Source organism: Neolamprologus brichardi, chromosome 14 (assembly GCF_056152115.1).
Source record: "Neolamprologus brichardi isolate AB-2024 chromosome 14, ASM5615211v1, whole genome shotgun sequence".
NCBI classification, from domain to species: Eukaryota; Metazoa; Chordata; class Actinopteri; order Cichliformes; family Cichlidae; genus Neolamprologus; species Neolamprologus brichardi.
This window is the reverse complement of record NC_142117.1, coordinates 29417601-29489020: the sequence shown is the minus strand read 5'-3', so window position 1 is coordinate 29489020 and position 71420 is coordinate 29417601. Positions and strand designations below refer to the sequence as shown.

Genomic DNA, 71420 nt, shown 5'->3' with positions numbered 1-71420 from the left:
CAAAGTATGAACCCCAAAGTGTGGCCTTCAAGTTTACCAAACCCAGTCAGATCCAGTGTCTACCAAGGGTGACCACATTGCAAGAAACTAAATGAGAGGCTAAGAGTAAGTTTGTCAACTAGTAAACTCAGTGCATTTTACAAAAAAATAATAATACACATATGCAAAACTACACTGTTCAAAGATTTAGCATTGATCACACAAAGAACCTTAATTCAATTAAATACATTACTTGAGCACCGTTTCCCCAACTTCTGATCAGTTTAGACAGAAGCTTAAATTTGTTTTTTTATGGTCTGAAGCAAAAGTCTCTGTAGACTTGAGTATTTCTATTTCTAGTACAATGTAATATAAACTGTAATTCCACTGCTGCTCTGTCTGGTAATTATCTTTGTTTCCCCCCTTGGGATGCGACCATACATTTGCACATTTTGTTTCAAGTTGACCTTTGTAAACTGGAGCCAATCAAAATTTAAGACTTTGTCAAAACCCAAACCAAAAGATCTGTTACCAACATTCTGGTTCTAGACAAAATTAGGTACCCCCAGAGGTCGCACCATTACAAAGTGTCCCCAAGCACTAGGCAAATGGTTCTACTGTCCAGGCTACCTGTGCTGCTTTCTGAAATGCTGATTGTTTCTTCGTGACTGTAACTAATTAAATTTTATTTAACAAATTCAGTATAAAACTATTACCTTTATAAAGCCAGAAGAGTTTAGAAAGATGGTTCTAGTCCGCATGCACACTGACCATACCGTGTCTCAGTCAATAAAAGCAGCCATCATTTTTGTTTTTACAGACACGTTTAACACCTGATGCAATAGGACAGAGGATGCCTGTAAACTTTGATATGCTTAATCTCCACAAACAGCAGTCAATCAGTCACATAGCACAGAGTCCCCCGTCTAGCTCTTCAAAAGGAAATGATTACAGCCTGGGCCTTGATCCGTCCAAACTGCTGCAGGATCCCGCTGGCGGAGCAGTCCAGATATTTGTATGGAGATAGCAGAGCCTATTATTACCAGGCTGCGGTTGCTGCTGAGGTTCCACTTTATGCGCACCTTTGATCTCCAAAGATATCTTTTATGGAAACAATACCCAACCCAACCCATCCTTTTGAACTCACCAGGTGGGGGCAGCAGTGCTGATATCAACTGAACAGGTGACTGGTGGAGGGAGATGGTGGTGTCTAGTGTTTTGTATCTTATCTGCTAATACACTGTGTGACTGCTTTGTCAATACATATGGTAACACTAGTGTCAACAGCTTTACAATATATTCAAAAAAGGGCCACCCAGCTTGCACTTGGTTCTTTCCATTTTAATGGACCAGCTAACAATAGCAGATAAAGGCATTGATAGAGAGAAAAAAAAAACAAAAAAAAAAACAAACATCCAATGCTTCTACAACCACAAGGAGACATTTTCAGGCTATAGGATCTAATCCTGCCCTTTGGAAACCAATTTCCCCAGAGACACTTGGATTCACACAACCAGAAAAACGACATTAAAAGACCACAAGATAATCAGTTATGATATGTTCACATTTATTGTGCAGTGACTTTTATATACATACATTTTATACACCTAATTTACATGAACAGAAATAAATTAATCTGCTAATGTTCATTAACTCATCTGGCTTTAGTGTTGCCATTGACTGGACACAGCAATCGTTGAAGGAGAAAAAGCACAATAATTCCAAGTGACACATGAGTGACAAGGCAGTATATGAGTCAATGTAGTCTAAGTTTCAGTAGTGTTATATTTTTTTACGCACATAAAAGAAGCAGTTGGTAAGAGTTTTAGTGTTGTGAGTTTGAACGAATGGAGAGGCCAGCGTGGAGCTTTGCTTCCACAACTGGAAGGAGACAAATGAACAGATGTTAAAAAACTCGTTTAAACGACACTGTCACACTTGTCTGAAGCACCAACATTTGGTTTTATCTTTTAAATATAGATTAAACACTTTCCATAGTGCTGGTCCTCTGATTTTAGCTTTTAACTATATCAAAGTGTTATTTAAGAGACTAAGTCAGAAAACTAATAACGTCAGTCGTTAGCTTAAATCATTTTTTAAAAATGGCTTTATCTTAGAGAAAAGATGTACATTATTTTGCACCAATGCATTTAAGGGGGTTTAATGTTCCATAAAATATATTTATCTTTTATATATTAATGAATTAAAGATATTTCAGACACAATTTTAACTCTGGATTCCTTTTACATTGTTATGTGTCGTCATTTACTTGTGGCGATGCATTTGATGTGAAACTATTTTTTATACAACATGGTCAAACAGACGCCCCCTAGTGTCCAAAACATCTCACAAACTGCATCTTTAACATTAGATGACTATTACTATTGTGCTACATACAGTATTGTTCACTGACAGACACAAAGATAAAATACAACTCGGCTTAGTAGTGTGTTCTTTATAAAAACTAAATCTAAACGAGCTAATGTGAAAATCGTCTTAAATGTGTACACTGTAGTGTGTGAAAACGATAAAAAATACATTAACTGGAGCGGCCAGGTACCCACACACATTAAAGTCTGGCCTAGGAAAAGAATAAAAATGTAAACCACTTAGAGATCATCTCTAGGTTTCCCTGTGACAAACTAAATACAGACATCAACTTGCTCTCAACTTTTCAGTGTTGAAGAACCTGACAGGAAGTCTAACTTTCTACTGCTAGCTTATGATAAACACTGACACTACCTAGAGTGACATGCCTATGTAACACGAAACAACACATCAGCTCCAGCCTCCTCTTTTACCATACAGAAACACAGAAAGAATTTACAGGATACACTGATGGCTCTTAAGCACTACAATGCTGCAAGCAGCAAAAACTCTAAGCTATCAAAACATGCAGCCTGTGGTGAGTTTCTACAGTACTATTCAGAAGTTGTTGGTGGTAAATGTCTTTGAGAAAACCCAGAGTTTGTAGATTGTTTTTATTACTATTATATCTATCATAATATAATGATTTTAAACATGGCTCTGTTGTTCCATTAGCCTCACTCAAAATCTTTTCAGACTCTCTCAAATAAAGTGAACAAATAATCGCATGGCAACCGCACTGGAACATCTGATTATTGCACACTAGCACTGAACTTGCAAATGTTCATGCAGAATGAATGAGAAACACACTCCACTCAAATCAGTGTTTGCTCACTATGTGACAGATGACCGTAGAGTTCTTTGGAAGACTGAAAATACATTGTTTGAGTCGGGGAGGGGGGGTACATGACTACGTGGCACATCACCGAGACATCTAAAACTCTTTTGTTACAACCTAAGGTGAGAGAGACAGAGATGCTGTGATGTTTTAGAAAATCAGTTTGGGGATCTGACACCAACCGACCACGAGTGGTTTACAGTACGGTCTTTAAAACAGTAGAAAAGGAGGAGTGCCGGAGATGATAATTGCACTGAGGGATACGAGGGGACGAGAGCATATGTGTGAGGGAATTTATCAACCTCTTTTTCAAGCAAAATCTAGCATTGCATTTAAAATATAATACATCCATATTCAACATTCATGGCATTGTTTCTGTTAAAACACAAAAATATTAAAGACTCACAGGAGGAGTCCCGGCAAAGACAACATTTGATGCCAGGGGCTCATCTGTATGGAGATGAGAGTTTAAAATTCTTGTATAAAGTAAAAGCCGAAAAGAAATATAAATAAATGCAATCTTTTCAGACACACATTTTCCCCACAAACTACTCTGCACACTGTAGACTAAGTGACGAGACAAGTCGTAAGGCAGAAGGATGAAGAGAAGGACAAGTGAGAGTGAAACGGGGGCTGTTGTGATGGGTCCTGTGTTTAAAGGACAGTGTATCATCTGCACTCGAGCTCACGGGGACTGAGATCCTGACCTGTAGCTCTTGAAGCTGCCGAGCAGACTCTGCACGCCTTTCTTGACGCGGCGAGCCACAGAGTCGGCGGGAGGCGTGGGCAGGCAGGAGGCGAGGCTGGGCGGACGTGCATCCAAACATTTCTGGTAGCGAAGCTTGAAAGAGAACAAAACCACAAACATGGATGTCTAAGGTGACAAAGACGAGACTCAACACTGGATTCCACAACTGTGCCAAATTATCTTTCCACTTAAGGACAAACAGGAAGTCTTATTTAGTTTAGTCTCATGGTGAGTGTTTCATGTGACTCACCATGCAGGCCGCCTGCACCGCCTCACTCAGACTGGCCGCATTGGGTTCACACCAAAACATGTGACAGGTGAAATCGTGGGGACCTTCCGCCATGATGAACGCAAAGGTGTGGACATCCTTCCCCACACCCATGAAAGACAGGAAACGCACCCTGCACTCTGACAGCACCTCCTCATCCTAGAGTTTAAAAAAAAAAATACAAAGGTTGTCCAGTCAAAGAAAATTGTTTAAAATGTGGAAATCTTCTGCAGCCCACCCTAACTCTCAGACACAACTCTGATCATCACACGAGGAAAATGAAGTACTTTTTAAGTTCTTTTCAACCAACAGCAATATACAAGATGAGTTCAGGAAAACAAATAGGTCAGAAAACAAAGTATAACACTTGGTATGTGGCTTTGCTTCATCTGTTCAGTTTCTCCTTACAATCTAAATATTTTATGGTAATTTTAAAGTAAATCGCAAAATCCTAGTCATAGAAAAATCATTTGATTTTCAAAGCAATTCCAAAAGAAAAACCTTTAAGTTTATCCTCTAGGATGGTTACTGCAAGTGATAAATATCAGAGTCCAGACTATGAGAATCACTTCTCACAAAACTTTAAAAATTAAAAATAAAAAAAGTGGACAAAAGCAAAAAGGACTGTTCTTACAAATATCTCGTGTGTGTAGCTTAATGCCCCCAAATTATTCTAAGTAAAAAGTAAATAAAATGACTTATTCCCACAGAATAGAGTTAGGTTTAGGGTTATCACTGATGATGACGTCATCGCACATTTTAAACATACTGATGATAACTCAGAAAAGAACCAGTGAAGATGACAATCAGTCACTGACTTTAATTCCCCATACTGTTCTGTCATGTTCAGACTGTTTTCCAATACCTGTCGTGAAAGTATTGTGAGGGTGGCTGGTGCAACATTCACAAAGACAGGAGTCCAGTCATTTTTATCTCTGCCATTCATTGCTGTCTCTAGTGCTTCATTGACTATGTCCATACCTGAAAAGAACACACACAGAATATATGATCAACACATCACAAACACTGTCAGCATGACAAAGTACAATAGAAGTATTTAGCACAGCAGTTACACACTTTAAGGCGTTTTCTTACCAACGGGTTTAGCCACAGGCTGATTGCCCAGGTAATAAACACGGAAGCGCTGGAACAGTTCATTTTTTGGAGCTGGAAACTCTGTTAAGAAGTGAGGAAACATTATGCGACTTGTTCCTATGCTTTCAGAAATTAGGACATTCAAAGTGTCTAACTTAGCTTTACCTTCAACAGGGATGACCACAGGTTTGCCTGGGTCAGAGTTGAGCCTGCTCACCCCTGGCTTGGAGGTCTTTCTCTCCATCATTATCTGAAGTTAAATAAGGGAAAGAAACTGTGAATTTTAATAAAAAAATAAATAAAAATAAAAAACTACCTCAAAATCAGCTGAGACTCTTTGAATTCATAATGACAAATCTAATAAGGGCTAACCTTTGAACACATCTCATGTAAGCTGGTGGCAATGTTCTTGGCGGGCGAGTCGCAGCGGAAAACGTGACACTTCAGAACTTGGGTCAGGTTGTCTCGTGCAACATAAGCAAAATCCCTGCAGGAGAAAGATTATATACACATACCGAGTGGCTTATTAAATCTGCAGTTTTTAAAAATACTGTTTTAAAAATACAAGCTTACGTGAACATAAAACACAGACAGGCATAGGGCTGGGCCATATCACGCCGGCCACGGTATGATATGGCCCAACATTTTCTTATGTTGGGCAACGATAAGAAAATGAAATATCGCGATAGAATATGGGTAAAACGCGCATGCGCAGTGCCTTTGTTTTCATACGCACATGGCAGAAAAAGCATGGCGGCGACGGAAAATGAGAAGGGCGAAAGCGGATCGTTGAATGAAACGGATGAACCAGAATTGGTTTGTAAAGCACAAAGCACTATTTTTGGTAGAGCATGCTACCGTGTTTTTTGGAAAATACGGCACACTTAAAATCAATTTTCTGAAAATCGACAGTGCCCCTTATAATCCCGTGTGCCTTACGTATGAATTCTGGTTGTGTTTACTGACCTCGAAACGATTTTATGTGGCACACGGCGCTCGAAAATCTGTCAAATGGTTTAGTACAACTTTGCTAAGCTGCAAACCCGCACCGCTTGATGGATTGTGGGAGCATTACGGCTATTGCAGGCAGGAGCCTCGCGGAGTCATACGTACTGTGCTTCAACATAATATTACCGTATTATGTGTGTATAACCTCTTTTCAACTTTAGTGGATATTATACATAGTTATGCTAAGGATATGTCGGCCAATTTCCTTTTGGTTAAACTGTCAGCAAGGAATTTGCATTTGCACTGTTAAATTTTTGTTTAAGTGAAAATACATAGATTTTTTTTGCACTAATAAAGTTGTGGAGTTGTAAAGTATTTTGTCTCAGTTATATGGTAAATGGCCTGTATTTGTATAGCGCTTTACTAGTCATTAAGGACCCCAAAGCGCTTTACACATCCAGTCATCCACCCATTCACACACACATTCACACACTGGAGATGGCAAGCTACATTGTAGCCACAGCCACCCTGGGGCGCACTGGCAGAGGCGAGGCTGCCGGACACTGGCGCCACCGGGCCCTCTGCCTACCACCAGTAGGCAACGGGTGAAGTGTCTTACCCAAGGACACAACGACAGAGACTGTTCAAGCCGGGGCTCGAACCTTCCGATTACAAGGCGAACTCCCAAATCTTGAGCCACGATCGCCCCTATATCGTTATTGCAAATTTTCAAATGTATAGCGTGATAAATATTTTGGGTCACATCGCCCTGCTCTAGACAGACACACACGAAAATAACATAAAATGGCACACAACAAGAATTATATACAGTTTTTAGAATAGTAATCATTAATGGATACCTTTCCCTGCTCATGATTGAAAATGCAGCATGAAAGAAAAAGAAATACACAATTGTTAAGAAATCAGCAACAGGAGGCAATGTTATTAAACATCCAGCAGAGGGCAGCAGCATGCTGCAAAATAAAGACTAACACAGCCACCATGCCAGACCTCAGAACTGCAGCACATCATTTTAAGTCACTGAGTAAGGACTCAATACAAAAACAGCAAAAAAACATTCAAATGTGGAAAACAAAGCAGCTTATTCAGTCAGAAGTTATGAAGAATATTCAGCAACTCAACTAAACTAAATTTCACTCAATGCACAAATTCATCACAGCAAACTTCAGTTAATCTTAAACAGAGTAGGATTTCCACTCCATTTAAACATTTTGGCATCCATCAGGATAGTTATCAAGATTGTGATATGCAAGATATGATCTGCCCCCCTCCATTTATAAAGTGGTGTTAAATTTACTTAAGCTTAAAATACATTGTGCTTGTCACTATTCAAAGTAACTCAAAAATTGGGAAATGCAAAAAAATTTTTTTTTAAAAAAATCCAATCACGTTTACATGCGCTCCAAAGGTAGATTTTAACCTAGCAAAAAGCCTGAGAAGAGATATATTTAATTTGAGATTTAAATAGCCTCATTAGAGCACCTCAAACAAATTACAAATGCGAGCTACATTTTAATAGAAAGAAGAAAAAAATGCATGTCCAATTAAAAAAAAAATTATATGAGCTTAAAGTTAAAAATTACATTTTTTAAGTATCATAAAAAACAGCAGAGCCAATGACATTACATTTGTTTTCAAAACAGACTGAAGAAGGCAGTTAAATACATTTTATAGTTATGCCATTTTCAATTTGCCCTTGTGCTGTGGACACTGACCTGCCGTTGTCTCTGCCGACACCCCAGACCCGGATGCTGGCAATCGGCTGAGCATGAAGCAGAGTCTGGCCCAGCGGGTCGATCAACTTCATGGTGTCATTCTCCAGGATCATTAGCATGTCTTTACCCTGTCACAACACACGTTTCAGTTTGAGTAAACAGACTAAGCACACATTTCTACAAAATGTTGTTACCCACGGTACTTCAAGTATTTCTCTTGAATTCAAAACACTATTTTAGAAATGGAAATGGAGCATTATCAATCATTTTCAATCAAATCATCAAAGACGAATTGTGGTTGGAACCAACCACTAAATGAAACATGTTTCTGCCCTGCACATTCAAAGAAATTCTTATTAAAAAGAACATTACATAAAATGTCATAAACATATCTGTGTGCGTGTGTCATTACAATCATCTTACCTCTCCCCAGATCCCAGCGGTGTCATGAAGGTTGTGTTTGTGATAAGAGAGCTGCCTGATGCAGTTGTTGACAGCGACACTACTCTTGCCAGGTGCCATGTCGTCCTCAGACATCTCAACCCAGCCCAGAGAGCGCACTGCGAAACACTGACAGTACAAGTGTGCTGCATATTAGTATAAACTAGGACACAAAAAACTTTTTCATGTGCAGAAAACTATTAATCTTTGGTAGGTAGGTAAATAAATAGATAAATAATCAACGCCCCTACACATTTCATATGTCCTACATCTCTGAGACCCATTCCAATGCCAGTTTTCTGTGACAGCATTTCTAAAATGAAAACTGAGACCCAACTACTCTGAACATATTGAAAACATCTAAAATTAAGCAGATGATTTACCTTAGTTTCTAAGTCTGTGCAGAGTGGAGCAAGCTTCTCTTCATCCTCAGATTGGGAGCAATTATAACTACAATGACAGAAAATAAAGTTAAACATCTCCAAAATTAACACTGACTAATTAGAAAGTTTTAACACCACATACTTCAGGTTGATAGATGCATAGCGTAAAGTTGCTCCTTCAAACTCCTTCAGACTTTGATCAGATGCAACTTCTCCCTCCTCCTAAAGAAAAACATTTATGTGCAGATGGAGCCATTTGATCACAAAGCACATGTGCATGAAAGGCATGTAAATTCTGTCATATTGTCCAAAATACTGTAAGGCTTAGGTTTGTTCCTGGTGACTAACTTACTAGTTTTAAAGTTCAGGGGGAAAAAATCAAGTTCTAATTCATTCTAATGAATTAGGGTAAATAGTCTCCATCAAAAAAAACTGTCTGTTTGTATTTAGGGTGTTTTTAATCCATGAATCATATTCTTTAATAGTCAGATCTTATTTTAAATGTCTGAAATGTGTGGCATAACACTGCACACCCTCTCTGTGAGAGGCCTGCTGCTACCTAATGTTATTGTTTACACCTGAGTTTACCAAGTGTCTTGGCAACCTGCTGCTTGATTGTTAGATACTGTGTTGTTATTTTTTTATTGATTATTCCACTGTAGAGGCTGGTGAGAAACAACATTTCGTTTCAGCCTGTGTATTTCTGCAAATACCATTCGAAATTACAATAAACTATCTTGAATCTAGGAACTATCTAGGTTTGTTAGCAGATTCTGAATAACATTAAATGTGCTAACCAACAGCTTTCATTCTTCAGGGATGTAAGCATCCCACCTAGCGAATGTAGTTAAGCATTGATTTATTTGAATATTACATACAACTATCCTTGTTCTAGATCAAAGTACTGTAGAACATCTGTCTTACTTTCCACCTTATAGATTGATAAACTGAAAAATTTGTCTAACTAAGCGATGACAGCAACATTTAATCTTCTAGGACTTGTTATGCACAACCCTACTAAATATACTCAAGACATTTCAAAGAGGTGAGTTGAATAAAACTCTAGCCATGATTTACCTTCCACAGTTCCCCTTCACCAGCACCTTCATCAGTGCTGGACAGTTGGGCCCAAGATTCCTGGAAAAATGTGACAAGACTTACCGTTAACAACAGTTTGACTTGTCAGTGCCTCTGTCAAATTAGGATGCTGGTTAGACCTCACCTCAGGTTCCTCGCAGGGTGTAGTCTCCAGGGACATCGTGGAGGACATCATGGAGTCCCCAACTTTACCCAGGGGTGAAGGAGGCTCCCACTGAGTGGTGCCTGTGGGAATGTGCCAGTAGTACGTGCCCGATGTATCACGCACCCTCATCCATCCCGAGGGCAGGTCTGTGTCCGTCTCAAAAGCGCTGGAATCCCAGAAAGACTCTGAAGGGCGGGAAGTAGGAGACCAAGGTTACTATATGCAACTTCATCTCAACTAAATGCATGGAAATGCATGTTAATTATCTAATTAACAAAGTAAAAAAACATTTTACTTTTTATGATTTGTTCAACACAACCAGCCTTTGGAAGCTTTGGTGAAGATGTAATAGCTGTTCTGCTTTCTAAATTTTGCCCCTGAGAAAAAACACCCCCGTAATATTGCAGTATTTTCTTTTTTTTAAAAAAAAGAAAGGCTTAAACTAATAATAACTAAAAATAATGAGTTCTTTAAGTAATAAAGTATAGCATCTGACAATCAAACTGGAATTTAAATAAAGAGATGATAATTCACTATTTCCAGAAGTCTGTCTTCTTTACTGATATGTTTAGCAGCCAAATCATCCTGTGTTGCTTCTATTTTGACCGTTTTAGCTTTTCTTGTTAGCTGCAGTATGATGCTAATAAACAGGGTGTATTCTTCAGATTTTTTAATATCTGCACAAGCTACAACATATAAAGTTATCTAAACACCTTGTGTGTTTTGTTTAGTTTTTACCTCTGTTGCCATTTGGAGAGCTGTCAGCTGTGTTGTCCTGAGACAGAGCAGGCCAGCTAGACTCTTCATCACTTGGTGTCCCGTTCATGTTGGAAAAAAGCAGGCAAGCGTTCCTCCCCACTCTCTGAGACTCCACAGTACTCTCTTCTTCTGCCAGTTTCTCTCCTCTGGTGTCACCTGATGTTTCTTCATCGTCTTCCAATTTACTTTCCTTCTCTTTATCATCCTCTTCTCTCTCTTTATCTTTCTCTTCTGTGGACTCCAGGGTGTCAATGAGAAGCGGCTCATTAAGGATGTTCTTTGACTCCTCCTGACTGAGACCAGGGGTCATTGCGATTTTGGGAGACTTGGTCTGCTCCTCGTTACCCTGTTGATCTTCCTGAGTGGTGTTCTGGTGAGGGAAGTCTTCCCTGTTCCCATTCTGATTGATATTGCAGTTGTGGTCTTGGTCCTGCTGGTTCTCTGCTACTTTCCGCAGCTGGTTTTGGCCTTCCTTGACCCACTTGGCATTGTTGCCGGTGGACTCCTGGTCGCACCAGTGGCTGCCGTCATTCAGTTTGTTCTTTAGCTCTTCGTCTTGCTTCTGTTTATTCACAACATATGTCATATCTTCATCATCATGACCACCCATGGTAACTGTCCATGTAGCTGCTCTGACAGAGAGAGGAAAAAATACATTAGCATTGCCTTTAGCATACTAGTTAGCAGTGATTTTAGCAAAGATTCTCGTCAAGGTTTCTCAAATATAGAACGACCACTTGATACAAATACGTTCAAATATTTTACAGTGGCCGTTAAATGTTAAATTATCAGCGAAGTAATAATGTTTAAATATGAGGGATGAAGTCCGTTTCTTGTTCGTGTATTCCGGGTTGGTCATTTTACTGGCAACTTTCACTGTTTGGTTTCAGGCGAATACAAAACGCACTTCAGCAGCTTCACCTTCCATTTGCCAACACGACCTTTTTCTTTTTAGATAAACGGGCGCTGTAAAGAGCCTGTATCAACCTGGGTCATTATTTAGGTTCACTCACATGATTGTTTAATAAAAACCTAGGTAAATACCGTGGTTTTACTTGTTAGATAACATCGCCGCAGTTGGAAATAACGGGCACCGTCCGCCATCACCGACATCTTTGCTAGGCTAATTTTAGCTTCTCGGTTAGCTAGCTAACATTTCCAAACTTCAGAAGCAAAGTGACTGCAGCAGCACTGTTTTTATTAAAAATTTTGACTCACCAGCTCACCAAACTCCTTTGTCGTCGAAATGCGCTGAAATGTGTAGCGTAACTACATATTTCCAAAGATCGTGAGGGCTCTCGCTCGGTTTCTAGGTGGTGTTTTCTGTCTGTGGGCTCGGCTAGTGATGGAGGGCGAACCTGCGTCACGGATTAACGTCACGGCCAGAGCCCACTGCTGCCACTCAGGCACAGAGCAGGAGGCAGACCTAATGAAGGAAAACCGGTCCTTCACACTGTTTTTGGAAATATTGATTAGACGCTGAGCGGGGGGGGGGCATACATGTCGCAGGGTAAGCAGCTCCCGGTCTAACCAAGAAAGAAACCATAACAAGTAAAATAAAAAAGAAGGCATGCAAAATAATCACAGGGAGATGAAGATGACATCAAAAAGAAGCAAAAGGTGGCCAAAAACAGGCTCAAATTGAATTTAACAACCACAGAGATGCAAAAGTGACCACAAAACACCTGAAATTAATAAAATGACCAATATTAGACGCAATAAAAGAATCAATAAAGAGCTGCAAAATCGCACCACAAGGAGACAGAAGGGTTCCAAAAAGGTGCAAATATACAAAAAAAGAGATTTTTTTTGCATCTTTTTTGCATGTTGTCTCTGCATTATATGGGTTGATCCCAAATGCGTTAAATGTTCATATTCATATTGGCAGACCACTTTTTAATAAGCCCAGCTTTTACGTCCTTGGCCAAAAAAGTACTAATGCAACACTGTAAAATACTTTGCTGAGTAGTAGCAGTAGTAAAAGCTTGAAACATATATATTTTTTTAAAAAGTCAATTGTATTTCGGTGCCTCAACTCCACTTATATCATTGAAACTAATAATGTACTGCTACATGTCACTGGACACGTTTGTACTGAAAACATTTCTCAGTAATTTTGGTCCATACTGACATGACACTGACATCACACACTTGTTGCAGGTTTGTCAGTTGCAGATCCATGATGCAAATCTCGTTCCACCACATTCAAAAGGTGCTCTTTTCCACTGACATCTGGTGACTGTGGAGGACATTTTGAGAACTCATTGTTGCATTCAAGAAACCAGTTTGAGCTTTTGTGACATGACCTTCTATCCCGCTAGATGCACTGCGGTGATAAAGGGATGAACATGGTCAGTAACAAGACTCAGGTAGGCTGTGGTGTAGGTAGTAATTAGCCTGAATATTGCAACAGAAATCAAGACTCATCAGAACTGTTATTGTCTAATTTTGGTTAGCCCAAACCCCCCGTTGCTTGTTCTTAGCTGACAGTAGTGGCACCAGATACGATCTTCTGCTGCTTTAGCCCATCTACTTCAAGGTTTGCTGTGCAATCACAAACCCTCTTCTGCACATCTTGCAGTGAATGGTTATTTCAGTTACTACTGCCTTCCTATCAGCTCCAAACTATTGTCGTCTGACCTCTGTCATCAACAAGGCATTCTTGCCCAGACAACTGCTGCTCTGTTTTTTTCAGACCATGCACAACTACACCAAATTCAAAGCGACTTAAATCATTTTTCTCCTGCATTCTGATGCTCAGGTTTATCTAAGCAGGCTCTCTTCACCATGTTCATATGCCTAAATGCACTGGATGATAGCAGATATCTATCTGAGAGTATGTCCGATACTGGGAAAATATGCTTTCTAAAATAGTGATAAACCCATAACTCTATTATTGTCTCATACTACTCAATGATGTTTTACATTTCTGATCAAATTTGTATGTCAATACTGACTGAGATAATGAGACTCAATACTACAGAAAGCTCAGAAAGCCCTGTTCCTCATAAGATAAATGTTACGTTTAAATGTCAATACAATGAAACTTATGTCGCCTCTCTTGAAGAGATCTATTTGCAATCTTTATGCATTTCCCACAACAATCCTGTCATGTCCAGTTCCCTCCAGAAAACGCACACATTCAAGTTGTCCATATGTTTTATTTTTTAATATACTTATATATAAATACATACATTTGCATATGTCATTCTTGATTTTGGCTTCAGCACAAACAAGCAAGCTGGTGGAGGCACAGAAAAGACAAAAAAAACCTTGAGTGGGATATAAAGCAAGAAGTAATCCAGTGGATCAAATAACAAATGAGAGAACACAAACACATGTTAAGTCAAACCCTTGATGAAAACCAAAAAACTGGGTGAAGTGTCCCCGACAACACCTAATTTTGACTGCATCTACCTTATGCTTTAATAAATTACATAATAGGGTGCAGTTTTCATGTTGAAATGATGTCAGCATTGAGCTGACATCATTTCTTTGTGAACATTTCTTTCATATTTCATCATTTCTTTCATACATGATGACACAGGCTGACTGATGTTTTTGTTCAACAGCAGAGCAAAAAGGATTCAAATAATGTATCAGGAGGGAAAATAATTACTGAAAGATTAAGCAAATAAGTAATGCCGATTACATTAACACAATTACCAAGAATTCCATTCCATTCTGGGTAAATTTTTCCCAAAAACTCCATACAGAAAAGCTTTTATGGCCAGTTTTAAATCATTGGGAGGTTGCACAGGATATAGTCGGTCCACGAAAAGGCCAAGTTCATAATTACCACTATGCAGCCCAGCTAAAAGGCACAACGCTGCTTTTTGTACATGCGCTCAAGGGCACGGCTCATTCATATTGTTTTATTATCTAATACGTTTAAATGTTCAGCTTCAAACATTTGATGATATTAATACAACAAACATATATTCCCACAAGCTTTGGGTTAATATGTTATCCATTTGTTATGGGCCATCATTGCAAAAGGAGCAGTCACCTTAGAGGGAGACTTTTTAATACAGCGAGGATCAGCATGGCAGGCCAACCACTGAAGGAATTCAACAGAATGTCATGCTGACCTCCACGAGTTATTTTGTCACTTGAGATTTTACTCAGTTCAATATGATTGCAGTTTATACAGTGAACAGTAAATACTATGCTTCTGCAGACAGTGTCAGCAGATCAGTAACAAAAACTAACAAAACTTTGATATCACTTTAACAGAAGAGGAAAAAAACAGAATATAAAAAGGAGTGATTTCTGCTGAATTCATCTCACAAGCAGAAGGTACAGTGGTGTTGAAAACAGCGGTACAGTGTGAGAATGAGACTTTAAGGCAATATTGGTAAGCACCACACCAACATCTCAGAGTCAAATCTGGGTTAAAATATCCTGTTGTTCATCAGTTAGGTAAAGAAGGTCAGAAGAAGTTTTTCACTTGTCCTGCATTTTTTCCAGAATTGGCACGATCATGTCAAATTTAGGCCTCTTTGCTGGATCTTCGTTCATGCATATCTTCATGAGCTTGCAAATGTGGGGAGAGATGCCAGGGGGGATAGTGGGCCTCAACCCCTCCAAAGAAACCTATAAACCAGAACATACAGACACATTAAATCCATTAAACTAACAGGTAATAACTGTGAGGTCTGTCTGCAAGCTGCTGATATCTAATTGTTAATCTAATAAGCAACAGTGCTGCTAACCTTCATGCCTATCTCCATGTTGGACAGGTCAGCAAATGGCACTTCTCTGGTTACCAACTCCCACAGCAGGATAGCAAAGCTCCACATGTCTGCTGACCGGCGGTTGATCTCTTCTGGCTTCTTTTGAAGGGCTGAGCAATGCCAAGAAAAATAAAGAAGGTTATAGAGTAACGTAACGACATGCCACATCCTCAGACTACTGTGGAGAAATGAAAAGTTATTGCAACGAGTGAGGCTGTTCCTTCCTTATGTGCCTAATTTGATAACATTATGAATAGCTGATCAAAATCACCACCTTGTGTCACTTGCGGTGTATTGTCAATGAGTCTGCAGAACTCGGGTACAAAATATAGTAGTCAATGGTCTACTAATCTGCAGCAAGTAACATCCCAAAAAACTGCATTATAAAAAAATTGAGGCAATTTCTGTTTCCATTCTTGCAAACTAGTGTCTGCCTGCAGACAGCAGCAGAGAAGCAGAAATATATACAGTATACAGTATAAAGTGGGGAATCCTAAGGAATGCATTTTGTACGACAGTTCAGTATTTATCTTAAAAAAAGCTTGAACAACATGGAGCTCTGTGGGCTTTTTGCCTGTGATCTAGCATCGTATAGTATATGTTGCTATGGAAACCAAATCTTGTAGATGAAGAGAAACTGAAGACATTTGAGCAGCTGATTTCACAAAGGAAGGTAGCAGGTTACAGATACAAAGCGCAGCACAAACCTAATGTCAGATTAAATACATTTACTTCAACAACAGTGTGTTGTGCCATCTGTTTAGTCTTATTGTAAGGTTAGTACATGTACATCAGCTTGGATTCCAGGCTAAAGTAAAATCTAACTAAACCTCTGTAAGTGTGTAAGTGGCCATGTTTCTTTGAAGATTGAACAGCTTGTTTAAAACCAATTACCAACCAGCCATTAAACCAAATTCCATAATCCTTTAGAAATGACTGAAATGTAAATATCATCATGAAAAAAGCAGTAGAAACATATTGTTGCAATTCTTCTACAAAATGATACAATAATCAAACTTGCTAATATAAGGAAAATTCGAAGCAGTAGTGCATTTCTATTATTACATATTACAAAAAAATCCTGAATATAAGGCATATTATTAAAATCTGTTACCATGCCAACTCTGTGAATTTGTGTTTTAAACACAAGAAACACTCCCTTGCATATCACAGCATACATAAATGTTGTTTCTATGTAACTGGTGGTGATAAATCCCCTTTATCCCATCCCCCACACGCTGTTTCTGTTTGCTTCTCTGTTGCAAATGTTCCCTGGTTATTTTCACATTTTGTAATCAGTTTATGTTTCGAGCTAACTTTGATTTCAATCTATCTCCTGGGGAAATCAGCTGCAAATTACATTTGGCTCAGAGACAGTCTAGAGTTTCCTGCATCCATCATTCAAGTGCAAGCTTGTGTGGCTTCAGCTGTCACTTTGGATCTGTGCTGTATGACTGATGCCTACCCTCAGGGGCTACCCATGCTGGCGAGTACATCCTGCCAGGACACTGGAAGGAAAACTTGACGTCTGCCATGCTGATCCTTGCCGTCATGTCCTCATCTATCTGTGAAAACGGAAAACAAAGTTGACTTAGACGCCTCCAAAAACTGTACCACACATCTCTTATTCACAGTTTTCTTCTTCTTACCATTACACTCTTGCTGTTGAGGTAATGGCGAGGGATCATGGGTTCAAGTGTGTGTAGGAACGCCATTCCATTAGCAATGTCGAGGGCAAACTTGACCGCCTGTGTCTGATCCACCACAAAATCTGACAGCATGATGAAGAACAAGTAATAACAGGTTTAAGCCATGTCTTTCACTACATTACTGGATGACAGTGAAATTACTACTGTAGAAAAAGTGATGACAACTTAATGACCAAAACAAATACTTAACTCCAATAAATCACAAATCCCTACAAATCACCCAAACTGGTGACAAGTATGGCCTGTGACCAGAGTAGAGGTACTCACTGGTGCCTTCATGCAGCACGTTGTAGAGGGAGCCATAAGGCATCCAGTGTGCGATGATGATGGGGTGAGGGGCGGGAGGAGACTGACATGCTCCCAACATGGGTAGGACATTCGGATGGGAAAATATCCTGGGATTCAGCCCAAGAGGGAAGGACAGGGGAGACAGACAGACAAAAACAGGCAAATCCACAAAGGATTTGACATAAAAAGTATGAGATGCACCTCCCCACGAAATAAAATTATACACAGAATTTGGCTCAAGACAGTGCAAACAGACAAATGAGTGACTGTGAAGGCAAAAAACAAAAGAGTCTGTAGAGAAAAGTCAGGATTATATAAGAACCTGAGTTTGGGATACTCCTCATTGAAGTCTCTGCCTTTCCTAGTGGTCCAGTCACGAACTTTTAGCAGTTTAATGGCAATTTCATTTCCCTGCCAGCGCCCTTGCCAGAGCTATAGAAGAGAAACAAAAACAGTGAATCTTTAATTCATCATTAGCAGTTCTGCATTAACATTGTGCACAATGAAACACAAGAAGAAATTACCTCTCCAGACTGGTTCTCGTTTACTTTAAGGGCTAGAGAAAGCTGTCTGTAGTCAATGCCTGCCTGTTTGTTCAATGTTCCATTGCCTAAAAACACAAGACAGAGACATAACTCAGGACGTGAGTTAAAGCTCAGACAAAAAGCCCATTATTTATATGAAATCTGAAAAATCTGTGGAAATTTCAAAAGCCACATTAAGATTAATCGGGAGACTAGCACAGAACATTTTTCCATTTCATTCAGCACTCTGTGCAAAACTGTGGGTGGAAAGTGGTCAGCTAATAAATTGGTTTTTGGGTTGCTGGGACTCACGGGGACGGGTTCTGGTGGTGCCTTTCCAGAAACTGTCCTTGAAGGGAATTTTAGTCAAGTTCTGTCCCATTTTCTCAGCCTTTTCTGTATTGATAGTAAAATGAGAAAGTCAGTACAGAGCAACAAAGATGTGAAAGATGTATGACTGACGCTGACATTTCTTTTTTTAAACCAAACAGTCAAACCACATGCATACCTCTGAGGAGTTCACGGAGGTGAGGTTTCCCTTTGTCCAATGGAGTTTCCCCATACTTGCTACAGATGCTCACTAGAGCTCCATTAGTCACAAGGTCCTGAGAAAAAACAAACGTTATCAACACTTTAAAAATACTTTAAAGCACACAGGTTTTTAGCTTCATCGCCACCAGGGGGCACACTAACCTCAGCTACTTGGTCTTGTCCCCAGAAGCAAGCATAATGCAGTGGTGTGTTCCCGTGTTCATTGACGGCATTGGTGTCTGCTTTGCACTGGATCAGCTAAAAGAAGGAAAAACAACGGATTACATGCAGAGAAAGGCTGGTCAGATCTTGTTTAGGCTGTACACAGAGATGATCCCAATGCTGCCAAGAAAAATCATGTACGGTTGTTTTGCCTGTAGACACATACCAGAGGTATTGAGACGTGTCTAATATTAAACTCAGTAGCTGCTTTACAGCCATTTTAAAATCGACATCGTGGAGCAGAAGTTCCCCATTATATCAACAGGACTGTGTACAGGATAATACAAAATACCTTTCTTTCTTTTATGGACAAACATCAACAACTTACAGCAAATACACTTACTGCCACAATGTGTTTGCTGCACTTTGAAAACCCAGCTGTGTTTCCTATAAAGAAAAACACTGCAGGTTTAATATGCTGCATTGAAGTCCCTGCCATTTGCTTTGCAGCTCCAATTTTGTCTGTGCATTTATATGTAGCAGTAAGCACATTTTATATTCATGCTTCAGTTTTGTCTGTTACAAAAGGTGCAAGTACAAGAACAGACAAGACATGTTTCAGCTGTTCAGATGATATCATTTTAGCTTTCACAATATCCTGAGCTAATGAACCAAACTTGCAGGGAGAGCATCATTTTGAAACTTGTATATTAAGATCTTGCATTTGCTCGCTCTCACTGCTCCGTCTCCAACCGATAACACAACCAATTTGTATAGAAAACCATTTTGATCCCCACTGCTAATTTCTAACTAACAACTGCAGGGATGATATTTTGGTTTTGTTCTTTTATATATAATCAGCTCATATAGAGAATAAGGCTTAAAGTTAGGTGCGTGACTGCTTTGCTACACAGATGTGCAGACACAGACAACTGTATCAAGAAGTTATCTGCTAGGCTTCACTTCTGCACACTCTAGTCTGGTCCTCTTGACCATGTTTGTATTGCTGATACATAATGAGCCTGAAGTTTGTGCTGACTACAGTTCTAGTATTTAATAATCTGTTAATTACCACTCTTAAACAAACCTATAGACAGTATTAAACACAGATATTGCTTTTGAGTCAGAAAAAGAAAGCCAATGCCTTAAACCTGCAGTCTATGTGAAAGCTGCCAGATGGCTTATGATCCTATAGAAGTCTGTGGGAAAATGACTTTCTGTCTTCACCTCTGCAAACATTTATGGTCTCAGTCACTCAGTTTGGGCCATACTGAATTTAAAAAAAAGAAGAAAGAATCTCATTTGGAAATCTCAGTCATATTATGTTTCAACATAGAGGATTATCTGTGGTATAAAACTGCACGCTCAACGGCAAATGACTTGTCAATCATGATTCATTAACCAATTAGCATGTAGTTTCAGTAGAGTCAGGTCCGCCCAGCCTCATCATATCTGGGTTTTTTTGCAACCAAGACAGCAACAACAGAAACAGTCAGCTCATGGCTTCAAAACAGGAAGCCAGAAACCAGTGGGTGATGAAGGCACAACAGTTGCATCCATCTTTTATACCGCCTGTTGTTACGTCCATTCAATCTATGAATGCAGCTTGCTCACCAAGCACTACTATCACTCCATACATAAAGAAAGCGGCAGTAGCCAGAAAGCCAAGGGTGAGTCCATAAACTAATGGGTGATGTCTGTCTTTTATACACAATCCATGAGATGTTTATGATACATTTTATGTTATAGCCACAGTGGAATTCATCCAAGACACTCTAGACAGAGTTACTGTGCTCCAGTGAACTCTACCTTTCCCACAATGTCGCGATGTCCATGGCTGGCAGCCAGGTGCAGGGGTGTGTCGTCTCCCCGGTTCATGACATTAATGCGCGCTCCTCGCATGATGAGCATGTCCACCACGTTGGAGCGACCCTCTCTGCAAGCCCAGTGGAGAGGGCTGAAGCCATGGTCATCTCTACAGGGGCAGAAGCAATACAAGCTGAGCACGTGTTTTTATACAAAAACCTGCTTAGTATAACCTGAGGGACAAAACATCAGCAATTTTCCACACAAACACCTCTGTGGTATAAATGGTAAAAACTACAGCTGTTTTGGGAAATGGGTTTTGGGTTTGACAAGAAAACCCAAGATCCTCAATGTAAAGATATTCATGTTAAGTGGTATTACCAGTGCCTCAGTTCATGCTTAATTACCAGTGCGATGAGAAAACTGAGCTAAAAAAATCTATTAAAATACATTTACACAACTGATCCTACCTATTATAAAGCTATTGAAGTATACCTTACAGTGAAATATCCAAAACATTAGTAACAACTGTTGCTTTAATGTAGATAACACAGCTCCAAAGCAATGCTATGAGTGAGTTCTATGAAAAAATTGAATGATTAATCCTTCACGAAGCCTGAATTTACAGCAAAAATACTTATTATATTTGTTCCCAATAATCTGTTATGCCAGTGATGTGAAGCTGAGTTATGTATGCATGATAAGTTTATTCATTTTTACAGTCATTTTCTGCCTCTGTAAAAAAGGAAGCTCATGCGACTCAGTGACAAAAGCTAATAAGCCTCTGGCACTCATCATTCCTGTCTCGGTGACAGCAGCAACGCCACATGTCGCACAGTGGCCTCGATTATATGACAGACACACTGATGGAGTGTCTTCACTGTGAAACACAGTAACACAGAGATTAAGACACAGGAAGAGCGCAGTGACAGAGTCGATCACGAAAAAGACCAGACAAACCCCTCCCCAAAAACCCAGCAGCGCTGCTGTCCTTAAAAGGCTCAGTGAAACCTTCAGCAGCGAGTATGACTCTGTCTCATCACTCCACTCACTTCTACCAGATCATCTGGACTACTATGATGGATTTTACTTTCCATTAGCACAGTGCTCTTTTTAGTATCTTTTTCACTTCTTCCGAAATTCTAAGTAGACAGACAGCATAATAATAAGATCTGAGAACTGAGGGAGTATTATGATTCTGCAGGAATTTGAACCGTCTGCCCCAGCACTCAATTCACTGGCTTGTATTCACACAAAACAGCATCAAGAGTCCCACAGAGACCCTCAGTCCCACAACACACATCTAACTGTGTGACCTGCTGTGGATCAACTCAGAGAGCAATTTCCTCTCAGACCAAAAGGCCAAATCCTGAAAACTAATTAGCTTCAGTTTATGAGAGAAAAACTACCCACACACTCTTCTAATCTGATTAGCTTTCAGTGCCAAGCAAGTCTGTTTGGGGGAGGAAGTGGAGCATCAATTTCATATACATCTTCTGTAAAATCAAGAAATTACAAAATAAGCAAAATTGTGCTCTGTATGGGCTTAAATGTTCTGTTTAACAACAGCTGCCATGGATGGATTAGCTTTAAAACATATTACTCCTCATCTGTCCTGAGAGTTTTACATTTGAATTCTCTTACAAATCAAAAGCTTCTCCAATGATACAATGTGCTGCTTTTTTCAGTTTTATGTCACTGAATAACTTTGAGTTGTGGCTTTAAATAAGAAAAATAATAATAATTCCCTATAGCCTTTGACAGTGTGATTTTCTTTTAGATTTTCCTGAGTTGATGCACAACTTGTTCAAATATGACTTGTGCAAAACATTTTAACAAAATAAAGATTTTAGATGAAGTTATTTCCCTTTATTTTTCAAGATATAATATCTTGAAAAATCTAAGTTCAGTTAACTCATTTTTATTCAAATATTTATATAAAACAATTTTATTCTAAAAAAGTACACAATAATAGCTCAGGTCCACATATAAATGCTGAAAATGTACTGTGGTTACATCAAGTAAGCCTCAACACTCTGGTCTCTGTGTGTATTTTTGTTCCAGGATGGATTTTCCCTTTAAGCTACCTTCATCCCACAAACCAATGAGGACTTGAGTGCCAGGGTTTCCTCTTGCTCACTCCCTCCTCACTGACTGCGGTAATTTATTTCAGGCACTTTCACCTGCCAGCAGAACTCATCCGGGCAGACTGAAGAGCCAGAGGAAGCGTCCCTGTCTGCACCTTGTATGTCTCTGCACTGGCTCATATAACAAGCCTCGGCTAAAGAAAAACAAATCCACTGAAATATCTAAAAAGCAGCTACGGGAATAGTAAATTAGTGTTTTTACTCTTGAAAAACTCATTTTTCTAGTATTCATTTTATTCATTCAAATATCCAATGACAAGAAGGATCATTCTAAAATTAAAAGTACATAAACTACAGTAGAACTACCACAGGCAAATCACAGTGCATTTCTACCTAATACTTTATATTCTGATAGATGGGAAATTTTATCTCTTAGTGTTACAATTAACCTGATAATGTTAAATCCCTTTTGCAGTAGCTGCATACAAGAATAACAACCTGATACTAGCTACACTAAAAACAGCTGATCCAGGATTACATCTACATATTTTTATTCAAATGTGAGCATTTTCAAATTTATTGTTTAACATATCATACGATGTTTTCTCTACCATTAAAAGTTAGAGAGGGGAATTTAAAAGAAAGTATCATTTATTGTTTCTTTACTCAATTAATTTGTGTTTGTTTTACTTCAGTTCAGACACATGGAGCAGAGCACAGGAGACACAGTGAAAGTAAAGATCACATTACTTGAGTTAAAGCTTCTTCTCTTCACTGCAGAATTGATCTTTAAATCCTCCTTCTCATGCACAAAGTCCTGAATAAGCAAGCTCCATCACATCTTAAAGACCTCAGTCTCACATTGACCCAACAGAGCACTTTGCTCTCAGACTGCAGGCTGCAGGTTTTGAGCCTTCAGCTATGAGGCTGCTCTCCTGCAGAACCAGCTTCCAGTTTGGGTTCAGGAGACAGACATCATCTCTACTTTTAAAATTAAACTAAAAACATTCTGTTTTGATAAACCTTACAGTTAAGGCTAGACCATGTGCCTCTGAACACTCCCTTAATTATACTGCTATATGCTTGGGCTGCTGGAGAACGTTCCATGATGCACAGAGTGTTTCTTCTCCACAATCCTATTTTCCCTCCTGTCGAACTGACATACAGCTGTTTACTGTCATTCCACTCACTCCCACAGTCTGTTTTGTTCTTGGATTTCTATGCTCCTTTTTTCTTTTCATTTTCCTGTTAACCTATCAACCAGTTGCAGCAGATGGCAGCCCCTCTTTTTTTTTTTTTAGATGGAAATAATAATAATAGTAATTATTATTATAATAATAACCCAATAACATAAGACCTGAATCAAACCTTATGATCTCTGTCAATGCTCAGCACTGCTTGTTCTGAATCCATTACTACCCATTTGAACAAGAATTTAGACCAGTGTGTTTCCAATTACCCACCATCAATCAACCACAGCAGTCATACTGGTCAATGGAGCTCTATGTTAGAGGTAAAAAATGCTTGGACATGCTACAGATACCTTACTAGGAGTCAAACCAAAGAGAAAAACTAAATATTATTATAGTACTATCACTTAATCTGTCAACGGTCTGACTTCAAGCTTTCCCAGAAGTTGAAGACACTATGGATTTAGGGAGAATAGGGAATAGGAAAAAAACACACATGTGAAAAAGTCTTTGCCTCCTTCCTGTTTTCCTAGTGTTTTTCATATTTGTCACACTTACATGTTTCAGATTATCAAACAAATTTTAATATTAGACACAGATAACCCAATTAAATACAAAATGCAGTTTTCAAATGATGATTTCATTGATTAAGGGAGCAAAGTTATTCTAACCTACCTGGTTCTGTGTGAAAAAGTAATTGCCCCTCTTGTTAAATCTTGAATTAACTGTGATTAACCCCCCTTTTTTTGGAGAGATGAGCTTAAAAAGGTGGTTCTGAAAAGACGAGGAGGTCAGATTTCCTCCACAGTACTTTGAAAGACTCATTACCAGTTATCGCAAAGTTATTGCAGTTGTTGATGCTAAGGCTGGCCCAACCAGTTATTAGGTTTACAGGGAATTTACTTTTTCACACAAGGCCATGTAGGTCTTTAATAATAAACACCTGCATTTTGTGTTAATAATAATGATCCACTAATCAGTAAAATGGTACTGTAAAAATACTCAGAGACAACATCAGAACATAATGACCGCATTACAAATATTTAGGAGAATATGTTTTAAACTTTGCAATAAGAGTCTTCTAAACTTGGCGGAAGCAGTAAGGGGAAATGAGTGGAGCTATCTAATACCACAGGGAGACATACAGGAAACATATCAGTATAGAAGGGGGAAGGTGATGTGGGCTGCTATGGCTTAACTGTGCATTCCTCTTTTGAAAAATTCACTATACAGCTCCACATACACAAAGATTTTCTGTCTGTCTTTTCAGCCCTGCCCACTATAATAAACTCCTCCCCTTAGCCCTCAGTTCTGGTAGGTGTTAAAAGCTTCCCTTGAGGCCCATGTGTTGCTCCTTGTAAGGAGATTCTGCATTCCACTACTACTGTTCATGTGGGAGTTACATCAGTGTAAACACATCGTCATTGTAGAGCATAGAAAATATCTCAGGGAGGGTTCTGTCAGGCAAGAGCACAGTGAGTTTACTAAAACACAGAAAAGGAAGGCCTGGAGGATCTGTAGTGTCTTATACACTGGAGGACACACATCAGCCGGAAAAGGGAACTAGACGTGTAATCAACTAATGGGCGAGTCGCATGCATGAATCCACACTGGCTCAATGCAATCAGACAGACTCGCAAGAAGTGGAAAAAAAATATAACTTTCTGAATAAAGTGTATGTATAGACAGACATAAAAATCTTGTTTGCAACTATTTTTAGAATACAGCTATATTTTCAAGTTATGATGTATATTCTCAAGTTCTTCTTTTATATTTAGAGCAAACACGTCCCAAATAAGAAAAAAAAGATGCTGACCAAATAGTAATTTTTAAACAACATTAAAATATTTCTTGAAATATCCTCGTGCCTCTGAAGTTACCAAAACAGTTATCTTTTCTTTCAGTTAACAAATGTTTTCTTGGTTACAACCATGAAACGCTCACGTCAAAAAGAAAAGAGGACGACCACTAATCCAAAAAAAGCTCTTTCGTTTTCATAGTACTAGCAACATAATGAAAGCTTGACAACTGTGTCATTTGCAAATGAATAACTGTCAGTAAAAAAACAAACAAAAAAAAACCCTACCACAAGTCCACTAAAACAGGGAGAAATGGAGAAGGAAAGAGAACAGCTACCACTTACACAAGGAACATAATTAGATTGACTCATTTATTATTTCTTTGTTTGCTTTGAACACAAACACCGGTAGTCTAAATCTTAAACAGAGCTCTTTAAAAAGACAAGATTCGTGGGTGGCCATCCAGACTGGACTGCCAAGTTTTTCCCAATGTAGCCAGCTTAGGATAAAAACAGCAGCTCAGGACTCTTAATCTGGAACTATTAGACAGAAAATGCTGTGTACTAAATGTGTCATGTAAGAAGTAAAGTACAATATTTTCTGCATCCAAATCTAAAACCAAGTTGTATCCAGAGCATGCAGAGCCTGATTTTAATTGCTGTGACTAACTATACCATCAGAGCATGCTTCCTGTCCAACATCATGCTTTTGATTTACTGTGCTGGCATTCTAAACATAAACATGCGCCCACAAGGAAATGGGTTCAACGGCAGTCCACAATCTCACAGGGGATTGAAAAGGCGGGCTTTCAGACTGCACCAGAGAAGAACTTTAAGAATAAAACATTTTAAATAAAACACAAGCTCACATTTGAAATTTTGATCCACACTATCTGGAATCACAAATTCATGTTTTAGCAAGTCACAAGCAAGCAGGCACAGCTGCTTGGGGATATAAATTAAATTCTTAATTAGGATTCCAGTGTCCAACTTTCATTTGAAATAATATGGACAGAAGTGACTGATAAATTCTGGCTATGAAAAAAACTGCAGCTCACCCTTGATTGAGATCATTCTCTGTGTTGTCCAGCCATAAACGAACTGCCACTGCATTGCCTTCCCGGCACTGAGTGAATATATCATCCATTTTGGCTGGTGTATTGTTTTTCTTCTAGGACGCACCCGTGGGAGCAGATGCAGAACTAAACTGGGACAGACAAGAGTTGCAACCCGATGGGTTCAGGCACGTCCTGGCCAGCATCAGTCCCTCATTTGGGACAGTATGGACCACAATCAGAGAGGCTTAGCTGCACCCACACGACCCTAAAGAAATTGATTTTAAAAAAAATTGGTCACTCAGTTAAAATTATTTCTTAAAAAAACAAAAACAAAAAACAAACAAACTGCTGTACAAACCTAAAAAGGAGAAAGCCTACAGACAAGACAACCTAGTGTTGAGTAATCTCCAACTGAGTAATACAGGGTGGGTATACCGTTTACAACACAGTGACTCACAAAATGTAGCTGTATGAAAAAATAGCCCTGGACATCATGGACACCAGAATAGAGAAATATAATCATCCAGAGTCAAACTGAAGTCTGTATTCCTTTAATACACAGGCAACAGACAGATATTATACTGATTATACTAATATATTGATAATAAATCAATCACTTCATGGCCCCATCAAGTTTAGTCTGGATTTGCTGCTCTTCTTTGTAGAAAGAAATTGTTTGATTTTTTATAATCTTTGTATTGGTTTTGCAGCTCTAATTGATTATGAGACTGGTATTAGCCAATAAGTGGGACGGTATAATATGATAATACTTTTTTTTTTTCATTATGGTGACAACCTAAGTTTCACGCGCCATTGATCCACGCAGTTTACCATTTACACTCCCAACAATGTTGTCACTGCCTGACTAGCTGCTTTGCTATCCGGCTAACACAGTGAGGGGAAAGCTCACTGAAGTCAGCCGCCTAGTTCTTCTACTCCTGGCAGCACCACCGACTGCTTTTACTCCACCATATGGAAGATATATATCTCGGTTAGCTCCTCACTATAAACTTGCATCTTCTACGTCGTGAAATAAAATGCAATTGGGTCTGTGCTAACAAGCTAACTATCTATCCTGCCGCGGGGGCTGTCCGTGTTTCTCTCATTTAACGGTGATCGACTGAGGATTTCACTCGAACCATCATTTAATAGTTTAAACAGGTCAAATTTAAAAAATAAATTTACCTCCATGCCTTTAAACTTACCGGATATATTAGCTTGTTGCGGTGTATTGTAGCTGTACAGAGGAAAAGTTACAAGCCTTGCTGTGTTACCTTCTGCATTCAGAGAGCCGTGCGTCCACACCCGTATGTACGTGGAGGAAGAAGAGAGAGAGAGCCGCCTATAGGTTGCAAGCAGAATTACAACGATTTAAAATTCACCCCCTGAGGTCATGATTTTTTTTCTTGAAATAATTACATTTTATGTGTACAAAATCTAAAATACGAAGTTCAGATCAGGATAACAATAAATGCCACCATGTCACTACATGTAGTCTATAACATGTTGCTCTGAGACCTAATGTTACACACTACAGACTCAGACAACTGATGTCAGACCTCCAACTAGAGCATATATTGAATTCAAATCAAATTCAAATTCAAATTGTATTTGTCACACACTTAAGGGAGCGGAAGCGCTTCCCAGACCTCAACAGTGGGAAGAGTCCATTGTTGGGATGGGAAAGGTCCATCATAATCTTCCTGGCTTTGGTCTTGCACCGCTTGGTTTAGATGAACAGCAGGTCAGGTAGCTCTGATCGAATGATGCATTCAGCCGAGCGTACCACTCTTTGCAGATCTTGTCTGTCCTGCTTGGTGCTGTTACCAAACCAGGTGCAGTTTCCATTCAGGACGCTCTCGATGGTGCAGGAATAAAAGTTCTTGAGCACCCTCAGTGGCAGATGGAAGTCTCTAAGCCTTCTGAGGAAGAAGAGACATTGTCGGGCTTTCTTAACCAGGGTTCTAATGTGGCAGGACCATGACAGGTCTTGAGTGATGTGGACACCCAGGTACTGGAAACTGTCCACTCTCTCCCCTGGCATGCCATTGATGATCAGGGGCTCATAATTCCTCACAACGATTTGTGTGTGTGTGTCTGTTTTGAACCTTGTAAAGGATCTGAGTTTTACAGAGGTCAGTTTAAATTGTCATATCTTCCTTCTGAAGTAACATAGGGCTTTCTACTTATTTTATTTAAAAGCAAACAAATGAACAATGTAAGGGAAGGAGCTTTCCTAGTGGGTCCACTTAAGCGGTAAACATGTAAATAAAACTGTTTGTAGTGTCTGCAGATTAAGTTTAAATTCTCCATTCTTCTGTCTTTAATCATAAACACAAAGACATGTTACAGACACATTTTGGGGTCTGTAAAGGGGAAAATCCATCCTTAAACACAACATTTCTTGTCATATTGCATGGTATGTAATATTATGTTTAAGAAAGTGTTTTTTATTACAGGTGATTAAGAACATACATATGGCCTCTGTGGTCTGGGAATCATTCCCTCCTTCTAATTTACTAGTTTTAAGTAAACAAATATTAATAAATAATTTCAAGTAAAGTAAGTTTCAAATTTCAAGTAAAAAGGAAAAATGTTTTTATTTTATTTTATTTATAAACCCAGTGTGTCCTTTTGCGTGTCCCTAATTACAGAATATAACAATTATGCAACAAATATATTGTGTATTTGATAAGTAGGTTTACTTAAGTCAGTCCGTCTGTTTGTTGTTGTTAAGATTGGATCTTAGAAATATATATAATATCCTAACAAAAACACTGTTAATTTTGATTATTCAGAGACATGTTTGGTGAGAAATCTTTGTAAAACTATATTTTCTTGAAAATCGTTGGAGCCACTGAAGAGTTGCATTTTTATTTTAACTATTTTAAAGTTGTTTTTAATAATACAACTTAAAATCCTTAAAATTAAGAGAAGCTTAATGTTTATCCACGTCATCACGGAAAACGCCATTTCCCAGATATCTTTGGTGTGGTTACGTCAGTTATGTGCGCCCGTAACTCTGTTTTTCTCCCCTGACGCGCATGACACCGAACCAACGTGGCTTTTGCTTGAGAATAACTTTTTTTTTTTAGGTATTACGTGTAGTTACACGTTCATTATATAAAAAGGTTTCATGCAAACAGCGGGAAGAGTTCCTCTGACACGTAAATCATCTCGTTTTGCTGTCTGAGAAACAAACTCGTGAGTAGCTCAGACATCATATAGGACTATAGGTTAGCTCTCTGATAGCAAAGAAGTGTTTTTCATCTCCAGTAGCGGTTTACAAAGGTGTGCGTTTTTCTAACAGGACACACAGAAACATGTTTAACGAGGATGAAGACTGGAATGATGAAGATGAGGGTCAAGTCTTGAGTAAACCTGCCCTCAGTAACACCAAGAAGACAAGCAGTGGCATCAATGTGAAGGTACGTGTTTCTTTTGCGCTTACGGAAAACTTAGCTCTTTATTCTCGCAAAGCACTACTATGTTTCTACTTATCGTAGTCGCTACTCGTTTTAAAAATATATTATTCAACCTGCTGTGATCCTCTGATCAGCCCAGGGTTGTGGGTAAAAGCAGCCTGATGCGGACACTGAAGACTCTGGGGTCAGTACCAGAGTGGAAGAGCGACAACCATAAACAGGACAGTGATGAAGACTCCGAAGAAGCTCCATCAAACATTAGGACAAAGAAGAAGAGAAGAAAAAAGAGAAAACTTGCAGAAAAAACAGAGGAGCAGCAAGAGAACACAGACCAGATCTTAAAGGAGGAGAAACCTGCACCAAAAAAGAGGAAGAAAAACAATAAAGCTGGTGAGTAATTAGCTGGTTATATACTTAGAAATCTGACACAGTGGTTTGCCACATTAGAATTTTCAATCCGGCATCTGTAATTGGAGTGTTTGGATGTACAGTATTGTGCAAAGTCTTGAGTCACATCTCATTTCTTTGTATTTTTTTAAGAAAATGAGAAATTAGTTCATCTATTTAGAGGTCGCCACAGCAGGCCATTTGTTTCCATCTCACCCTAGCATCTTCCACTGTCAACCAACCCTCTGCATGTCCTCTGAGTTCTTCCTTTTTTTCTCCTGCCTGGGAGTTCCATCTTCAGCATCATTTGTCCAATATGTCCAGCATCCCTCCTCTGCACATGTCCAAACCATCTCAGCCTTGCCTTGCCTCTCTAACCCTATCTCTAAACTGCTCAGCATACTCATATCTAATCCTGTCTAACTTTGTCACTCCCAGTGAAAATCTTAGCATCTTCAAATCTGCCACATCCAGGTATGCCACTTATGTTTTTGTCTTAAAACTCTACATCACAGCAGGTCTCACTACCATCTTAAAAAATTTCCCTTTCACGTTTCAGGCTGTCTTTCTGTCACTCGTCTCTACCCAGCCTGCACTCTCTGCTAATTATCTGTTGTTTCTGATGATCTTGCCCTGGTCTTTTAACTTGTCCACCTTCATGACCTCTATTTCTTGCATCTTCACTGTTACACATGTCCCCCTCTCATCCACACACATGTATTCTGTCCTCCACCTCTCCTGGCTCTCTTCCACACACTCTCACTACAGATCACAGTGTTATCTGAAAACACCATTGTCCATGAGAATCCTACCAAAACTCATCTCTCACCACTGGAAACAAAAAGGGAGTCAGATGTAATCCAATCACCACATTAAACCTATCTACCGCACACCCCACCACAGTCTCTGTGTCCTCATTCATGTCCTGGCCATCTTCACATACTTCTGTCCATATTATATGCTTTCTCTAGAGCCAAATTGACACAGTGCAACACCTTCTGACCTTCTCGATGCTTCTCCGTTGTGGTGCAAAAATACTATTTTATGTCTGTCAATCTGTGTTATCTTTGGCATTTTTTTTGTAGATTCAATCCAATAAATGGGGATAAATTATGCTCTTGCAACAGGCTGCAAGTAACAATTCAAAATTAGTTGTGTTAGATGTCTTTCTTTGCCCTGAAAAAGGTCAGGTGGAAGGATAGAAATGAGTGAAGAAGCAGCCAATGTCCAAAGAAAAACCTAAGACTTAAGTCTTTCAGAAAGCCTGGAGAACTATTGCTCAAGATCACTACATTATTGCAAAAGTCTGGCTCCTTGGAAGAAAAAGTTAAAGAAATTAGGGGTCACTGAAGACTTTTGCATAGTACGTAGTACCAGCCTCAATCTTTCCTGAGTGTAAAATATTGACTAAACTGTTTTTTTGTTTTCTTCCAAAAGGATCTTCAAAGGCAAATGGCACATCTTCAGGGGAGGAGAACAATAAAGAAATGACTGAATTGCTGGTGAATGTAAACAATCCACAGAACACAGAAAAGATCAGCAGAAAACAGTGGAAAAACAAAATGAAGAACAAGAGGAAATGTAAAAATAAATACCGCCAGAAACAGCCTGAGGAGGAAGTAAATAAAGTAAAGTCTGTGGGTAAACATGAACTAAAGGAAGTAGTTAAACCTGATTCACATAGCAACAGCAACACTGGCAAAAACAATCAAAAAAAGAATAAGAAAAATGAGAAACACCCTGAGGAGGCGAGTAATGAGAAAGAAACAAAGTGTGTCCCAGTTCAGAAACGTGTGCCTGAATCTTCTGCTGATGGATCAGAACAGAAAACATGTGAACCTGCAGTGGAGATTAAAGTTAATCAGCAGCAGTTCCCCGTGAAAAGACTGAAACCTGAGCAGAGCAAAGCTCAGAGTCTGAAAAGACAGAAGCTGCAGAGGATGCTGCACAGCCAGGAGACCGAGCACGACGAGACTCCTGCAGAGCAGGAAGATAAGCCAGCACAGTCAGAGGAAGAGGTGAAACAAGACCGCTCTGCCTCCCTCAGGTCCCGGATGGAGCAGCGGTTGGAGGCTGCTCGTTTCCGCTACATTAACGAAGTTTTGTACAGCACGTCCAGCGGCGAGGCGAAGCGTATGTTCAAGCAGGACCCACAGGCTTTTTGGATCTATCACAAAGGTTACACGGCTCAGGTTCAGAGGTGGCCCGCCAATCCAGTGGACGCCATCATCTCTTATATTCAGAAAAAGTGAGAAACCTTCAATTTTCTGTGATGTTAATGCATGAAATAGAATTTTGCCCAAAACCAAGGAATCTTCATGATTACAAATTTACAAAATTGTGCCTAATTTCTCAAATGTGTATGCCTATAGCTGGCATACACATTTACACCAGTAACACAAACAAGCACATTGTGTTCTTTACTTCCACCCTTTTAACCTTTGGGCCAGTAGAAGCTGTGGTATGACTGTGAAACAATCAGGTAAGAAGTATAAACACTGAAATGTTTTAGAATACAAATAGTTCCAAAGAGCACAGCTGGGAATATCCATTTATTTAAACTGCTTTAGCATTAATTGAATTGGGGGTTGGAGCACAGACCACTTAAAGTGCTCTCTGGTTAAGAAAGTGTGAGAATGCCTGATAATGGCTTTGCTATAACAATCCTTGGGCAGCGTTTCAAACAGAAACAATTAACCTGATGATAACAAAGCCCACCTCTTTAAGACAAGTTCATGTGATGAAAAGGTCCCTTGGAGGCAGGGAAAAGCTCCAGAAAGCTATGAACAGGACCTCTGAGCACAAAAGGTTTAAAATTAAATCTTAAATGTCTGCACTGCAGTGTGTTGCCTGACCGAATAAGTTGGTTTGTCAAACAATTCACTGTGCGCTGATGGAATTGTGCTTTAAGATCTTTTCATCACAGGATGATCTTTAAAGTGGGACTTTGATGCTCATTTCCACCTCTTGGACTTTTCTTGGACTTTACTAGAGTTGGACTTTACTAGAGTTGCTTTGCCTGATTCACCCTTCAAAATAATACTTTTGATTTTAGCCCCTCTGTTCGTCACCTGTCTAAACAAACTATTTTATCTCCTTTCCCTTTAAAACAACTTTCTTCTGAATTGCAAACCATCTTAAGCACAAGGACTGGACAGCAAGGCTGCTATTTTCACAGAGCCGTGTGCCATTAAATAATGTGACATTGTGCATATATAAAAAAGAGAATAGGGAGGGGTTTCTGTCATTATTAGGCATCATATTCACACTAATGGAAATTCTCAGTTGGGTTCCTGTCTGCATAGAGCATGCAGTGGGGTTGGAACACCCACTGGCTCACCATAAATTCACCTGCAACAGAGATCACATCTGCTTCATTTGCTTCAAACATTTGTGTTCTCACATGCACTTGTGTTTGGTAATGTCTGGAAAAAGTTCAATGTTTGCAGTGCATGTGTAAAACTGCTTAAGACAGGAGATTCTTAATCACCTCAGCTCAACATCTGAACGATTCATCATATTTTGAGCAGAAAGTACGGTGTGCTGTGTACACTGTTACTTTCAGACTTTTCCCAAAACATTTCCAGACCATCTCTGTTCATCTCAAGAGTAAGAAGGAATTCTTCATGTAGAAGTCTGGATGCTGACATCATTTATCTGCTGTAAACGGTAAACAGAAGACATTGCTCTGCTGCACACTCCCGACAGCGAGGACTCACGCAGCTGATAATTTTGCACTGTGGGTGTTTAATCGATGCCTGGTTTTGCTGCTGTGAGAAGATTGCCTCGTTAACATCAGCGGTTTGTCAGAAGACAACAGTTCTGACTAAAAGAAACACATCTACTGTACTGTTTTTTTTTTTTTTTGCAGACCTTCCTCTCTCGTGGTTGCCGACTTTGGTTGTGGTGACTGTAAAATAGCGCGCAGCGTGAAGAACAAAGTTCATAGCTTTGACCTGGCAGCCACCTGTGAGCTGGTTACGGTCTGTGACATGGCCCACGTGAGTGTCTTTCTGCAAAATACCCACACAATTGCACTGCGATTGTCGTAAAATGGAACTAAAATGAAACACCCCGTGTCTGCGCAGGTGCCTCTTAATGACACCTCTGTGGACCTCGCTGTGTTTTGCCTGTCCCTCATGGGGACCAATCTGGCGGACTTTTTAGCAGAGGCCAATCGAGTGCTAAAAAAGAGGTGTGACAAGGATTCTGCATATGCATGTGTTTAATGTCGTGCACACACTGCGTTTCTCATTGTTTTTTGGCACCTTTGTTGCAGAGGAGTCCTTAAAATAGCAGAAGTGGCAAGCAGATTCGACAACGTGCGAAACTTCATCACTGCACTGTCAAGTCTTGGATTCAAGATGGTGTCGAAGGTGAGAAAAAGGGGTGATGCTTGGGACCATGTTTACAGGAAAACAAGTACTTCCTTCTTAAAAAATTAAAGCATGTCACAGTTATAAGATGAAGGTCTGAATTAAACATGTAAAATATATAATATTTACTGTGTTCAGGTGTATTTTCTTTCTTTTGTCGTTGTCCTTTTTAAGAGCCTATTGCTGAAAAATGCTTAATAAATTTGTCACAAGTAGATCAATGTCGTCTAAACAACTGAGTCTGAAGAACACTTGGACCACGTGATGAGTAATAGCTTAAACATTCTTGTTTGTCTGCTAGAATTACCGTTATTTTGTTGTTTTCTTCCTTTCAGGACACAGAAAATAGTCATTTCTACTCCTTTGAATTTGCAAAGACGGGAAAGGCTCCAGAAAATCTGAAGAAAGTTGGACTACAGTTGAAGCCTTGTGTTTACAAGAAGAGATGAAGGTGTAATAGGAATTCATAAACTTCTCTGTGCATCAGTACGTAACTGGACAATGCATCATGGGGTCACAGTTAATATACACTTAAATGTATCATATTTTTTGGTATATTTTTGATTATTCCTTTTGCATTTTGTTATAGATACGTGATTTTTTTTTTTTTTTCATGTAACAGAGAGGTCTGTTAGTCTTTATCATCAGTATCAACATGGACGCACATTTTCTCATCACACAATGCACAGATCATTGATTGTGTTGTTTACTCAAATACTGTAAATAAGAGATGTTTTTACAGTCCTGGAGTAAGTCACTGCGTTGGGTACAAAATCAAAAATGAAACTTGAGGCTGCTTGGTGACAGAGTTTTCTAAGAGAACTCTGTAAGTGCTACAATTGCTGTGGGAAAACCTTTAAAAGTCTTTAAAAATATAAACTTTTAAAAATAACTGTGTGTGATGTCTGTGATCCTTCAGACCCAACATGTCATTCCCTAACCCTATTACAATTACTCTATATGAACAAACAACTGACTCCATAATTATTTTCCACAAGAGGGCATAACAGTGCTGCAGAGAAGCTGCAGTTCAGTCTATTTACATCTGAATCACACATAGTACAGAAATGTATTTATAGCTTCACTCCTTTTGTCATAGCAGATGGTCCTGACTAATTAAGCATTGCAAAGACACTAGAAGGACTTTTTTTTTTCACGTTGGAGCAGTGTGACAGTCATCAGTATGTGGGACTGTTTGCTGTGCTTGTAATGAGTTTGTTAAAACTGTAAGAAGTTAAAGATGAAAGATATTTGCTTTGGAATCACTTTATTGACAGATCAAAAAATATACATCTGAAAAGAAACTGTAATAATGAAAAATTCAAGTAAGATTTAGTTTTTTTTTCTAAAAGTGCAAATTTTATGCATTTGAATATAAAAGCCAGCAGGTGCCCCAAACTGCAGTTTCTCAGTGCTTCAAAAGTGAGTGACCCATGTTGAAATATTTACAGAATGGTGGTGGATGCTTTCCCTTTTCATAACAACTCAAGGGTGGATGCATTTTGTATTTAATTTGGTATTTAATTATTTTAAATAAGTCATCCATCTTATTACCTTGTGTGGGTCTGCAGACATAGTTGTAACCTGTTCTGTCACAGAACTGGACTTTTTGTGCTGTCTAGTATTATGGCCTGATAAAAAGATACTATTAGCTGACCCCTTGTTCTCTAGGGCAGGTGCTTTAATTTTGCCATAGGGATTTGTGTGTCTCCTGCAGGAGTCTAGAATTATGGCCTAATGAGTATTTTATTAGTCTGTGACTTACTGCTAATTACCAGATATATTAGAATTTATGAATATGAATAGTTTGAATATGAATAGTTTGTTAATAAAACAATAATTTGAATATGAATAGTTTGCCTGCATTTCGTTGCCCTGTACCTGTGCATGTGCAATGACAATAAAGTTGAATTCTATTCTATTCTATTCTATTCTAGTTTGTTAGCACTCCACCCTCTAGTACAAATATGTGAGGTCATGGCTCAAAAAGCTATTGTGGTTACACTAACACAGAGGCTTCAGAATGTGGAGTCTAGTCTAGTATCAGTGGGTGACTACGTACATCCTTTATACAGTCTTTAGTTTAAAAAGTAAAGTCATCAATGTTAATCTGCTCAAAATCTCACATTATTCAGGATATATACACAGTTTTTTACTTCAATGCTACAGAAAAACAAAACACTAGAGTGCTACAGTTCCACTAAGATGCCACACCTAGTTTGTGCACAACTGGATGCGGTTTAAAAAGCCCCGCAAAGCATTGTTGTCTTCACACTGTACTCTTGACGTCAATGACTATGGAGTAATTGACCATAGGAGTGCTCTCTTTGCTGTCTTTTTCTGTTACTGCTGGCTTTTTCACCTCAGGGGAGCCGGGGTCCTGCATGAGGGATGTCAAGGCTGAGAGATACTCCTCCTGAATTATACGGAGACAGATGGAGATACGGAGGAAAAGTGTTGTTAAATTTAGTTTTGGATTTGAGACACTTAACAAAGCTGGAGAAAATCATCATATTTAAATGTACCTTGTGCTCTTTCCTGCTGTTTCTTTGGCTATAAAACAAAAAACAGAGGTCGACGGTGAATTATCTCAGTCTGGTATGGCAACCTGACTGTGGCAAACAGATACAAACTGGACAAGATTGTCAGAACAGCTGGAAAAATCTCATTAGATAAACTGTATCACACTGCTGCCTTACAGAGAGCTCAGTCTATTGCTGACTAAGAACGCCCTCTTTAATCAGATTTGATCAAATGGCCCCAGGACAACATTATAGGATGCATTTTGTGCCAAATCCAATTAGTATAGTGAATAACAAGATGCTGTGAGGTGATTTCTGTAGTTTTGCTGATGTTTTATGTATGTATATGCATGAATGACTCTTAATGACTATCAGTATTTTTTTATATATAAATTGATTTGTGACTTGGTGAATCAAAGACAATTATTCAGTTCAATTTAAATAAACCTGTTTTCAATTATTTTTGAGAGATTTCACCACTAGATGGCACTGTGACATAACTGGCCACACCGAGTCAATTCAAATAAGCAAGCTGCAGAGGTGAATGGATTATATGTGACGGGAATATCAATGAATACGAGTGGTGACCCAAGCCTTCATCATTGATCTCTGGTGTCAAAAGCAGACGCTCACTTTGTACACTGCGACCTCAGTGACACCACCCAGTGATGTCCTGCTGCTGACAAAAAAAATGTCCCCATGCAGCACTGGAGATGAGGGAAAGAGGAGTGGGGAGTTGACATTAGTCCCAAAATAACTTTCCTCTGTGGGGAGTCATGTTTTCTTGTTGTTCACTGGGTGCCTGACCTTCCCAAATTAACTTGACAGGACCCTCCCACTGGAGCACGGGATAACGCGCCTAGACTCCGTCAGCCAATGGCACCTTCACCAAATGTTCCAGTCAGATTGACAGGCGTATTGAAATAACCTGTAAACCACTCTTGTGCAGCTCTATTCACAGCGGGGCTTGATCTGATCCTGACAGACATTCTTGTGAGAAGTTAGATTTGGCAGTGAATGTGGAAATGTGGAAGCTTCTGGAGGCAGAAACCATTAACAGTTCTAGGACTGTGAAAGATATCCCACATCAGTACTAAAAGATGTGACTCTTTCTCCAACAGCAACAGGATTAAGAGATGAATTTGTGGATTTTTTTTTCACTGGTGAATGGCAACTTGAATTTTATTATACTAATAACTTCCGAACATGTGGACCTTCTGCGCATTTCACCTTCCCTTTTGCAAAGTGTCGGTGATGATAATTGGCCAGTGAACAGCAGTCTGCTGCACAAATTGCCAGAAGTAACACCGCTAAAAGCCAGAACAGGAAACTGGAAAATAAATCTGTTTTTCTGACTGCCTGACAGCCTCTACCTGTCTGCAAGCAGGGCTGTGGTGGCAGAGGCACCTGTCTGCTTCAGCCACATTACTTCCTGTTTGTGAATAACAGCTTGGTACTGGGGTTTTGGTTAGTTGGGTTAACGATCCACACATCCTGTTTGTCTAGTACTCTCTGTACACTGTTGCGATCGGCAACATTGCCCTCATTTGCCCGTCAGCGCATCACCTGCCGAGTTGCTGTTTGTCACCTGTGGAAGCGCTTAACTCACCAGCACACACAGAGGATGATGACAGAGATAAGAACGAGGGCTAATGCTGAAGAGATGCAAATCATGGATGTGAGAGCTGCAACACAAAGCACACAAAGAAACTGATATCAGCTAAACATCTCAGAAAACCTCACAGTGAAACTGGTTACGCACGTAAGCATGCCGATATTATCAGGAGCTCTCTGTTGTGTCATGTTCCTCTGAGTGCAAAAGCCCATCATGGCAGACACGTACCGAGCTGTTCGAGCCTAGTTGTGACTTCCACCTGAAAGCTGACTGTAGCAGTGTGGTGACAGAAGGATGCCCAGCAGGTGTACAGGCCTTTGTTCAGCTCTGCAAGCTCTGACTGGAAGATCATCGCAGATCCCTCCGTTTGCACAAATGAGCCATCACTCCTGAAATACCAGGGATTTACAACTGAGTTTCTCTTTAAGTGACAGTTTTGGGGAAATATAGCCGTGTGCTTTATTGCTGAGGGTTAAAAATAAAAATCGAATCACTCTAATGTCTGTACAGTAAATAGGAGGCTGTAGGTAACTGGCTTAACTTTGCTTACAGAGTGGAAGCAGGGAAAGAGCTAAGCTGGCTCTGCACCACTATCCCTTAAGCTCACTTTAACACTTCACATTGTGCCAAAACCCCCCAAAACAAAACCAAAAGAATAAAAGTTTCCATTATAGACATTACATGCCAGATCATTTCTTAGCTGGTAAAATCATCTGAAAGACCGAAAACAGGTGGAAAGATGGTTAAGAAATCCCTGGACATTACTCTGCATTACAAAAGTTGTTCACACGTGGTTACAAAAAATCAACAAAAAATGTACAAATGGACAGAACCAGGGTAATTATTTGCCTTTATTTAAATGGTAAAACACCCCCTAATAAATCCTACTCTATGACAATGTGTTGCTTCTTCTACTTCCTCTACTACTGTGGGAACACTCAATTTTGTGTGTTCACAGGAACTTCCTGATCATGATTAGGTGGTAGATAACAGATATACCTCCTGCCAGTTGAGACTATAATTGGACAGGCTACTGTTTTTTGACAACAGTAGGAAAGTTAATGCACCTGGTACCAAAGGTACTGTTTTTAACAGAGCCTAGTTGTTTGCCTGCTCCCAGATAAAGCAAAGTTAAACTGTCTCCTTGCTGTCGTTGGCTATTGCATTAAGCTCTTTATGTAAATAACTCAACTGATATTTTCAGAGAGCTACTTCTTAATTGTGGGAGCACAGATTTTTGTGCAGTGCACTATGTTCAGCTTCCTCATTGTGAACAGGTGGTTTGAAACACAGGATACAGCACCTCTTACAGCTGAGCTCGTACTCTGGCACGTTGCCTTCAATTTCGAGCAGTATTTTCTGGTTGTGATGATTCTTGTCGAGGGACAGTCTGTATACAACAGGTTGATCGCTGTAGCGGCTTTGCAGAGGAGTCGTGAAGTTCAGGACTCTCAGAGAAGAGATATCTGTCAAAAGAAACAGTAGAAATATTTAAGATGAACCTTGTGCGTTAGTGTTCAATCGATTATTGTTTCTGTTGCTCTTACAGTATCTGGGCATATGAACAGTCCTTCTCTGTGTGACCCCTGGTTCAAAATGGTACACACAAGTCAGGTTTTGCCCCTCATGACGGTCCAGAGGAAACTCATAAGTCGCCCTGACATTCATTGAGTTTCTTTCATATTCTGAGTGCACAGAGGTTTGCCTTTCGTTTTTTTCGGGAAGGTCCCATGCAAGGTTTGTCTCGAAACACTCCCCTGTGCACTCGCACACTGCCAGCCAGAGATGAGAGTCTTGTTGTCTCACCACAGATGCGCTCAGCAGGGGGGCCTCTGAAAAAGAAAAGGGGGGTGTCAGGAAGGGGATGAGCAACCGCGTGAGGTTGTCTGTGTCATAGAAGGTAATATTTCTAAGAAATGACTAGCGTACTGTGCACAGGGATGTTTATTATTCTTTCCTCTTCTGCCTCCAGGCTCGGATGCTTTACTATGCAAGTCAAATTCTGACCGGCATAGAGAGAGGACAGGAAGTGCACAGAGCTGCGAGCGAATACCAGACCATCAGCCTGCTGTTTGGTCTCCACCAGGCTATCGATGCTGTTGGTGTTCCTTACGTGCCAGGTTATAACTGCTGCCGGAGGGGCGCTGTCCACAGAGCATTGCACCTTTGTGTACTTCAGACCTTGTCTCCACTCAGTGCTGGTGTTGACGGTGATGTTAGGGTGAGCTGTGCAGGAAAGAGAAGTTAAACAACAGGAAGTGGAGGGCTTCCACTTGATGAAAAAAATCAAATCTATGGCCACATATATCCGCTACTGATAAGAAATTAGGGTTGGTTGGTTGATTTGTTGAACATACCACAAAGAGGGAGTGTTATGCTTCTGTTCTCTGGTTTTTCAAATGCTGGGTGATTTATCACACACTCTGCAGTGAGCTCCCAAGGCAAGCAGGGAGGGAGGAGTACAAACCCCCTGACAGAGTGGCTTCCATTATGAGAAGTGGAGTTGAACCAAAAGTCTTCAGACACACCCTCTGGTAGAAGCCAGGACATGTTGGCTGCAGGAACAGCATCATCTGCCGAGCACTCAATCACTCTGCGTCCATCTTCAGTCCGCAAGTCAACTCGTATTGTAGGAGGAACTGATGGGAAACGTATAGAGAGAAGAGTTCACATTAATATTTCATAGTCAGATGATAGAGAAGGTCAAAGCAGAGTTTCACCTACCTTGTTGTATAGGTTTAACAGTGACATTGAACCGCAGCACTGCTCTAAGGTGCTGATAAAAGAAGGTGCATTTGTAAAGACCAGCGTGTTGAAGATCCACAGGGCCCTGGAGTCTCAGGCTTTTGTCCACCAGCTTCACACTCTCAGGCAAGGGGCCATCATCTCTGGAGGGCAAATATGCAAAATATGCAGGAATTCAAAAATGTTTTCATTTGTCTTAATATAAGAATACAAAAGGAAAACAAAGCTTGAATAAATAAATAAACATTTGAATCAGAAAATGTATCTAAGTATGGTTCCTGCTTACAGTCACTTGTGGTTTATATGCCACCAAATGTGCCACCACTGAAACTACCTACATATCCTGTGGAGGATGTGTATATTCTTTCACTGTAAATATACATGAAAAAAGGTGAGACTGAAGCTTGTTTTTATTTTTGTAAAAGCATATTATTTTTGCAGGTACTGTTCATTTTTGCTCTTTTTCTTTTGGTTATGTGCTTAGTTTCCCAAATATCTGAACCAGCCCATCCAGCACCAACAAGTGTTTCTTTGCAGGTTACTCGACCATGACCTAAATTCACTCAGTTGCTAATTAGATATTTGCACTGATTCACAGTTGAACAACTGCACCTAATACGGTAAAATAGGGAAATCAAACACAGTATGAGCACTTACTGATGAATATACTTCTTATTTTGTCATTAATGGGCAATTTCCCCATACTTTTTTAATAGGTCATTATTTGTGCACAATAATGGAGTGGACTTACTTTGTATCAGATTCTCAACCTTAACCTTCCCTAACATGATGAATTTCATCATCATGCCAGCTCATAACACAGTCTGTCTGTTACAATTATCATTTTTAGAGTTCGAACACTTCTACAACATATGAAATTGATGTAGTAGCCCTTTGACACCAAATATTTCCTACTTTTTGCAGATAACATTGTAGCGCGGCACGTTCCCTTCGACCTCGAGTCTGATAACAGCTTCAGTCTCCTCTTCCTGCAGCTCCACATCTTCAAAGTCATTGCTGTTCCCTTCCAAGTCTGAGTACAACTGACCTGGAGCCAAATCTGTAGATTTAAAAAAACAAAAACAGACTCTGTTCCTCTGTTACCTCTTGAGCAATAGCAGTTTATTCAACACTGATTGTACTCACAGAAAACTGGCAGTGTTAGGGCTTGTGAGTCCTTTTGTGTAAATTTAGGATGGTCAAACACACAAGTGATGTTGTGACCCCCGTATTCTGTTACGGGGAGGCGGACTGAGACTCTCTGTATGTCTGAGTCTGTGTCGTTCTCTCTCGCCAGCTCTTCAGCCGTGTTCAAAGCCAAAGAGATGTCAGTGTCAGGTCTCCCTCCAGATGAAATGCAAGAGACCACCCAGAAATCATTTCCGTCTTCTTGCTGTACCATCTCTGCTTTAATAGTCACATTTGGCCTTGCTGCAGAGCAGGAAGAAGGGCGAGAAGAGTTATTTTTCACAAGCTCTAATGTTTTTTCCAGCAAATTAAAAAGTCAGATAGCAAGTAGAGGCTCAGGGTGTTTTGGTTAAATAGGAAGCTGGGGCCGGATGAGCTGAATGTTAGCTAAACACACGCCATGAGGAGCTTCTGCTTGGGTTTGGAGAGTGCTGACTTAGGCTTATCACCTGTCCCATCTGTTGGCTGAGCTGCAGCTGAGAGCAGATGTCTGGCCCAGCTGCTACCCAACCAAAGCTGAGAGAACCGCAGGCTTTAATACGAGGAATCAGCATAGATCAGAATCTATTATCAAATATGTAAAAGTTTTGGTGTTACGCAACAGTCAAATGCCTCTAATGAGCAAGTGGGTTAACACCTCATAATAAATTGGGTGCTGGACAGGGGGTGTGCACACATTTGGAGTGAGTTAATGCTCTTTGGCTTTAAAAAAAATCAATCTGTTTACACATAAAGTTATGTCTGCATTTAACCACTGCAGTTTGAAAATGACCTAAGCTGCTGTGCTTCAGTGAAGTGGAAATGTATTATGGACAAATGAACTGGGTGGTGTGGCTTACGTTAATAGGACTGTTACTAGGTCTGCCACTGAAAGAGCAGTAAGAGGCTGTAATGCTGTACATATTAGTATGATTGTATGAAGAAAGCATTTAAAGCTTTATTACCAAACATATACAGTGGTGTGAAAAAGTGCTTTCCCCCTGATTCCCGATCGCCTACTTTTTGTATGTTTTTCACACTTCAATCAGATCATCAAACAAAAATAATACAAGTAAACACAAAATGCAGTTTCTAAATGAAGGTTGTTATTATTAAGGGGAAAAACAATCCAGAACTACAGGGGGTAAAAGCGATTTCCCCCTAAACCGAAACCTAACGGATTGGGCCACACTTAACAGCAACAACTAAGACAAGCATTTGTCATAACTGGCAATGACTCTTTTACAGCCATGTGCAGGAAATTTGACCCTCCCATCTTTGCAAAATTGTTCTAGTTCAGCCACGTTGGAGGGTTTTCAAACACGAACTGCCTTTTTAAGATCATGCCAAGGCATCTCAATCGGATTCAGGTCAGGACTTTGACTAGGCCACTCCAAAGTCTTCATTTTGTTTTTCTTAAGATCTTCAGAGGTGGACCTCGTGTGTTTTGAATTGTTGTCCTGCTGCAGAACCCAAGTGCACTTCAGCTTGAGGTCACAAGCAGATGGCCCGACATTCTGTGGTGAATGAATGTGGTCATTTACCACAGCAACTTCCAGATTCTGACGCAGCAAAACAGCCCCAGACCATCACACTACCACCACCATATTATACTGACTGTTTTCTTGTGTTTTCACTTTAAATTTGTGAGATTCCTTTTTGAATTTGCATCTTCGGTGAGTGAAATTCATGGACTACATGGCGTTTTAAATAGCCAGCAGGGGCCACTAATATAGATGCAAAAATATGCTGATCGACATACAGCTTCATTTAGACTTCTGTGTTCATATGTAGTAATCAGAAACTCCTTTTATCTCTACACAACAACCTGCCGTGTAATTCAAGTTGTTGTGACGGAGTTCTGGTTATGGGATAAGTTATGAAGCATGACGTTGTTATGATGTAGTTAAGAAGTTATGACGTAGATCTGATTTGGGTGTAAAAGTCAGGCAAAAATGGCCCACAGCTCCCCTGCTCTATGACCGCATGAAAATCTGTAATTTTAAGTCTTACTGAATAAAAATTAAATGTATTTAGCTTTTATCTCTCTATGTTAGGATTTGAAGTGGAAAAAGCAGGTTTAGGTTGCTTCGAGCTTGTCATGTCTCTGATCAGTGTGATCACCACCATCATTGTAAACAGATGGATGGCAGATCATCGGATTCAGCAGCTGCTCCTACACTACATATGACGACAGTCCAAGTACTAAGGGTATTTATTTGCTGGGAAGAGAGCAAGGAGCTAAGATTTATTAAGTTAGCAATGACATGTACATGACATGGTGAAATTTTTCATCCTGGGTGAAAGAAAACTTTTATAGTATGAGAAATCTTTCTTGCTTTGGTCCAATACCAGTAGAGCTAAAGCATCTTGGTGTAGTTAATGATCCGACGTCCTGCCTTTGCCTGTGAATACTGACAGTGTGAGGGGTCTCGTCATGGTAACCACGCTTTCATGACAGTCAGTGCAAAGTTGCTGAGGTATAATGTTTGTTTGCTTTGTGGTTGCTCATTATCATTACTGACTTTACCAGTAAATAACAGTGTCAATGAGGGTTGTGCTAAAGAGTGAGTCTTTGCAGGTGCACTAAATTACAGTGTGGATGGTTTTATGTTGATGTTTGCTGTATTAATCTGTCTTTCCTGTGAGCTCGGGGTTTCTGTATGTGTGTTTAGCCTGTATTTTCATCTGAAATGTTTTTTTTATTATTATGCTTTCATAGACCAAGATTATATTTTATATATATATATTTTAATATTTTTTTAAGTTTTTAACTTACAATCATGAAAAACGAACTTATCATTTTATCAGCTCTGTAATAACTCAGAGTGCTGCTCTGCTCGTATGGGCATCCGCACTGCACCCTCTAAATGCAACATGTTCCTGCAGCTCTGCAGTGCTGTGGATAAAACAGAAAGGTGCTGGCCTAAAAAAAACAAACAAAAAAAAAAAACCCATATCATGACCCAAATGCTAAAATGCTCAGTGGACCTGGGAAGAACTGCAGAGTCAGGTAAAGTACGGACTCGTTACTTTGACCCCCCGTCCTGCGCTTTTTATATCAAGATACTGGTTATAGCAGCTTTAACGATTTGATGAAATCTATGAAACAAAATATCGTGATTAACTGGGATGCTGGATTTTTAGCTTTAATGTTATGCAGTTGGATTTTCACCAGATCAACAGATGCAGGTGCGCATCTTTTGACCTGCTAGACTTGAGCCATTAAACTGTACACTGCACCATATTACAGTACTGTTATTAATTAGTTACTGGGTCGTTGCTTCATTTTTGCTTTTTGCATTTTTGCCATATACTCAGCTTCAATGGAAGAGCGCATTCCCACATGAATGCATAGCACGGTGCAACGTGATTTATGGTCTGTCACTGTGCATGTGGAGCAGAGTGAGAAGGAACAGGCTGCGTAAAAACTCAGCAGGAGAAAGTTATTGTGTTGCAAGATGCTGAGTCATGATGCATGATTGCAAACGTATGAGTGGTAATGCAACACAATATGTCACCACCTAGCAACAGGGACATAAAAACACAACAACTCTGATGCTCTTACTGTAGGTTTCCACCCTAACTGTGGTGACTGCGGGCTGTGGGAGGGTCAGGTGTTCAACCACGCAGGTCACCTTGTCCTCCTCCTGCAAGTGGGTGGGAAAGCGGAGGACGCTGCTGACGGTGAAGGTGTCATTTGAAGGAAGGGTGTTATTCACAACCTCGATGAAGGGGAAATCTGAAGGAGGGTACCCATTCACCAACCAGCTGATCTGGGGCTCAGGCCTGCCATTGATGGCAGAGCATGACACAGACTGATAGTGAGTCCCATTTATGGTCTCTGCATTCAGAGTGATGTTGATTTCTGGTTGAACTGTGAACAAATTGGAAAATTAACATGTTGAGTGACATAGGCATGTCTCAGGATAATAATGCATCTGTTTAATTAAAATCTGGTGGTGCATCAGTTAACACCTTTTAATTTTTGAACTGTTTGTGGCAACTTCATCGGGCTCATTTGTTCTCACAGAGGTGAGTCGATTATAGAAAAGAAATCATATGTTATTGGCGTAGCTTACCTACTACAGTGACGATTACAGTGCCAGTGTAAGTATCTTCATGTGATTCAAACTCACAGGTGTATTGTCCTTCTACTTCCACACCGGTCACCCTAATCTGAATTGTGAGGTTGGTGAGAGAAACTGGGAGTGAAACGTTATCTCTTTGAAATGGTTTCCCATTGATAAATCCTGCCAGTCGCTTTTTTTTTTTTGAACTGATCTGTTGTTTCCACTCGCTGCTGTCAACAGGATCGTCACCCAGATAGATACAGCTCAGATACATGTCCTCTCCCAGGACTGCTGTGATGCTCTCAAAAGGCTCTTCACTTGAACCTAATGAGAGATCAGAAGTTCAGCTCAGAGATCTTGAAACTGAAAACATTGAGAAAGCAGAAATGCCTTGAGGGGGAATCGGTTTGATGAAAGGACTGAGCACAGTGTGATAGATGTTACTTGTTGTGTTGACTCAGCCTATTGTCTGTCGCTAGTTAAGTAAAACTGTGATCAACGAGGTAGACTAACTCCTCAGTCATTTCTCAATTAAAAAAAAGACATAAAATCGTATAAAAATAAGGCTAAAACAGACAAACAAACTATATTTAATTTGTTACAAGTAAAAGTAACTGAAAAGAAAACTGGATGAAAATGGAAAGTTTAAGGCTCGGTTTGAAACAGAGGAGGCAGATGGCGTCAACAACGAGCAAGCTTCCTTTTTTTAATCCACAAAGTAACACAATCCAACAGGAAATTCCAAAAATACAAGGAGTGAGGAAACAGGAGAACACGAAGAGTTTCAGAGGGCAACACACAGGGAAGCATACACAGGGAATGTGACAATGATGAAGACGGGACTATTTATACACCGAGGGCTGACGGCAGAATGAAAAACAGGATGAGAATGAGACACAGGTAAAAGTAATTAACACAGGTGAAGACAGTCAGAGACGGGAAGTGAAACTAATACATCACATGAAAGATAACCAGACCTCAAAGGAAGTAGCCAAAAGAGAAAGAATAACAGGGAGGAGAAGACTCTCGGGCACAGAAAGATGACAGAGGAAACTAAAAGTCACCCATAAAATAAACACAGAAATTAAAGACTCATTCGTAATAATATCACCAGAAGCAAATCTCACAGTCTAGAATAATAAAGAAATTAAGACAGTATTCCCAGCATTCAACAGGCCCTAAACTGAAACTCCAAACCCTAGGATCATAATATTTTTAAAATAAAAGATCAATAAAAGATTAAGCGAATTAATTGTCTTCACTTTGTAAAATTCTGGTAAATTATTTGTTTTTACAGCGAAAAAGCAAAAGACAAGAAGTTAATTTGCACACAATGACAGTAATAAATAAATGCAGCCTTGTCTCCTGCCTGTGTATCTGATGGAGGACTCCATTATGTTAATGAAATGAAAACCATCCAAAATAAGATCCACACCCAGACAGGGTCCTCTGCACTGTTTAGAAATCAGCCACAGTTAGGGCATTTCACAGGAGAGGGCATTTAATATAGGCTGGCAGATTTTAGCACTTTCAGAGAGGACAGTGTGCAGACTTTAATGCATACCAAGTCCCTTTCTCTCTCTGCTTCCTCCCCAGACTTCATCAAAGTGCACTTAAGGACACAGCTTGCTCTACCAGTCAGCTGGAGCCAAGAACCTCTATTCAGCTTAAGGTACATGATGAGTAAAATGACGACAGCTTACTGCTGCACTACTTCATTGAAAACCTCTTAATATGCAGCCGGCTGCTGCAGTCTAAACTGTTTGCATCAAGCACTGTTAATGCTGTTGGTCTTACTATACATCACAGCAAATGGAAACAATGTGGAGAGGCTCCAGAGCCTTTTAAGAGGAAGAGAAAGCAAGAAAGAGAAATAAATATGCTATATCAGTTCAATTATGCCTGGTGGGCTCGTAATTCATTTGCCCTTGCAGGTTAGTGCCAAAATAAATGTCAGCCAAGAATGGAAAAGGCACACCTTAAGGATACAAACTAAGTAATAACTGTGAAAGAAAAATCACACATTCTTCTACTGCATCATATTTCCTGAGTCCCAGGGGCTTCTTTTTCTCACCAGACAGCAACAATGCACCAGTGGCACAAAGCACACCTTCCTCTGCAGACTAGGGATGTGGTAAACAAATAAAGACTTTCGACTTTAGAAAATGAAGCTCTTTCACACGTTTAAACTTTCATCTCCAGCTGGAAGTCTCGGTGACTCTGCAGAATGAAGGACTGCACCAAATCAAAGGGAAGAATCTTTAAATAAGTACAGCCAGGAGAGGGTTTTCCCCAAATGTTAAAGACCTCATATATTAGTTTTAAAAGCCTGTAAAAAAAAAAATGCTGTGGTCACAGCGAGGAAGCGCACATGATTCCTAATGCCAGGTTGACATTACAAACATACAATCAGGAACGTGCTGCAGAAAAATGTATTATTTAGAACTTTGTGATGCATCCGGTGTGTAGTTTTATTGCTTATTTGTAATTATAGTTGGACTAATCAGTAAGGAAAGCCAGTAGCACTGCTGGGTATAAATGCCTCAGGTTAAACAAGAGCTTACGGTCCAGTAAAATGAACACATAAACAGCTGATTGCAACAGATGGATTGTAACTCTGCAGACTTACCCAGAATTTCCAAAGAATGAGCAACATGTAAGAGAAGACCCAAAATCAACAGCCATGAGCATCCCATGGTGGTGTCATTGACTGAAGCAGGACTGTATAGACCAGCTGTATGCAGGGCACATGGTATTTAAAGGGTGTGTGTATTATGTGGTTTATGGTTTATGGCACACACCCTCTACAGCTGATATTCAGTTGTGTGAGCCTTGCTGCCACTTGCACACCTACAGACTGTACATGCACACACACTTAAAAGCAACTTCTTCAGTTTGCAACAGTAGGTGTTCTCTTGTGTGTTTTGCATATGTCTTACAGTTCTGTTTTTGTCAGCATCGCTATACAGGATGCGTCTGTTCAGTTACTCAGCCACCTCATATAGCACAGCATCTTGGGAAGTGGTAAAGCTATGCATCCCATCCCGCCTGGGGCCTGCAGAGACTGCCTGTCTGCGAAACAGCTCGCTATCATTCATGCCCTGCAGTTTGTGAAATCACTCACTTCTGGTCATTGTTTCGTGGCATAATGCTCCTCTAATTCACTTTGACTCTGTGTGTTTTATGTTTCTCCTTTCAAAAAGACTTTTTCTCAGCATAATTTATCACCCTACGAGGAAAAAAAAACAAAACAATTGTGGTAGAGAACAGCGAATCTTGCAGAGGCTCAGCAGTGCACAGCTTGTCAGAGGTTGCCATCTTTCTCTAAAGTCACTTTGGCACTGACTCATGTGGACCACAGGAGGAAGACAGTGAATGAAATGGCCTAACCGAAAAATTTCTGTCAACACATTTTTTTTTTTTTGATCGTGTGGTTTGTAACGGCTGTTTTTGAATTATCCGGTATGAAACTGCCAGCCATAGTGAGATCTTTTGTAGGCTATGAAACTGGCTTTACAACAAAGAAAATGGTAGATATCGCATCCTCTTTCGCTCTCTACCTCACATACTCACACACCCATACAGAGTAGTGTTTCCATTACTTCACAGGACTTTACATTTCCTGAAGACTCCACCATAGCTACTACTTGTCTAACCTGACCCTTACTCTGACCTTAAATCAAGTCCCCACCCTAAAATTGACATATTTACATTATGTAGTGGAGCTTTTAACCCCAAAAGGGAGGCAGCTCCCTGAACTATAACAGTGTAAACAGATTTATGGCAAATGAGTTAAGCTGGTTTCATGGTCCTGACTTTGTGTCTTTTTATGTAGCGCTAAGACTACTCAGAGAGAAAAAATATTGGAAATTAACCAACAGCAAAGTTATGGAGAAGAACGTCCTTGCAGTTCTATAAAGATCTCTTCACGATACCTCTTAGCATTATTCTAGCTCATAGTGTCTCTTAGTATTTAGTTTTGACTCCCGTCTCTGTTTGCATTTGAGTCCATTTTCCTGATTCAACCTTTGGCCGTGACAAGACCAAGAAGAAGAAACCCCTCCACAACTGCCAACCAAGTGAACAACACTTTCCAGGATGTAGCCATATCAATATCAGTGTCTACACTAAAGAAGACTGCATTAAAGTAAATACAGGGGGTTTACTGCAAGGTGCAAGCCACACATAAGCCTCAGTAATAAAGAGGTACTGTTTATTGCCTGGCAGAACATTAAAAATGAGGAAGCCCAGCATCTGGTGACGTTCTTGAGTTCAAGGCTCATCGGCTTTCAACAAGGTATGAGAAATTAACATTTTATTTTCAGTTATTTATTTTGTCCAATTACTTCTGATCCCCTGAAATGAAGGGGTTGTGTTAAAAAATTCTTTAGTTCCTCACACTTTCTTTTTGTTCAACCCACCGAATTAAAGCTGAACATCTGCACTTCAACTGCATTTGAATTGTTTTATTTAAAATTCAGATGCAGATTTCTTTTCACTTAATACAAGATATTTTAGCTTGAAATAAGTGAAAAATCTGCCAATGGAACAAGTGAAATTTTTCTAGTTTCTGTCTAGTTTCAAGATTCATACATCTTATTGAAATGTTGCTCTGTAGCTGATTGTGTCTTATTTTAAGTGTAATGAGATAATATTGACTAGAACTATGACAAATATACTCAGTAAGATTTTGAGTTTTTGCAGTGAAATTAGAAAAAAAGTTGTCTCTGTCCAGATATTTATGGACTTAACTGTACATGCGATTAAATTCCGATACTCTGCTTAGTGATAGAATTGAAATCGGATAATCATAAATAGACATAAAAGCAGAACTGTGAACTTGGATAAAAAAGCCACATGCTAAAGTAGTGGTGAATGGTGATTGGTTGAAAAAATGACTTGAACAAATGCTGCAGTACAGTGGCTTGCAAAAGTATTTGCCCCCCTTGAACCTTTCCACATTTTGTCACATTACAGCCATAAACATGAATCAATTTTATTGGAATTCCACGTGAAAGACCAATACAAAGTGGTGTACACGTGAGAAGTGGAACGGAAATCATACATGATTCCAAACATTTTCACAAATAAATAACTGAAAAGTGGGGTGTGTGTAATTTTTCAGCCCTCTGAGTCAATACTTTGTAGAACCACCTTTCGCTGCAATTACAGCTGCCAGTCTTTTAGGGTATGTCTCTACCAGCTTTGCACATCTAGAGACTGAAATTCTTGCCCATTCTTCTTTGCAAAACAGCTCCACAACTGCCCTGTGACGGCCTCAGAGGTTGTCTAAGAGAATATTGGGAGAAACAACACCATGAATTCCAAAGAACACACCAGACAGGTCAGGGACAAAGTTATTGAGAAGTTTAAAGCAGGCTTAGGCTACAAAAAGATTTCTCAAGCCTTGAACATTCCACAGAGCACTGTTCAAGCGATCATTCAGAAATGGAAGGAGTATGGGACAACTGTAAACCTACCAAGACAAGGCCGTCCACCTAAACTCACAGGCCGAACAAGGAGAGCGCTGATCAGAAATGCAGCCAAGAGGCCCATGGTGACTCTGGACGAGCTGCAGAGATCTACAGCTCAGGTGGGGGAATCTGTCCATAAGACAACTATTAGTTGTGCACTGCACAAAGTTGGCCTTTATGGAAGAGTGGCAAGAAGTAAAGCCATAGTTAACAGAAAACCATAAGAAGTCCCATTTGCAGTTTGCCACAAGCCATGTGGGGGACACAGCAAACATGTGGAAGAAGGTGCTCTGGTCAGATGAGACCAAAATGGAACTTTTTGGCCAAAATGCAAAATGCTATGTGTGGCGGAAAACTAACACTGCACATCACTCTGAACACACCATCCCCACTGTCAAATATGGTGGTGGCAGCATCATGCTCTGGGGGTGCTTCTCTTCAGCAGGGACAGGGAGTCCCTGTCCCTGGAGTCTGCAAAAGACTTGAGACTGGGGCTGAGGTTCACCTTCCAGCAGGACAACGACCCTAAATATAAAGCCAGGGCAACAAGGGAATGGTTTAAAACAAAACATATCCATGTGTTAGAATGGCCCAGTCAAAGTCCAGATCTAAATCCAATCGAGAATCTGAGGCAAGATCTGAAAACTGCTGTTCACAAACACTGTCCATCTAATCTGACTGAGCTGGAGCTGTTTTGCAAAGAAGAATGGGCAAGAATTTCAGGCTCTAGATGTGCAAAGCTGGTAGAGACATACCCTAAAAGACTGGCAGCTGTAATTGCAGCAAAGGGTGGTTCTACAAAGTATTGACTCAGGGGGCTGAATAATTACGCACACCCCACTTTTCAGTTATTTATTTGTAAAAATGCTTGGAATCATGTATGATTTCCATTCCACTTCTCACGTGTACACCACTTTGTATTGGTCTTTCATGTGGAATTCCAATAAAATTGATTCATATTTGTGGCTGTAATGTGACAAAATGTGGAAAAGTTCAAGGGGGCCGAATACTTTTGCAAGCCACTGTATACACTTCTGATACCAGCAGCAAAAGATACCAGCAGCAAAAATAAAAAAATAAATGCTACAACAGTATTCCTGTTTTTTGGACACTGCACCCTGGTGTGAGTATGGTGTGAGAATGTAAATACTACATGTAGACATAGAGCATTCATTAGGCTCTTGATATGATAAGTATGCATCACTCTCTGGACTATGCATCTTAAAGTATGATGTAGTATCATGAATCTTTGCAAATATGTGGGGAATATACTGAACCACTGTAGAGGCATAAAGTGAACTTTTGAGGTGGAAAACATTCAAATACCATTTTATTAAATATTGACATTGTGTGTACTTTGGTTCCAGTTCAAGATCAAATTCACGTGTTTAATCCTTCAAGTGTAACAATCTCATTCACATTTCATGATAACTGGCAGATTTCAAGCACTGTATCATTTTTAGTTTTTGAATTTCTTTTTAATTATTTTGAACACAGATGAAGGGAAACTGCATTGTGATGTGTAAGATTTACTATCTGTAATCAGGCAAACCAGATTATGAACCACACAGACAGATGAGAGAGATTTTGTCAGTGGGATCTAAAGAAGATTACGGCTCTCATTACTTCCAGTTTTGCTCTCTGACTTGATTCCGACTGTAGACGATCATATCTCCGGAAGGTAAAACTCAGTTCAGTCTATTACCAAAATGACATGCAACATTTGGTTTTGAGGGCAAACACTTGACACGAAGTTGAGTTTTTCTCTTAATACCTGCTGGAATCACATGGTCATGGATGCGGAGGTAATTTTTCCTGCTAATTAAATTACCTGAAGCGGTTTTTCCAGAAAGATGGAAGGAGGTGGAGGGAAGTTTGGAGAAGGAGCCTGGAAACCTTCAGTCTTTTGCGGGTGTGCCCTTTGCTGTCTGCGAGCCAATGCATTTTACTGACAATGAATTGTCAACATTTCACAGACGGGGTATTTATTGATTTCACAGCTGTACAGCTGGCATCCTTTTCGAGTGGCTGTCTTTCTCTTTATCGCTTTCTTTATGGACACATATGTGGAAATTCAGCTGGATAAAAGGTAGTTGGTGATCAGCCAGTAATAACGTGTGTGCAGTAAAGCATCAGGAAGCCTGCCTGTGAAGGGCTGTGTGGTAACCCACTTAACTCAGTGGAACCTTATCATCAATTTCTGGAGAGGAGGAAAGTAACTGATCATCTGCAACGTCTCCTCCTGCTGTTCTTCATTTACAGATGAACTATGACCAGGCCCTCCATACCTCCCACACACACAAAGGCACTTTAACAGATTCCAGCCTGACATGCAACTTGATTGATATGCCGCTATCAATCCGAGTTGCATACCAGCATTGGCATTCACGTAAAGGAGAAAATTAAAGTCACCCTATATATACGATAAGCATGCATCATTCTCTAGACTATGCATCTTAAAGTATGATCTAGTATCAAGAAGTTTTGCAAACATGTGGGGCATATACAAATAGAAAGTGAGAGGGGGAAAAAAGAACTCAAGTCAAATAAAAAAAGAAAAACTGCATTTTGCTTCAATGAATATCAGCTTTAAATGTAAATAAACATGGCCTGTTATTAAAAAAAAAACTAAGCTAACATTTTGGGTTACATGCTTACTCTTTTCTTTTTCCAAAGAGATAAAGGAGAGATTACAACCAATTTCTAATAGTAACGTTAGCTTGACACAGACTGGAACCAGTGGTAACAAAGGCAGCCTACCAGCACTAAACCTCACTAATTGTGTCTTATGCATCCTGACTTTTAGTCCATACAGAAAGAGAATTGCTTGCCGGTAACTAGAACAAGATTAGCCAGATTGCATGTAACACCTTATTAATGCAATGTCTCACTCTTGGCTAGATCAGACATGCATACTTCTCCATTTCCATCACATTTTTGGCTGCCTTGTTTGCTGAACACAAAATAGTGACACACCCTAATCAGCATCTGTTAAGTGTATGCTGTGTGCAGGCAGGAGTGGTAGTAGGAGAGACCCAATGTGCAGACACTCGGAGGCGGAAGGTGAACTCAAAACAGCTTTAATGCTGAACTCAAAAGGGACAGAACATAAAACAAAAGCAGGACACAGGAAACACCAGAGCCCAAGAAAGTATCACAAACACAGTGCAGTTCAGGGGGCCGACCGTGCGCACGGCAACGACGTGGAAACAGGCTGATAGCCCAAGAGTCCAGAAGCGGGCGGTTCAGGGGGCAACAAAACTAGGAATACAAAATACACTTACACAGACAGAACACACAGCTAGATAAGGGTAGATCACAACACAGACACAGAGAAACACAGGGCTTAAATACACAGAGGGAGCAATCAGGGAATGAGTAACAGGAGGGAAACAGAGCTGGGGCAAATCAGGCCTAACGAGACAAAGGAAGCACAACCCGACGCATTTACATGAGACACGGACTTTCAAAGTAAAACAGGAAACATAACACAGACTGAACTTACAGACACAGACTCACAGGCAGGCACTACAGAGGGAACAGAGACGTGGGACCAGGGCAGACACGGAGATATAGCCGACAGGGGAGACAGCAACTAAGGATTACACAGAGACATAAACCATAAGACAGAACTCTAACAAAGAAACCAAAGACTAGAAATGATAAATAATATAATAAACTAAAAAACCCTGGGTCAACGACCCAGGCATCCTAACAGCATCAGCATTAAAACCACCTGCCAAATACTGTTTGTGCCAGCAAAACAGCACTGAGCCATTAGAGCATGGACATACACACCAAGACCTTGGCATGGATCTCAGGGCCAGTTTTGAAGGAGGGGTTTTGAAGGCCAATTTAAAGCTTGACTAATAGGTCCTCAAGTTGGTCCTGAGCTGCTTTTGTTGTGTGACAGGGTGCTGGAGAAGGCCATTGGCACTGAGGAGTGTTGTTTTTCATTTCACTTGTAAGAGTAATTTTGTGGATCACTGAATAACTGCAAATCTTATTCAATTTATTTGATTTAATTATTGTCAAAAATATTTTCAACAAGATATAGCAAGATAATGAATGGGTCAGGGCAGGTCTGGTACTTCGGGCCCTCAGGTTAAGAGGAATCATCTACCTCCAGCAGCCAAGCAGGTAAGCAAAGAAAAGGCTTCAGGGGAAAAGGGTGTTTTAGCAATGTCAATCAAGAATAAGAGTAGGAGTGGGCAGGAGTCAGGACTGGGGGCCATGGCTGGTAGACTACCTGTAAGGAAGAAGGACAACAAATGCTAGACAGGAAACGAACAGCTAGAATGAGTCTGAGAGACTACAGCACACCGGGTACGATGACTGCGACGAGTGAAGGTCGGGGTCAAAGCTTTAAACTGCAGGTGAGTGGAAATGGAAACAGGTGCACTGGCCGAGGAAGCGCGGGAAACCTCTGCACACCACGCCCCCAGGAAGAACGTCATGCATACTCGCATTCATGAGAGAGTGAGAGAGAGAGAAAGAAAGAGATACTACTGTCAGTATCACAAGTTGTTCGAATGCTGCCGGGCAGGTGTACAGTGGAAACAGTTTTGCTAAGAGTAGCAACGGTGAAAAAAAGCATGCAATGTAGACAGTCCATAGAGCATGGTTTTATCATCTAAATGTAACTAACATAAAAACAGTCATAATGCATAATATCCCCTTCTATAAAATTAAACTAGTCCCCTGATGTTCATTTTCTCTACTGAATTATACTACAGATGTTTGTGCTACATAGTCCACCTTAAATCACAATATAACACCTGTCTAAATATGTAAGTCTTCAATAAAAGAAGTTCAATACACATTTTGTATTATGACTTTCATGATGTGAGGATTTATTACAAGAATGTAAGTTCCTCATAAACCCTCATTAGGGGGTTGTTTCACATGCATTCTGTTGCAGCGATGCGTCATATTTTCTCAAGTTGCAATTTTTGTTGTCATGCATTTTCATGCATCCTAATTCATGGGTTTCAGTCATCTCTAAATCTAAAGGGTGGCTCGTGGGAGTTTGATGGGGGTACATGGTGCACTCCGCTGTTGAGGTGGTGCTGACCACAAAAGCAACTGTGCACTTGTAACCACGAAAGGATAAACACATTTAAAGCAGAACAGAAGCCAACATTGTAACGGCACCTTCAAAGGTCTGCTAAACATTAAACATAAAATTCTTCTTAAAGCATATATCAGGGTACTCATGACTTCAATTCATTCACATAACTTCCTGACCTTGTTGTGAGGAGCACATAATGGTCGCTGACGCGTTTTATCAGCTCCTTTAAAACAGTACACATCGACAATGAATCATAGGCATCTCAGGGATGTTTATGACTTGTTGTCTGACAACCTTCTAAAGTCACTTTAATGCTTTGTAAATCCATCACTCAGCAGCATGACATTATACACTGACTACACACGGACATGCTGGCTTCAGGCACTTTGTTGTGTGCCTGCAGCGTAAGATGACTCATTCTAAGACACTGATTTTGGTAGAATCATTTCTAAATCTGAAAGGTCATTAAATATAAACAGACGGTACTTATCACAGAGTAGAAAGTTTTGTGCAGGTGCGTGCTTACATCCTCTGCTATTTCTTTGTTCCTTTTCCTCTTTAACTCATAACGTCTCTGATCAATCTCTTCTTCTTTGATGCCCAAGAGTGTTTTAACGGTTGGGGGGAGCTGGTTGCTGAGTGCTTAATGGTTATTTAGTTCGTGGAAATTACTCAAACAGTGATGCGGGCTGTTCTAAAGATGATGCATCTTAATGTTCAGGTCATGAACCATTTATGAACTTCAAGAGTTGAGGCTGGACAGTTGAGTGCTTTATGGTTATTTAGTTGATGGAAATTACTCAAACACACTCAAGTAGAGTGAGGAGGCATATCTGGTCATTACAGTAAGTAGTGGAGGTGGAAGTGAGGAAAGAGGGTTAGTGATAAATGATGTGCTTTGAAACATGTTTCAGGGATGTTTTTTGTTTTCTGCCAGCTGAACCCAAAGCTGGTGGCTCGCGTGTAGATGGATTGTTCTCGTTCCAGGGGTGAAAAAGCGAGCTGCTGGCTGAGCATCAAGTGAGAATGTAAGCGAAATGGACAGCAGATGGTTCTGGTTCATGCACCGGTTGTTTGGGATGTGCTGAGCATGACTGGGCCGGTGCACCCCTTCAGACCTGGCACCGGTCCTGGATTTCCCCGCCACAGCACCAGCAGGCTGAGTCTGTGCTAATGCAACCTACAATACTCCCATTAGAGGAGGAGGTGAGTTACAAGGTGCATCTAGAGAGACAATGAATTTTGGGCCTAAAAAAAGCAATCACAAAGTCCCAAATAAATAATAATAAAAAATCAATCTGAGTGGCTGTATTTTTATCTTGTTACAAATCACTAAACCGTAGCTGTTGCTGTTGTTGTTGTTGTTGTTGCGGCTAAGAAATTATTGTTACAGAACCCGAAGGACACGCCTCAGTAACCACTTCCCTTAGCCGTCCTGTGAAAAGGTCAGTCACTGGTCGCCTTGCAGGGTTTGTACATATTTAAAGCCAAATTCAAGACGTTTGATCTGACATTCATATGACTCAGCAGCTATAAATTGACATCATTAGCTATATGAAAATAATCACAAACACAAGGAACTATGATGCATGCACTGATTGTAACACTGATAATAGGTTTTGACAGAATGTGATGTGAATAGTTGAATCACCACAGAGCACCAAAGCATGCTTATGAAACTGAAGTCAGTTCTCTATTTTATTTCAAAACCTGAGCGTCAGCGTCACATTCTGGTCCCAGGAACATACCACCCAACCACAACAGTGTTGATTCAAATCTCACAGGAAACCTTTGTAACATTCGATCCCCTCTCGCTTCTTTCTGCTTCTCTGCTGTATACTTTTGAATAATGTTTCCTAAATACAGTCAAATATCAACAGCAGGTGAAATCGTTATGTGCAATGTGAAACTGCTCACTCATATTAACAACTACAAAGAGATTTTTCACAGACTAAGCTGTTCCAGTTGTCACTGTGGAAGATTTAGGTGTTTTTCTGCCCATTGGTTTGTTTGTTTTTTGTTATACAAAGTGTCACAGTTTTCCTTGTCTCTCAGTTTTTCGGCATTGTTTTTTTTAGCAGCTGCATGCAGATGTTTTCAGCTCTCTGCTCAGCATCAAGCAACAGACAGACACAATTAACAAGTAGGTGGTGAACATACTGTAGCATTTAGAGTCAAATAGCTCCTTTGCAAGTTTAGAGGATGAAAACAGAGCTGGAAGGAGAGTAAAGACGGGACACATGTCTACAGATGGATGTAAATCTGCAGATTCATGCCATTAGTGATGTGAAAATGAAGCTTTCTGAAGCGCTCAATCACTATGGAGCAATTGCATTTTTTTCCGTCCTCCACATGGATTCATTCATGCCATTTGGGCTGCACAGGGTTCTTTCCTTTTCTTTCTTTCTTTTTTACACTTGAAAATTAGCCAGATGCTCTGTTCCGTTCCTGTGTCTGACTTCCTGTCCCGATCATCTGCTGTGAAGCCTGCCTGACTGACGCACTTTCATTAAAAACAGAAAAACATTCTTCAGCAGTGAGTTGCTTCTGGGTGGCTTACCTGGTGGAATCACAACTAATGTCATGAGTGAGCGCTATGAACTCCAGTTCCTGGTGACATCTGCTGGTCACATTCTCAAGCAGGCCCCTCATCATGTGCCCACCATACTCCAAAACCTCCACAGTTGTATTTCAATTCAATTCAGTTTTATTTATATAGCACCAAATCATAACGACAGTTGCCTCAAGGTGCTTTACATTGTAAAATAAAGACACTATAGTAATACAAACAAAACAGAAAACCCCAACAATCATATGACCCCATTCGAGGAAGCACTTTGGCGTCAGTGGGAAGGAAAAACTCCCTTTTAACAGGAACAAATCTCCGGCAGAAAGACATAAACTGTGAAACCTATCCAGAGTGTACCCACTTGATGACAGCTCCCCCACCCTGACCCTGAATGTAGAAGCAGCTAAGAAAATGAATGAACTGATGGGTTGGTAGCTTGCTCTGTTATTATGTCTGGCTTCGTGACATCTAGGTTGGATTATTGCAACTCCCTTTACTTTGGTCTTAACTCTACTCTTCTCCATAGACTGAAAATTCAGAATGCTCCCGCTGGTCTCCTTACTGGTAGTGGGCGGCGTGTCTCTATCACCCCTGTCCTTTCCCACCTGCATTGGCTTCCCGTTAAGTATCGCATTCAATTCAAAATCCTGCTGCTCACCTTCCAAATTATTAGAAATATAGCTCCAAGCTACCTCATTGAGTTACTTAGATTATACACCCCTAGATAGGGATGGGTATCATTTAGGTTTTATCCGATACTGGTGCCAAACCGGTACTTTTGAAACGGTGCCGGTGCTTAAACAGTGCTCAAACCGGTGCTTAAAGAATGGAGAACACAAAATTGGTCCAAAAACCTCTCATGTTCAGCTGTTTTTTTTTGTAAAAAGATAACAATGTTAGCCTTTTCTGCAGCTATAGGGCATATGTAGAGTATGGTATCACTCTTGGCTGGAAGCAGTACTTAAACAATGGAAAAAAACACAAACTTTGTCCAAAAACCTCTCATGTTTAACTGTTTTCCACTTTTTCTTTGGTCATTTTAGCCTTTTTGGCCAGGGTGAAGGGAGTATCTGCCATCAAACAAGAAGACAGCCGCATGTAACTACGACGGTGTTTGCTAGTTCACCTTACATGTATTAATTTAATAACGTGGTTAGCCTACTCAACGTAAATTATACACGAACAACATTAAGCGACTCACGCAGAGAAGAACGGCTGCTGCTGCCATCATCAGCCGTCATCATTTCTGCTACACTGGCAGGGCTAGGGGCCAGGACTCTACTCTTCGGGTTTTTGGGGGATGTTGCTACTTCGGGTCCGATAACAGGCACCACACCCGCCGTAGATGTGCTCGATGTGAGGTCTCGCAGCAAGCTATCAAATACGGCACATTTTTCGGCTTTAAAAAAAAAACCGCTATGTGTCGCCAGGTGTTTCATCGGATTTGAGGTGTTACCTCCTTTGACAGTATCAGTAGCTTAAAGCACTTGTTGCAGGCTGCTGAGTTTGCATCTTTTGCTGTGAAGTACAGCCAGACTTCTGACCACTTCGCCTTGGGCATTTTTAATCTGTAGCGCTGCTCTAAAAGAACGTACGTACCTGGGCCCGCCTACTATCCTCGGAAACGTAAAATGATTGGCTAGAATCTAAAGTGTATCACAGCTCAGGAAAAAAAGGCACCGAAGTAAAGCACCGAAATGTGCGCTGCTTTTCGGTCTGGTTACTACCGTTTATGTCAGATACCGGCACCCATCCCTACCCCTAGAGCACTAAGATCATCTTCTCAGTCACTTTTGGTGCAGCCGACATCCCGGCGGAAGACTAGAGGTGACCGAGCGTTTGCATTGGCTGCACCCGATCTATGGAGTAACCTCCCCATCACTATCTGCAAGTCTGATTCCATTCAATCCTTCAAATCGCGGTTAAAACCCACTTATTTAGCCTCGGCTTTTCTACCAGTTAATGATTGTTTGTTAGTTAGTTTAATGCTTATTTCTATCTTCGGTCTACTCTTAACTACTTTTAATCATTTTTAAAATTTTTGACTGTTTTATCCTTTACACATATTGTTCTTTCATGCTTTTATATGCATTTCTTTTGCTTCTGTGTTTTTAATGCTATTTAACATGCTAGCATGTTGGTACTTTGCCATAGCCTTCATCCTCCCTGTTACCTCATCTTACCCTCTTGTATGTTAAGCACTTTGGTGCACCACTGGTTTTTAAACGTTCTATATAAATAAAGTTTGTTGTTGTTGTTTACAATAAATGACACATGAACTATAAAACTTCAGATTTGTTGGCCCTCATAGGCTGTATATAAAGATGGACGTACCCACAGTTGTCATGATCCGGGTGAGTGCAGGGTTTTTCCCATGGTTCCACCTCTGGGTGCTGTCCACACCTGTTGGCAATCAAGACCAGTGCTCACGACTACTCTTTGCCAGATCTTCAGCTAACCTCTGTTAGTGTAGGCCGCCACAGCTCTTGTGATTTTGTTCACAGTGCTTTCTCTGCTCACCCTGTGCTTTCTCTGCTTGCAGTGATCCACCCGGTCTCCACGCTCAAACGCTAACAATACTAGCCTTCATTTGGACGATGGTCTTCTCAGCAGCTCTTTCACAGCTCATGCTCACTTCTCTCCCCTGGCTGCCTCCCTGCCTCAGCTCCTGGATATCTTGGATCATGATCTGGCTTTATCTCTGTCTCACTCGGACCACTTACCCCTTCCATGTCTGTCCTCCATCTGCAACAAGTAAGACAGTTCATGTCCACGTTTTGCTCTTACCTGAACTGCACCAGAACACCTTCTGAACTTCCTCCTCGTGTTACATGAACTCTGGGGCGCCCCAGAGTCCCTGTTAATATTGTTTCCTAGTGTTTCATGTGTATTGCACAGTTCACATTTGCTACATTACTTCATAGAATTTCACGTACATGTCATAGTTCACGTAAACTTCATAGTTCACAGTTCATGGTTGCTTCACAGTTATCTTTCTCAGTTTGTAAATAAAGCCTTGTTTTCACGTTAACCAGTGCCTCCATCTATATCTGCAGTTGAGTCTGTTTACCTGGTTTGGCCTTTGGCCGTGACAACAGTGACTTCACCCACTGACATCTATAAGACTTCTTTAAGAGATGAGTGGAGTCGCCCTCTGCTGGTTAATTGTCTTTGTCCCACTGTAAATCATAACTTTATTTATATATAGCGGCAGTACATATAAGTTTTTATACAAATATACGATTATTTATTTTTAAAAATGTGCTTACTGCCCTTTAACAGTTTCCATATACTGGTTTGTGTTAAATCAAACACAAATTTCCTGTTGAATTTATGTGTTTGTGACAAAGTAAAGCATGCTCTTTTATGGAAGATGAAATATTGCCTATTGCAGTGTGAGGATGCCTTCTGCAGGAGGTAATAAATGAGTTAAAGATGTTGCTTTCGTTGACAGCAAGCTCTTAATTAAAGCAGTATGGGATAATGAGAGTTCACCTCCATTCAGGCATGCTCTGCACTAAACTCAGCTGACACAACAGAAAATTCACATGCAACCTTAGACCTAGGGGACAAATTACTCTGGCACCGGCCAGGCAGGGACTGTGCAGGAAGGCGAGCAGCAAATCAATAGAGTTTTATAGACCTGAATCACATCTAAGTGTTCCTCCTTAGCTCTGTTACTTTCATTCATCTTTCTGTCTTAGCCTGTTCAGTAGAGGAGTGAAATGACAAATTTTCAGACAGCTGTGATGGATATTATTATGTTTTTTACTCTCTGTTAGTTGATGTGATGTCTCTGTTCTTACTATTACACCTGTTTTTATGCTTGATACGAAGCCACTTCACGTTTCTCTGCAGAGGTTCACGTTACAGACAAAAAGTCATTGGTGGAAAGTTTATGTGAGAAGTCTGTTTAAAATTTTGGCTGAACAAAACTAATGGCTGCCACCTGTAGGTAGAATTGATAACTTGTGTTTTCTGGTAAAAAGCACTCAACATAGTAGCAGGAAGCTTGCATACAATATCTAAAATGTTGCAAAACATCCGAAATGAAAAATAAGTCTAAACCCAGTCCCAAGATCATTTGTAAAGAGCATTGCTAGCATATGTGAGAATGGCTTTAAGATGTACAAGGACATGGTGGCATGATATTTTTCATCATTTACTGTTTTTCTATACTGTACAATATTTATTTAAGGTAATATACTACACACCTGTAGATGCCATAACAATTTATTACAATTAAATATTTGACTTAACATGATGTGCAGAAATCTGAACACTGAGTAAAGCTAATTTCCTTTTCCACAGACGAGTTTCTGGAATTATGTTCTGATCCTTCTCAAGACAAATTGTATTTAAAGTGTAATATTATTATTATTATTATTATTATTATTATTATATGTCATCAGCTCAGTGAGTTTAGGCACGTCATGGTCAAGATTTCTGTCAGGCGTTGTGTGGAGGCGAGGAAGAAGGAACCCAAACGCAGGACTCACAGGTAGGTGAAGACTGGTGAAGGTTTATTATAAGGAGCGGAGGAACAGAGGGTGAACAGACACTGACTGGCTGGATCACTGAATGGCTGACTGAACTGAGAGAACACGGGGAGGACAACATCACACGAACATCAATGACATGACAAAGAACTGGTGAAACCGAGGAACTTAAATACACAGGTTGAATGATGACACTGATTGGAAACAGGTGAGTACAGGGCTGAACATAATCTGACTAATGACATGAGAGACAAGCTGACATGGAGAAAAACAGGAAGTGAAAACATTGATGTGGGAAAACTGAAAACACTGGGTCACCGACCCAGGAACCCTGACAGTTTCCATGATTTAAGTGACTTTAAACGTGGAATGGCTGTTAGTGCCAGACAGACTGGTATTTCAGAAATTATGATTTAGTGGGATTTTCACATCAGAACAAATTCTCTGGGGTTTACAAAGAATGGTCTGAAAACAAGGAAATATCCAGTGAGTGGGATGAAAATATCTTGTTGATGCCAGAGGTCGGAGTAGAATGACCAGAGTTCTGCAGTGTGATAGGAAGGCAAAAATAACTCAAATTCGATTTTATTCAGTGCAGTTTTATTATATATTTATATATAGCACTAAACTGGAACAACAGTCACTTCACTCATTACAACCAAGGTATGAAGAGCATCTCAGAATGCACAATACATCGAACCTTGAACCAGATCAGCCACTCCTGTCACCAAAGGCTCACCAAAGTTGGACAATGAAAGACAGAAATATAATTTCCTGGTCCGGTAACTCAATATCTGCTGGAACATTTGGCCGGTATGGTCAGAATTTGGTTTAAACGACATGAAACCACTGATCCATTCTGCCTTGTATCAATGTTTTCAACTATCAGCTATCTCAAGCTAGAGTCTTGAACATAACATTGATTGCACTCAAATGTTTGCCCCAGTCACCATATTTGAATAGAGATCCTGTGGGTATGGTTTAATGGGAGATTTACAGATTAGCTGGCTACATGAATGTCCAGATTAAAAACCTGCATAAAATGTTTGATGCTATTAAGTGTATATGAAGAACCTTTGAGGAATGTTTCGAGCACCTTGTTGAGTCTAGGCCATGAAAGATTAGGGCAGCTCTGATCCAGTTCTGATCAGGTCCTACCTGGTCCTAACAAAGTGGACCTAGTAATTTGCCTGGGGACTGTAAACATGCCTTCCAGCAGCAACAAATGACATAATATTGTACCAGTAATCATAGTTTGACTATACTTATTTACAACTAGGGTATTCCTACATATCTCTGCTTCTATCTCTATCATTTCGGTTATATTACCACTGTTAATAAGTATTTATATCTGGTTGTAATGGTAGTTGTAGTTAAGAGTATTTCTTTCATCATTAGCCACTACCTGACAGAGAGCGCACAGCTGTAACACACAATTATACCCTAAAGTATAGACAACATGATTCCTGCCTCTCTAGAGTTCGCATCATTTCTGTTGTCAGTAAAACTGACCCTAAATCAACAAACAGTGTTGTATGTAGACTTAAAAGCACTTGGTCATGATAAATAATCCTCTGCTGAGGTGGTTTGCAGTCCATCAGCAAGTGTGAAAAACCATTGACCACACACATAGACGATGCAGACCCTCAAAAATCTCTTTGGCGCCTCTTGTACACGCAATGAGTCCTCAGGCAGTGCATTCTTGCAGCACACTGTACTGCAGGGCCATCAGCGTTCACACGCAATTTAACATAGCGATGACAAAATCTAAAAGAGAATCCAAACCTTTGACCTCTGATGGCTGAAATTACATGTCCCAAACCTTATCAGCGGAAACCATTTCAAACAAGACTTTTCAGGAAGGATCTTCATTGTACCCAAGTGATCGCTCTCTATGAATCTGGCTGCAGCTGACCTTCATCTTACCTACACTGACTCAGCATTTTCTGCTTAATGTTAAGTGATTATCCTGCTGATGACGCCCTGTGGGTATAAGAGACATTTGTCAAGAATCAGTCTAGCATTTTCCTAACCATGCAAGCCTCAGAAGTCTGAGGCCATAAATTCCAGCTATCTGGTAAACTTCAAATTGTTTCTTTTAATTCAGTGTCATTATATATGTGTACGGTGAAACATTAAGTGTATGTTAAATGGTGAAGCCTTGGTTTAAGACATAAGTCATTATCGTTAATATATATGCCAAACAAGAAATAAAAGGAGTAATAAAAGCCCCATATTCTGATTATTACTGCCTCATAAGCTATGGCACCATGTCATAAATTATTAGCAGTATAATGGCAGCCACTAAAACTCCTCTGCTAAATTGTGTTCATGAGTTAAACACTGTCACCGTGTTGAGTGTAATGCATTACTTTTTAACAGGTTAGCGTCACCTGATTACTTTTTTTGTTAGGCTCTCTAGGTCTCAGTCACACAGGCCTACAGACTGGTCAGTGACACCCATCCATCCAGTTACAGGACTAACACAGTGACAAATTATTCACGCTCTCATTCAAGCCTATAGCCAATACTTAGACTCACTAATTAACCTGTGAAACATGTGAGTGGTTGCTTTGGCCGGTGAGAGGAATCCTAGAGAGAACCCATGCAGACATATGGAGAACATGAAAACTCCAAACTCCGGTCTGGCAGTGGATTCAAACCCCAGACCTTCTTACTGTGAGGCAATAGTGCTACCCACTACACAACTGTATGGGCCCATTTCGAGAATCACTGTCCTAAAAGTTCACGTTCTTTTTAATATGTCTGGTTCACATGTAGAGCGAGGAAGTCTGTTTTTACAGACCGGATAAGTGATGCATGTGCTATTTGATACATGAAGTTTGTATTTCAGTATCACGAGGGTGCACTGCATGAAATGGATCTGTTTTAGGGAAACTGAGGTCATCAGTAAGTTTCATATTTTCTGTATTGAGTGGCAGCACTCAGTTTAGAGACAGTCTGTCACTGCAGTGCAAGAGTTTTTTGTGTGTGATGAATGTGTTTCTGCTCATGCACTGAGTTCAGCCTCATATACTCCGTTTCCAGTCATACATCAATAAAAACCTTATTGCCCCAGTTTGTTCTTGTACTCATTTCTATGCCTGTTTCTCTCAGTTGGTAACACTTCCTCAGCGGCATCAGGCCCTGTGAAATGCTGCTGATCTCCAGTGAGGTCCCAAACTGCATTCTCAGGAAGAGATTAGCGCTCACCACCCATCATCTTTCAATATATGTCATCTTATTATGATCGAGTTTATGGTCCTTGGTAGTGAATATTGGATGACCGGGGAATTTTGCTCTTGGTTTCTTTCTTTGTTTTTGCTGTAATTTTTGGTCTGTCAAGGATTTTGTTCCCAAAAAATATATATTAACAAATACCAAACTGATTAGCACAAACTATGATAAATTCATGACTCCCAGAGGATGATTCATGATTCAGGCGTCGCCCTTTCTCCTCAAACTTTGCTCGGTCATCACTAGAAGGGTTGCATGAAAACCAACACATTTCAAAAAGTGTACATCTTACTTTGAAGGCAAATGAGTAGTTGGTAGTGTTGGGTGTAATTCATTCCTGGGTTAAGTTTTTAAAGAGTTTCTGCATTAAATTTAATAATCAAATTTCTGTTATAGTTTCCTAAGATTTCCTGAAGATTCTTTAGTTATCTGGATGACAGCCAGATATAAAGACAAAAAACATCAGCCGTGCCTTTTAATCATCTGATTTTGGTTTTTGTCTATGGAGGAGGAAAATGGCGGAGGGATTTATATCTTTTGAGGAGTGGAAATATGGAAATTACTTGTATTTTTATTGAACAAAAGGACAAGAACACCATGGTAAAGTGCAACAAGGACATAAACAGGTATATTATATGCTAACACAACTTCAGCTCTTTGAAAACATCTGCACAAACGTGCTAACACAGAACAAGAACCAGAGAAGCCAGAGTGGTGGCAAAAACAAGTTGCAGCCCAACAGCCAGAGCCTGATCTTCAACAACTAAAAGGCAGTGATGGGGACTCAAGCTGTTAGCAATGTAGGATCTAGTTCTACCTGCACGGTACTGTTGCTACAGAAGAATCAATGTCACCATAGCGCTGAAGTATCTTTGGGGTGGTTTTCAACTTTGAACACAAAGCTAACAACCAACAGCAAACTTAAAAACACTGAGGGTTTAGCAGTTGAGTGAGTTTGTAGTCACTGCGAGTGTTTTGTTGTCGCTCAATAATTTATTGATCATTGCACAAGTCTTATGCTTTGAAAGGGTCATACATTTTATTCACATTATGGCATCTCTAAAGTTGAAGAACTGGAAAGAATTTCACATAATTTAATTAATTATTAATTTTAAGGAGTTTCACTTTTCTACAAAGATGACATGCAGGGCAGGGGCAGAAAATCCAATAACTTGTTTGTTTTGAAAATTCTAGCAAAACCAGCTGTGAGATAATGCCTGAACACAGAGACCCACGTTTTGCACAAAGCTGCAGCTTCTCTGCCAACCCAAACATAGCTTGACCACACTGCAGTGACCTCTGTCCTTGCTGGTGTCTTGGTTTGGTTTGAGATGCACTCCTTCATTATAACACACGACCTATATATGATTACTGTCTCTCCATCTCCTGGCAAATAGCTTTTTTGTAATGACATGTAACCTTTAGAGGAAAAAGAAGATCTAAACTTGTATTTTGGGATTTACATTCCACTTAATAATATCGAGGGGGGAGGGCTGGGACATTTTTTTGAGTAAAGCTGGTCTGAGTGGAGCCAGACGCAGAGGCCAGACAGTTTTATTGCGCTGTGGGATTACTGGCTGAAATGAAAGTGTATCATCACGGCTGCTGACGGGCCAATTCATGACCTCCAAAGGTAACAAAGCCTGGGGAGATTTTTACACAAGAACATACACGTACATCAGCCAAAAGAAGAATGCCCTGTGACATTTGTTCTGATACCACCACAGGAGACACCCGGATGTTCAGCTAATTAGGGAAGGAAAGAGTCCCGACTGTGCTGTGATGGGGAGTTCAAGTCAGGTGAGATTTTATTTACATTCCTACTTAATGAAACAAATAAAATTGCTGCTAATAATTTGAGAAATACAAATACTGAAAATACAAAATTACACACTAATTCTCTTGAGAAACATTATGTGTTTAACAAGAGCAACATGGCCATTAGGCAGTTAGCACACAAAATTAGCTTGTAGTATTCACAAGTAAGCATAAAACAGGACCTGGGAACCATGACTAAGAGAAGCTTAAAGGTAAATACTGGGAGACAGCATTTGAATGCATCATTTAAACTCCTGAGATGTGGAAGGAAATGCTCAATATACAGAAAGCAGAAAAAAGTAGCAGAACAGTGAAAGTCTTTGAGCTTTGCACACTTTGATGTGATAGATTCGAATGCATTCATGTGTAAGTACCATTCAAATTGCTCAGTTTAGAGGTATTTTTAATCTGGTGATTATGGGAATTTTCATGCATCACATGACAATAATAATATAACAGCCCATATCACGTTTTAACTTTAAGAAAAATGTAGTGATGTGGTACCACAAGCTCTAATAGATGCAGTTACACTTCACTAGTCATCTCCACATCTAGTAATTGGATAAATTAACAGTCCCTGCATGCAAAATGCAACAATGGAGTTTTACTAAAAGTGAACCAAAGGGAACTGGAGAGGAATCATCTGAAGTGATGAGGGGGAAACGTTTCACAGTAAGAAGCTTACACTCAGGACCTTCAATATTTTTTTGCAGACTGCTAATTGCTCCAGTATTCTTCCATCTATGTTCTAAATCATGGATGCCTATTACACTTAACTATAGCTGCAGTTTCCATAGTTTCATGAATAAAATTCTGTTGAGAACATGCTGAAGCCTAATCTTTTTTTTAAAATAAGGCATCCGTACTACTCCGATACTGGAGTTTGGGACGTAGCTACATTGATGGAAAGATGTCCAATACAGGCAGCTGAAGCTGACTGGAGCCTGATAAGCCTCATCCACTATCTCTAGTCACTAAACTGAGCTTCTTCACCGTGTGTTTGTGCTGTTGGAGCCTTTTGGAGAATTTGAAATTAATTATCTGACTAATATTATGTTTTGCTGTGCGGTACAGACCATCCCAGAAGTTTGTGATTCAGTTGTGTTGGCTTCTGCGAGACCAACAGGCAGACAGTGAGTACAAATTGTTCTTCTTAAAACCGGAACAGCGATAATATTGGTTATTGTTCATAATCCAACCATATTCACCTCTATGTAGAACAATGTTTTTTTTCTCTAGATTCGGCTAATTTTTAAAGCATTTAGGCAAACCAGTGACCACCCACAAATTAACATCTCAGTATGTAGAAAGTCTTCTTTGCTGAATCTTCCACTGCTCTTTATAAAAACAGAAAACAGTTGCTATTATAGGACCTTGTTGTAAACCTAAAGTCTGTTTGTTCTGCCTGTGTGATTTATTTTATAATATTAAATATGATTCTATCTGTTGTGAAGAGCATTAAAGAGATAAAGACACATGTGAACCCTGTCAACCCAGGCGGAATGAACACATGTCTATCCCTGTTCTCATTTGCACTCTTACCAGTGCTTGCAGAGCTTCGGACACAGTATATTTCCAAATAAGTGACCCCACCCACCTCAATCTGAACAAACAGTATTAACACGATTGATCAGCAGGGGGTAACCTGCGATCATTACCGCCAATAAACTCCAGTGTGCGTGAAGGTTCATTCTGACGGGAGGATAAAAGGTGGAGAGAAAGTGTAATTTGTTAGAAACACATCTCAT

At 40.0% G+C, this 71420-nt stretch overlaps 4 protein-coding genes across 5 annotated transcripts; 1 reads left to right on the top strand and 3 right to left on the bottom strand.

Annotated features, from left to right (window-relative positions):
* Window positions 1-1529: 1529 nt before the first annotated feature.
* apbb1 (amyloid beta precursor protein binding family B member 1) lies at window positions 1530-12184 on the bottom strand. 2 transcript variants are annotated; one of them, XM_087851091.1, is made up of 14 exons: window positions 12024-12184; window positions 10785-11432; window positions 10026-10231; window positions 9881-9940; window positions 8946-9025; window positions 8804-8870; window positions 8403-8549; window positions 7980-8107; window positions 5668-5782; window positions 5461-5545; window positions 5296-5376; window positions 5066-5181; window positions 4183-4359; window positions 1530-4025 (listed from the first exon to the last, which is right to left on the bottom strand). In XM_087851091.1, exons 2-14 carry the CDS (start codon window positions 11413-11415, stop codon window positions 3870-3872), a joined length of 2049 nt encoding a protein of 682 aa, XP_087707217.1. In that variant the 5' UTR covers window positions 11416-11432; window positions 12024-12184; the 3' UTR covers window positions 1530-3869. The 2 variants fall into 2 exon arrangements, with proteins under 2 accessions (XP_087707217.1, XP_006796613.1); XM_006796550.3 differs by having other exon boundaries at window positions 10785-11437; window positions 12024-12183.
* Window positions 12185-13957: 1773 nt separating this feature from the next.
* Window positions 13958-28016, bottom strand: LOC102779372 (scaffold protein ILK). The gene is made up of 13 exons (XM_006796547.2): window positions 27900-28016; window positions 26695-26959; window positions 20565-20730; window positions 18756-18851; window positions 18571-18667; window positions 18375-18458; window positions 18063-18148; window positions 17861-17970; window positions 17518-17645; window positions 17191-17312; window positions 17007-17106; window positions 15521-15651; window positions 13958-15401 (listed from the first exon to the last, which is right to left on the bottom strand). The coding sequence occupies exons 2-13, from the start codon at window positions 26781-26783 to the stop codon at window positions 15252-15254; spliced, it is 1359 nt and encodes a 452-aa protein (XP_006796610.1). The 5' UTR covers window positions 26784-26959; window positions 27900-28016; the 3' UTR covers window positions 13958-15251.
* A 1700-nt stretch (window positions 28017-29716) lies between these two features.
* rrp8 (ribosomal RNA processing 8) lies at window positions 29717-36767 on the top strand. Its single transcript, XM_006796546.3, has 8 exons — window positions 29717-29898; window positions 30005-30122; window positions 30254-30509; window positions 31944-32754; window positions 34378-34507; window positions 34595-34701; window positions 34786-34882; window positions 35218-36767. The coding sequence occupies exons 2-8, from the start codon at window positions 30018-30020 to the stop codon at window positions 35329-35331; spliced, it is 1620 nt and encodes a 539-aa protein (XP_006796609.2). The 5' UTR covers window positions 29717-29898; window positions 30005-30017; the 3' UTR covers window positions 35332-36767.
* Window positions 36768-37061: 294 nt separating this feature from the next.
* On the bottom strand, window positions 37062-49700 carry LOC118454638 (uncharacterized). The gene is made up of 14 exons (XM_035910273.2): window positions 49634-49700; window positions 47014-47328; window positions 46500-46808; window positions 42911-43195; window positions 42680-42824; window positions 41744-41907; window positions 41377-41658; window positions 40949-41245; window positions 40567-40851; window positions 40323-40485; window positions 39248-39408; window positions 39014-39089; window positions 37408-37435; window positions 37062-37298 (listed from the first exon to the last, which is right to left on the bottom strand). Exons 1-14 carry the CDS (start codon window positions 49698-49700, stop codon window positions 37152-37154), a joined length of 2724 nt encoding a protein of 907 aa, XP_035766166.2. The 3' UTR covers window positions 37062-37151.
* Window positions 49701-71420: the final 21720 nt, after the last annotated feature.

Excerpts from the sequence above, each read along its gene's own strand:
- apbb1 (XM_087851091.1), bottom strand. The coding sequence starts at position 11,415 with ATGGGTGGTCATGATGATGAAGATATGACATATGTTGTGAATAAACAG. Across the intron at positions 8,550-8,803 it reads GCACAGACTTAGAAACTAAG|TGTTTCGCAGTGCGCTCTCT; the intron begins GTAAATCATCTG and ends TTGTACTGTCAG. Across the intron at positions 5,783-7,979 it reads GTCGGCAGAGACAACGGCAG|GGATTTTGCTTATGTTGCAC; the intron begins GTCAGTGTCCAC and ends TTTCTCCTGCAG.
- LOC102779372 (XM_006796547.2), bottom strand. The coding sequence starts at position 26,783 with ATGGATGATATATTCACTCAGTGCCGGGAAGGCAATGCAGTGGCAGTT. Across the intron at positions 18,459-18,570 it reads CCTCCGTGAACTCCTCAGAG|AAAAGGCTGAGAAAATGGGA; the intron begins GTATGCATGTGG and ends CTATCAATACAG. Across the intron at positions 18,149-18,374 it reads CACCACCAGAACCCGTCCCC|GCAATGGAACATTGAACAAA; the intron begins GTGAGTCCCAGC and ends TTGTGTTTTTAG.
- rrp8 (XM_006796546.3), top strand. The coding sequence starts at position 30,018 with ATGTTTAACGAGGATGAAGACTGGAATGATGAAGATGAGGGTCAAGTC. Across the intron at positions 32,755-34,377 it reads ATCTCTTATATTCAGAAAAA|ACCTTCCTCTCTCGTGGTTG; the intron begins GTGAGAAACCTT and ends TTTTTTTTGCAG. Across the intron at positions 34,883-35,217 it reads GATTCAAGATGGTGTCGAAG|GACACAGAAAATAGTCATTT; the intron begins GTGAGAAAAAGG and ends TCTTCCTTTCAG.
- LOC118454638 (XM_035910273.2), bottom strand. The coding sequence starts at position 49,700 with ATGGGATGCTCATGGCTGTTGATTTTGGGTCTTCTCTTACATGTTGCT. Across the intron at positions 42,825-42,910 it reads CCTAACACTGCCAGTTTTCT|ATTTGGCTCCAGGTCAGTTG; the intron begins GTGAGTACAATC and ends TTAAATCTACAG. Across the intron at positions 41,246-41,376 it reads CATAACACTCCCTCTTTGTG|CTCACCCTAACATCACCGTC; the intron begins GTATGTTCAACA and ends TTTCCTGCACAG.